The 72,089-nt window shown below is 46.9% G+C and overlaps 1 protein-coding gene across 1 annotated transcript; it reads left to right on the plus strand.

Annotated features, from left to right (window-relative positions):
- The first annotated feature begins 4,477 nt into the window (after positions 1 to 4,477).
- NDUFB8 (NADH:ubiquinone oxidoreductase subunit B8) lies at positions 4,478 to 19,307 on the plus strand. Its single transcript, XM_066600541.1, has 5 exons — positions 4,478 to 4,636; positions 8,458 to 8,584; positions 15,128 to 15,227; positions 16,516 to 16,671; positions 19,151 to 19,307. Exons 1-5 carry the CDS (start codon positions 4,525 to 4,527, stop codon positions 19,244 to 19,246), a joined length of 591 nt encoding a protein of 196 aa, XP_066456638.1. The 5' UTR covers positions 4,478 to 4,524; the 3' UTR covers positions 19,247 to 19,307.
- Positions 19,308 to 72,089: the final 52,782 nt, after the last annotated feature.

The following is a 72,089-nucleotide window of genomic DNA, read 5'->3' on the forward strand; positions in this document are numbered from 1 at the left end:
TGACGCCTCACAGTGGCCTCAGTAGCAATAGTGACGCCTCACAGTGGCCTCAGTAGCAATAGTGACCCCCACAGTGGCCTCAGTAGCAATAGTGACCCCCACAGTGGGGACTACAGTAATATTACTAATAGTGTCCCCTTTATTGGCCCCAGGATTAATAGTGACACTCACAGTAGCCCCCATGGGATCGATTTACTTACCTCCTCCTTATTGTTTTCAGAGCGCTGCTGCTCCTCTACTCAGCGCTGCTGTGAGTGGAAGTATCTGCCTCCCTCCTTCTCCTCTCAGGGGAGGAGGATACCGGGTGCTTCCGGCAGTAGCGCCAGAGTGATTACCAGCCACAGCACCCCAGCTGGTAATCACCATCATGGTGACCTCGCGTCCCAAAAGCGAGACAAAAGGTTGTCCTGCTTAGGAGCCCTGAGGACAGCAGGCCGATTAAAAGATGGAGCACAGAGTCCAATAGTCAACAATCAGTTTTTATTGGCAGCTCAGTCAGTACAAGCACTTTTATAGGACTGAGCAGCACGTTCAGTTCAACTGGACACACGGGTTTAGAGCATTGTAACTCAGTTACAAACACAATAGGATTGCTGACTTTGCTCTGTGGTTACACTGTCTTGGTTTGCTGGCTTTGGCAGAAACAAATCTCAGTCTCTAGCACAATTACAGACTTGTAATGGATAATTATTGAACTCCTCCTCCTCATACATGCACAGTCCGAGCTGTGTGCAGGCCACTCTTGTTACACACAGTCCACCTTTTGGGTTAGGGTCCCTTTACACAGGACAACTGTTAGACACTTAAGCGCCTGACAGTCATCCCAGCGATTATTGCTCCTGTCCCAACAGTGAATGGTGGTGAAACGGGTCGGAGAACTCTTCTGGCCACCGGCCTGCATTCACAGTGGACAGGCAGTCATAGATGAACTGCCTGTGTACACGGACCGATCGTCATTTGATATTTATACCTTCACATACTGAACAACAAAAGATAAGTGAACAAAATATCATTCATTGTTCATTCACTGGCAGCGGTTACACTAAAAAGATTCACACGGTCGTATTTGCGCACGCAATACGCAAAGAATATAACCCATTGTTTTCAATGGCTTATTGCACATTTTCGTATTTTATGCACGCATTTCGGTAGGAAAAAAAACATGCTTCTGCGTATTTGCACATAAAGGTAGTCATAGAAGTCAATTGGGGGGTGCAAATGCGTGCGCAATACGTAAAGAGATGCGTGAAACACTGCGTAATTCTGCTGGGAAAAGAACAACTAATTAGTTCTTTCAATCTTTGTTTGCCGCACAAATGAATCTGCCTTGTGGACGGAAAAAATACAGTTATGTACGCCGATGTGTGCACAAAAAAACCCATAATTTGTTTAATAAAAAAATGCTCTGCTCATGCACAGGCGAATACGCTTATGGTCATGTAAAGCCAGCCTAAGGGCATGTTCACATGGGGTGGATTCGACGCAAAGTTTGGGGATAGGAGGCTACAGAGATTCTCTCAAAGCTCACATGATTTGGCTGCTCCAAACCCCTCTTCGTTAGGTTCTTTTGAGGCACTAGACCCAACTACGCCAACATTGCACCGCCCACTCACGCCTACTTGTGCCGGCCTTATGGCAATTGTGCCTGCTTAGCGGTGATTGTGCCTGCTTTGCACCTTATCAGGTACTGCATTTTTGGCTCTTTTCCATTGAAAGAAGAGTGAGAGAGTATTCAAAAAGATCTAGACAAGCTTGAACAGTGGGCAGTGACTAACAGAATGGTATTTAACAAGGAAAAATGCAAAGTCCTACATCTGGGCAAGAAAAATGAAAAAAGTACGTAGAGAATGGGAGGAATTGGGCTAAGCAGCAGCACATGTGAAAAAGACTTGGGTATACTAATAAATCACAGACTGAACATGAGTCAACAGAGTAATGCAGCTGCAAAAAAGCAAACACAATTCTGGGATATATTAGGAGAAGCATAGAGTCTAGACCATGTGAGGTAATTAGGGAAGGCATAAAGGGACTTGTTATTTATAATGTATTTATTACCCCCCAGCAAGCTGGGTACTTATTTTACTGACCTCGGAAGGATGGAAGGTTGGGTCGGTATTAGTGTCTCTTGACGCCACCGGAAACTAGGGGTTTGACAGAGAGAACGCCCCTGTCACACCCCCATCTCCCGATTGGGTCAAGCCTACAAGGTCCTAGCAGCACAGTGTGCATAGTTGTTTGCCGACCGTGCTACCTTAGGGTGAAGATTACTTTTCCACTTAGGCTTACATTGTGAGCAGTGAAGAAAGTAAGGCTAAGTAGAAAAAAAAGCCTCACGGTAAGGCAGCACGGCGGGCAAAAAAGCTATGCACACGCAGCAGCATAGACTCTCACCGCTGGGTCCCCCGACACTTCAGACGGATTTGTCCCTAGCGAACCCAACGGATGAGCCCACAGTCCTGGATCGAGCCTGCCTGCTTATTCCACGCTGCCACCTGTCACACCTGATGCATTCCGGCCAGCCGCTGCATGAGCCCTCCATCCTGTGCACAAACTGCCAATTTCATCCTGCCTGGCTGCGCAGTGGATGCCGGCGCGTCTCACACTGCTCTTCCACGCTGCTCTGTCCCATTCCTGCTCTGCTGCTCCACACAGCGCCGGTCAGACAGCCCCCCCACCCCCACCCCCTTTCCTAACTTTCCTGGAATACTGTGTTCAGTTCTGAATGTTTAGCTTGCAAAAAAGAAGGTTGAGGGGAGACTTAATAGCAGTCTACAAATATCTGAAGGGCTGTCACAGTGCAGAGGGATCACTCAGCCCTATTCTCATTTGCACAAGGAAAGACTAGAAGCAATGGGATGAAACTGAAAGGGAGGAGATACAGATTAGATATTAGACAGTGAGGGTGATCAATGAGTGGAACAGGTTACCACGGGAGGTGGTGAGTTCTCCTTCAATGGAAGTATTCAAACAAAGGCTGGACAAATATCTGTCTGGGATGATTTAGTGATCCTGCACTGAGCAGGGGGTTGAACCCGATGACCCTGGACGTCCCTTCCAACTCTCTCATTCTATTATATCCTCTGTAGCTACATACCATAATTGTCTATCTCTGTGGTATTTATCTTAGTAGATCACGACATCTGTGTAATAATCAATATTCATTAAAGACATTCCCATAATAATTCTAATATCTCTAACACCTTTCTAGTATATATTTTTACTTTAGGCCCAATATCCACTGGCTAATCTGATTTGTGGCATCCGCACGGGTCAGCAGCGTGGAAAATCCGCAAGTCAAGCCGTCCATAGGGATACATGGGAGCCCGCAAATGAAATAAAGCATGCAGATTTGATTTGTGGATCTTTTGGTTCGGAAACCCAATCACAGCATGCTCCATTTCAGTGTGGTTCCCGCACAGACGGCTTCCATTGAAGTCAATGGAAGCCGCCCGATCCGCAGTCCATCTGCAATTGCATTGCAGATGGGCCATGGATTCCACGGGAAAGCAGGAGTTTAAAAAGAAATTGTACTGCGCATGTGCACCGGCCGGCACTCCCCCACACATCCGCAGTACAGAAAAAAGAAGACCTGGACAGTACGTGCGGTCACCGGCAGGGTCGGATTCCGCTGCGTGCTCCGTCATGCGGAATCCGATCCGCCCATGGACATGAGGCCTTAGGGTACTTTTACAACAGGCCAATAGTCGCCCGACTAATCACTCAAGAATCTGACTCTTCTCAGCGTCCTCTTCTAGACATGTCTATAATGAAGCATGTACACGGGACTTGGAGTCTTATTTTCCAGCATAGAGCAATAAGCAACCAAATAGTTCCATAGAAGTCAATGGGGATGCACAAATGCGTGGAACCCTGTGTAATTGCGCAGGAAAAATAACGCTTCTGGAACTCATTAGACTAGTTCGGCATTTCAACTGGTGCCTAATTTTTTGCGGCCCCAATACACCTAGAAAAATACAGTAAAACACAATGTGCGATAAAGCAAAATTCGTTCAACTAAAACGCTGCGCTCATGCGTGCGCAAACATGCCTATATCCGTGTGATGCCACCCTTGCAGCGCAGACCCCCATTCATATTCATGGGGTGCAGTATAAATTCCATATGAAATCTGCATGACTTCTGCGAGTATGGCCATATTATATGCTGCACGTCGCGACATCTTGCATTAAATTTAATACTTCTGAATGACCTGTACTACAAAGATATTTGTTTTTGCTTTGGTTTTTCATTTTATAGTCCCCCACATATGAAAATATATTTCATAAAAAAAAGAGACATTAAAGTAACTAAGAAATAATAATCTACCCGATTTATAACACAATTCTACTAGTGTACAATATGACCCTCCTGCCCCCCTCCCCCGGCCACTAGAATGATACGCGTTCTGCCATATATGTATTATGGCCGCCCGCAGCCTCCGTAGTTCGAGCTTATCAGAGAAAAATTGTCCTCTGGCGGCTTCCGTAGTTTCTGTGCTGCGCAGTGGGTCGCTACAGACTGTAAACATGGCGGCTCTCAGAGCCGGGCTCCTGGCTGTGGTGACCCGTAAGGCTGCCCTGGCGTCTGTTGCTGGACGGGGTGCCGGGCGGTTCTTGCAGTGCTGTAGTGTCCGGGCAGGTAGGTGGCCGGAGGTAGGAGACAACAGTGTCCTCTAGGAGACGCCGGCAGGGGGAGCACCGGTCACCTTCACACTGTACGTCACCACGACTGGGCTGCTGGACAGTGGCAGTGACAGAGGGGACTTGCAGTGTGTGTGTGTGTGTGTGTGTGTGTGTGTGTGTGTATATATATATATATATATATATATATATATATATATATATATATATATATATATATATATAGCGTGTGCATGTACATTATACAGGGGTGTATGCATGTTTGTGTCCGCATGATTGAAGAATTTTAGCAGCGTGCACGATGCTAGTTTTGCGCGGCGCATTTTCCTGCCGTTTCCCCATGCGCACGGGCGTGCTCATTTGCACACAGAAAAAGGAACGTAAAATACGTAATGTGCACGCAAAACTAGTGCACGCAGAGTTCATTATGCAAAATTGCTACGCTCATGCATGCAAAATCCACGTATGCCCGAGGAAACGCACTGATTGCGATGGCTAATTAGTCTGAGTTCCAGATGAGTTCTTGTTCCTGTACAATTACGCAGTGTATTGCGCATCTCCTTGCATATTGCGCACACATTTGCGCATCTCCTAGTGACTCTCACGGGGACTCTTGGTGCGCAGATCCTCTTTTTTTTTCTGTGAGCGAAGCGTGCAGGAAATCTAAGTGAGCCTACTGAAATAAGCAGTTTCTATTCCCTGTGAATTGCGTGCACAAATACGCCATGTGCCTGCGGCCGCGGGGGATGTTCGCGCCGGGCGGCACTTGCTACACAGTGTCCTCAGCAGACGCTGCACATCAGAATCTGCCCGTTTGGGGTGGATTTTGGTACAGAATTCGCCCCGTATTAGAAGATAGAATAAAATCGGGTGCGATAATGACCTGCGGCAATCTGTAAATCCGCGCCGCACGCTAATTGCTGCACAAGTTTGATGCAGATTTTTTCCGCAGCTTGTGGATGAGGCTAACCTCACACAGGGTAGCACGATATCAGGCTGTGAATCCCGCTCCCATATCGCACTCCCAACCATGTGAAACCCCCGAGGAGGCGAGGCGGCTTCATATGAGAACAGCCGCGCATCGCTTCAGGGATGAAGGGAATCCCCGGCGGGCTGTCACAGAGGATCGCAGAGTTCTTTTGCTTCCAACGGGGCGGCGCTGCTGCCGCTGACCTCCTTCACGCGGGCGGATGCATATTTGCACGGGCCTGAGCGCTGTGTGTATGCAGAATGAATGATGGTTTTTTTTGCACACATTGGCGGTACAATTGCACATGAAAACTCATAATTATGAAACCAAAGATTTTCAATGGTTTCATTCTAATTTGTGATGTTTTTACTCACGCGATGTGTGGAAAAAAATTGCGGCATATCCTATCTATTTTTGCGATATCGACCATTGTTTTCAATGGGGCTTGTGGCAGCAGCGCCGACCCTTTGAAAGCGCTGGGAAAACGTTGCGATCCTCTGCTGTGGCTATGACCGCTTTGGCAGGGGAGTTCCTTTATCCCCACGGGGATGAAGGGATTCCCTATAGTGATGCGAAGCTATTAACACATGAAACATTTCATACCCACGGTGCTGTCACATGGCAGAAAGAGCGATAACGGCCTTTGCAAGTGTGAAGAAGCCCTAAGGGTGCATTCACACGAACGTATATCGGCTCGGTTTTCACGCCGAGCCGATATACGTTGTCCTCATGTGCAGGGGGGGGGGGGGGAGGATGGAAGAGCCAGGAGCAGGAACTGAGCTCCCGCCCCCTCTCCGCCCCATTTGCAATGAGAGGAGGCAAGATGGGGGCGGGGCTAAGTGCTGTGAATTAGCCCCGCCCCCGTCCTGCCTCTCCCCATTGCAAATAGTGCAGAGAGGCGGCAGAGAGGGGGCTGGAGCTCAGTTCCTGCTCCTGGGCTCTTCCAGCCCCCCCCCCCTGCACACGAGGACGACGTAGATCGGCTCGGCGTGAAAACCGAGCCGATATACGTTCGTGTGAATGCACCCTAAGGCTGAGAAAACGCTGGAAGGTGGCGTTAGTCATGCGCCATTCACTTCTATCAGAACACAAATCTGGCATCCCATTTTCCTTTTTCCATGATGAAACAAAAAAACGTAAAGTCTGGAGAATTATGGACAAAGTCTTAGTAGATCTGGCCCGCTGTGTATGGGCAGCTTGATTGCCAAGTCTTAGCTGTTTATGTTGCTCTTTAAAAGGGTTCTCCAGGGAAGACACTATTGATAACCTATGCTCAGGATAGTTCTGAGATCCAGCACTCGGGACCCCAGACAATCGGCTGATTGTGCCCGCTGTCAGTGCCGCAATACACGAGTTGGAGTGGAAGCTGCTGCTCTGATCCTGGTGTAGTGGCCGGTGCTTGTAACTGCAAGTGCAGCTGTTGTTAAAATCAATGGGAGATGCACCTGCAGTTACAATCGTTAGCCACACAGGGGTTAGAGCAGCAGCTGCCACTCCAACCCCTGTGTATTCGGTGATGACAGCGGGCATCCAATCAGCTGATCAGATGGTGTCCCTAGTGGTAGATACAAGCTGGTCTATTCTTCGCTCCTTTAAAGCGGCTCTCCAGCCTCAGAACAACATTTAGTCTAAATGGAACACTGTAATGTTACCTTCTGCTCTGTCCTTGTGGGAGGGCTCAGCCATTTGATCTAAAATAATTATCTGGATTGCCTACTAATCAATTAACTTATAAGCATGTGTCAGACCGAGCTGCCGCAGCGAATGTTTGCTGTCTCGTACTGAAAGCGGCTAAACCAGTGCTGGATCCGGGCAGTATGTCCGCGCTTTCTGACTTTATTTCATTGACATCATCCGTGGAATTAAGGTTGGGTCTAGACTGGAGTTGCTCCCGGCAGGTCCTCCCTTTGACAAATCCTCTCTAGATGTTTCACAACTGAACTAGAATGGAATTGTTCCGGGTAGATCCCATCACCAGCAACTCCATTCTAGTCAGCTCAATCGTAAAGTGTCTAGAGCGGAGTCGCTAAAGCGAGGACCTGGTGTGAGCAACTCTATTCTAGACGCGGCCCTTGCCCAGCTGGCCTCCGCCACAGGATACACAACCTGCCAGTTTCACAGTTTGATTTCGGCCCTGTCCAAGGCACGGGGCCCGTATTGATTTGATGATTCAGAGGAAACTGAATCGTGCAGCATTGAAGTGGCGAATTAATCAACATTAATCACCCAACCCTACTTTGTGGCATTCTGCTGCAGATTTGCTAGTTACTAGCCCCCTATTTGGTCTTCCAAGACGGCTGCACTTGCTCTTTAACTACTTGATGTACTGTGTGCGTAAGTAGTATGTTAGACTAGAGCTGCATCACATCTGTTCTAATTGGCCAGCGCTGCTCATGTGAGCAGTGCCGACCAACTTGATGCAACTGGATTTCGGAGACGATGTAGCAGGGCCAGAGTGTGATCATTGGCCGCACAACGTGTTTCATGACCAAAGTTGCCATGCAGCTCTAGCCAAAAGATTTCCTCCATTTTTTAATTGAATGGGGCTTACGTGATGCAAACGGTTGGATAACTCTAGCCTAGAGCGTGGGTGTACTGGCACGCTGCCGAATGCTGTGCCCACTCTTGTTGGCATTTGTCTGCTATCTAGGAGGTGGTGACCCTTTAAAGGTGTCTTCCTGGATGTGTAATGAATGTCTGATCAGTGGTGGTCTGTCTGCTGAGACTACACCTTCACTAGAACAAGGGTTGCCAAGAATCTTATTTTCCTGGCAGACAGGTTGTCACAGAAGTAATGAATCAGAAGTGTGTACAAGGTGTTTTAAGTTCAAATGTTTTGTGTTTTTCAGCTTCTGACCTTCCAAAGGATCTTTTGCCTGGTCCGTACCCCAAGACTAAAGCAGAAAGGGCAGCTGCAGCTAAGAAATATAACATGATATTAGAGGACTATAAACCGTACCCAGATAATGGACAGGGGTGAGTAGGCTCATATACGGGTTACGTCACACCACTATATGCTCCATCTCCTAGTCTGCAGTGAGTGCAGTACTGTCCGTACACTGACCCTATACTCGAACAGTGCTGTAAGTGGTTCAGTTCACCTATCCACTCTTCTGCACGGGTAAGCAAAGTTGGATACCGTAAAAATAAAAATGTGGCACGCATCATTGGATGCTGATTTGCTGCCAAGAATTGACCATAACGTCAGTGGAGGCCCAAAATAGTTTCATACATTATATATTGTAGTTATAACCAGATAATTGCATTGAAGAACAGAGGGTCTGTGGTGCTGCTGATCAGAGGACACAGTGAAGGACGGAGCTTTTAAGAGGTGGTGTCAGCTTTCATTGGGTTATACGTTTCAGCTCTGGATGAGCGCCTCCCTAAGACATTAAAATGACAGTGCCACCCAGCCCTTGTCAAGATGATGAATTACCTGAGGAAGGATCATGATGTACTGATCCAAAATACGTAAGTCCTGTTGTACTTTGGGTGTCTAAGTTAAAGGGGTTGTCCCGCGGCAGCAAGTGGGTCTATACACTTCTGTATGGCCATAATAATGCACTTTGTAATGTACATTGTGCATTAATTATGAGCCATACAGAAGTTATAAAAAGTTTTTCACTTACCTGCTCCGTTGCTAGCGTCCTCGTTTCCATGGAGCCGTCTAATTTTCGCCGTCTAATGGCCAAATTAGACGCGCTTGCGCAGTCCGGGTCTTCTTCTCCTCTCAATGGGGCTCCGTGTAGCTCCGCCCCGTCATGTGCCGATTCCAGCCAATCAGGAGGCTGGAATCGGCAATGGACCGCACAGAAGAGCTGCGGTCCACGGAGGAAGAAGATCCCGGCGGCCATCTTCAACCGGTAAGTATAGAAGTCACCGGAGCGCGGGGATTCAGGTAAGCGCTGTGCTGTTTTTTTTTTTAAGTCCCTGCACCGGGGTTGTCTCGCGCCGAACGGGGGGGGGGGGGGGGGGGTTAAAAAAAAAAAAAACCCCGTTTCGGCGCGGGACAACCCCTTTAAATGAAAACCTTTTGATTATATTCTCCATACCCGATTGCCATGGGAAGCTCCACTTGGAGAAGTTTGTTCGCACTACTTCTACATATACTACAGGCCTGAGGATTCCACCAAGGCAGCCTCCCAGTTTTATGTAGAACAGGCTTTTTACTAGATTGTGTCTGACACAACCCGTAAGGCTAGGTTCCCACAGGACGGAAATCTCGCGGTTTCGCCACACCGAAAAACCACGGGATAAGCACTGCTTCAAAACCCGCGTCAGTTTGCCGTTGGTTTTGGAGCGGTTCAGGCGCTGGCATTTTGTTGCGGCTTTCTCTCCCCGTAGAGAGCAGAGAGGCCGCAACTGAAAAAAAAATTGATATGCTGCCCCTAATTCCCAGGATTAGGAGCCACAAGCACAGAAATTCCGTGGCAAATCCGTCCCATGTGAACCCAGCTTAAAGGTGAGCAGTCTATTATCCACACACCGTTCTGTATGTTGTTACTCCCCTACATACGAGGCACCTGTCTTTTACCAGATTTAGGGCTCCCAAACACTTGCGTTTTTTTAACGCTGCGTTATCACTGCGTTTCTTTAACGCGATTGTCAATGGGACTTTCTAATGTTAAAAACGCATCACGAGTTTGTCCTTTGCGATTTTTGTTCAATGCGTTTTTAACATTAGAAATTACCATTGACAATTGCGTTAAAAAAATACAGCGATATCGCAGCGTTAAAAAAAACACAAGTGGGTAAGCCCTTAAGAAATTTGCATGGAACACTTGTAGACTTTGGAATTGCGTAGAAAAATCTACAATGTGTGGGCCCGGCCTAAGGCCCCCTGTCCCTGTCCTTCCCATAGCAATTTGCAGCATTTTAGATAGGGCTGACCGGCGGAGATTCGGCGGCGGCTCCTACTTCCGGGTGGCGGCTCCCGCGGGGGAGCTTCGCCGCGGGATACCGCATCGCCCGTGGACAGCCAGCCTAAGATGTTCTGGCTTTAGGAAAGATAGTTGTTTAGTTTGGCAGGGTTGTTTGGATGAATGAAGTAAAGTTGAACACCCTTTATATCGGTGCTTATCTGTGATAAATTCCCATTTATCTATTGCAGTTTCTAAAATGCATTTTCTTAAAGGGGTTGTCCCGCGGCAGCAAATGGGTCTATACACTTCTGTATGGCCATATTAATGCACTTTGTAATGTACATTGTGCATTAATTATGAGCCATACAGAAGTTATCAGAAGTTATTCACTTACCTGTTCCGTTGCTGGCGTCCTCGTCTCCATGGTGCCGTCTAATTTTCAGCGTCTAATTGCCCGATTAGACGTGCTTGCGCAGTCCGGTCTTCTTTCTTCTGAATGGGGCCGCTCGTGCCGGAGAGCGGCTCCTCGTATCTCCGCCCCGTCACGTGTGCCGATTCCAGCCAATCAGGAGGCTGGAATCGGCAATGGACCGCACAGAAGACCTGCGGTCCACCGAGGGTGAAGATCCCGGCGGCCATCTTCGCAAGGTAAGTAAGAAGTCACCGGAGCGCGGGGATTCAGGTAAGCACTATCCGTTTTTTTTTTAAACCCCTGCATCGGGTTTGTCTCGCGCCGAACGGGGGGGCTATTGAAAAAAAAAAAAAAAAAAAGTTTCGGCGCGGGACAACCCCTTTAAATGATATTAAGACTCTGATGGAGAAAGCGCCTCTTCCTCCCCCCTTCTTTGTGCTATTCAGTGGAGTATGATAAAATAATGTATTGGTAACAAAGAGAACAAATGACTATTACACCCACCTGATAAGGCTGCGCTATTAATGAGCACAACAACACAGAAGCATATGAGAGCGACCAACCAAATCGCCATCAATAGACAGCAGCTATAGGCCTAGGGCAGTGATGGCGAACCTTTTAGAGACCGAGTGCCCAATTTGCAACCCAACACTGACTTATATGTTGCAAAGTGCCAATACGGCAATGTAACCGGAAGGGCGGCTTCAGAGGAGCTTGAATGGCCTGATTTAAAAAAAAAAAAAAAAAAAACGGTTCATGCGCAACTATGCTCTGTAGTGGCGAGCAGAATTGCACATTTGGCCGTCTGTTTTAACCCTTAGGGATAGTTTTTAGCGAACGTGGTTTCCCCCCTTATGCTGCTGTAATAATCACGGCCGTATAACGGGACAAAAAAAAAACACTGCAGCCAATGGATTTCAGTGGTTTTGATTTAACTAGTTCTTTACTTGCCCTTTAATACTATGGCCGAGAAAAGATTAGCCCTGCTCTGTAGTAAATAGGTTGTGCGGGGAAGATCGAGCAACACCTATTTTCCCACAGTTTTTTTTCCAACTCCTGCGCTCTGGTGCAGAGTGTGAATGACCAGCAAAGGGGAAGAAATTGCCCTCATTCAGATGCAACTGCGCCCCGTGCTGGTGAGCGTAGTTGTGCATACGGCCATCTGTTTTCACCCTAAATGGCCTACTCTGGTCTTCAGCTCAGTTGTGCAGGCAGAGATAAGGCAGGCTTAGGGCCCACACCCACTTGCGTTTTTTTAATGCTGCGATATCGCTGCGTTTTTGTAACGCGATTGTCAATGGGACTTTCTAATGTTAAAAACACATCACACTAAAATCACAAAGCACCAACTTGTGATGTGTTTTTAACATTAGAAAGTCCCATTGACAATCGCGGCGATATCGCAGCGTTAAAAAAAAAAACACAAGTGGGTGTGAGCCCTCATTGAGAGGGGTGAACTGTGCAACAAAGACAGCGATAAAATTGACAGGTCGCAGATTAAATTCCGCACCACAAGGCAGTTTCGCACATGTTTTTGGCCGGGTTATTTCCGCAGCATGTGGACGAGATTTTTAAAATCTTGTCAACTTTGCGAATACTGTAAATGTTACAGAATACCACTCCGGGTGAACCCCACCGATATGTTTACAGTTCGCTTATTAACCCCTTCCCGCTATATAACGTACATTTCGGTCATGCAGGTGCGGGGTATGTATGAAGAGAGATCGCGAGGCCACCTCTCTTCATACAGTGTGGGTGAAAGCTGTTTACTACAGCTGAATCCCACGGGCAATAGCTGCAATCAGCAGCAACTTTTAAATTCCCGCAATCGATGTTTGGGGGTCCCGTACGCCCACCTCCCGTGTGAGATGGCTTGTTAGGCTGCCTGTCAGATCACAGTATGATGTAATGCTACAGCATTACATCATACTGCAGGAGCGATCAAAGCATCGCTAGTTGTGGTCCCCCAGGGGGGGCTAAAAAAAAAGTACACATAAGATCAATAAAGTTTTATTGTAAAAAAAAAAAAAGAAAAAAAAAATCAGAAAAGTTTAAATCACTCTCCTTTTGCCATATCTATAATAAAAAAATCTAAACCATAAAACAAAAATACATATTTGGTATCGCCGAGGCCGTAAAAGTCTGATCTATCAAAGTAGCACAATATTTACCCTGCACGGTGAATGTCATCCGAAAAAAAAATAAAGAACGCCAGAAATGCACTTTTTCAGTCACCCTGTCTCAGAAAAAATGCAATAAGAAACGATCAAAAAGTCCTATGTATTCCAAAATGATACCAAAATAAACTACAGGACATATTGCAAAAAATGAGCCCTCGCACAACTATGTTGATGGAAAAATTGCAAAGTTATTGCGCACAGAAGATGGCGGCAGAAAATAATTTTAAAAAATTAGATGACTTTGAAAAAAAATAAAAGTAGTACAGAAAAAATAAACTATTAGTTTGGTATTGTAGTAATTGTACTGATCCGTAAAGTTATGTCATTTTTGTTGCAGTTTGTGCGCCGTAGAATCAAAACGCAGGGAAAGATGACGGAATGTAGTTTTTTTTTTCATTTTACTCCACTTAGAATTTTTTAAAAGTTTTTCAGCACCTTATATAGTGAGTTAAATAGTACCATTGAAAAATACAACTCGTCCCACAAAAACAAGCCCTCATACAGCGACGTTGATGGATAAATAAAGGAGTTACGATTTTTTAAAAGGGGGAGGGAAAAAACGAAAATGGGGAAAAAAAAGGGGCCGCATCATTAAGGGGTTAAATGTGACCTTTGAGACGCCTGCACACAGCTGGGTCAGATCCCGCAGCGGAATCCAACCCTGAGCCTGGCCAGTGACCTCCGCGTACCTATCTGGATTCTTCATAATCTGTACTGCGGATGTGTCACCCAGCACGCATGCGCAGTACAGATTATGCCGCGTCGACACGGGTCCTGTGGCCATTCTGCAATCATGACTGCAAAATGGGCGCAGGACAAACTGCTTTCATTGACTTCAATGGAAGCCGTCCGTGCATAGCCCTCACAGAATTACTGCATGCTGCGATTTATACTCTGCGAGCAGAAAATCACAATCAATTTCTGTTAATGGAAGTGAAACCACGTATTTCCCAGCATGCTATGGGGCGCTATTTGCTGTGGAGTCCGGAGGTGGACGCCCGCTGTGGACTCCGCAATGCAAATCTGCTGTGTGCGTTCGGCCAAAATAGAACATGCTGCGATTTTCCATCCACGAGCGAAAAGTCGCAATTGATTTCCGCTCATAGACTTGGAAAAGTGATTTTACACAGCGTGTCTGTGCAGTATTTGCTGTGGAATCCAGAGGCGGACGTCCGCTCTGGATTCCACAGTGCAAATCCGCCCGTGTTCATGTGTGCAGCGGGCAGTTGGTGAGCTGAGAAGGGTTTAGCAGTGAAACCATTGTCAGTTACTTTCTTCCACAAGCTTCTGTACATTCAGGTGTTTCTTACAGGATCTTATACTAATGATGCCGTTCTCTTTGCAGTAAGTGCTGTTATCTTACATTAACCAGGCAGCTACGTCTTGGTCTTCCTTTTAACCTCCGCCCAGGTTTTCCTTACTGCTGCACTCCAGCTCCGCTCCACCCTGCTCACAGGACAATCACACTGAGTGCAGGCTGCCGTCGGCTCCGCATATGAATTGCCCGCCTTCCTTCTGACAGGGGAGGAAGCGCTCTGATTGGGCTGCTGTGCGGAGGGGGAACGAGGAGCTGCTAGATAACAGTGTTTGCCGGCATCCCCTTCACCTCAGGCTGCTGTCAGCTCTGGATTTGAACTGCCCGCCTATACTTCTGACAGGGGAGGAAGCTCTCCTATTGAGCTGCAGTGCGGAGGAGCGGGTGATACTAGCGAACAGCACGCGTGCCGGCAGAAAGGGCTCGGCATGCCATAGGTTCGCCAACACTGGCCTAGGGCGACGGGTGCTGCCCCCCCAAAAGGATACTGATAAATGTATTGTCAAGAAAGTATATTAAAGGAATATATTTATTGAACAAAAACAAATCAAGGCTACAAGTTTCAACTCTGGAATGGAATCTTGGGGTTTTTTCGTGTGTTTCGTTCAGTAAATGTATTGTGAAGATGATCTATTATCAGTATCCTTTTGGGGGCAGCACCCGTAGGAGCTGTTTTTTACATTTTTGTTTGGACTTGATTGATATGGCTCATATTAGTCATCACTAACTTACATTATTATTTATATATAGATATGGTGATTATCCAATGCTGCCTGACAAGTCACAGGAAGAAAAAGACCCCAATTACAAGTGGGACATGCCTATCCCTCGGAGAAATTGGGGAGAGACGGTAAGTGTCTGGTTAAGGAACGAATACATAAAATTACTAGTGCAGACAACAGGATACTTTGGGGCAGAAGGAGACCTACTGAGTATCTGCGTGCACAATGGACTTCCTCCATCTCATGTAGAAGCATTAACATTAAGAATCCAATATATAAGCCACATATGTTTATAAAGTAGCAACAATTTTTGTAATGAGGGGGGTACATATTAGTTTTGTAAAGGGAAGTTTCAAACTTTTCTGCTGTAACTTTTTTTTTTTCTCCTTTTTGTGGCTGCAGTACAAAGTATTAAAGCAAATAAATAATGAGGCTTTTTAAAAGTGGGTCTGTCATTATACTCTGCGGTCCTGTGTGAGGATAGCATAGTGTGGAGACAAGTCTGCTGCACTACTAACCCAAATGGTGCAAAAGATATATTGTGACCAGTGGCTGATGACCTCTGTGTATGTTCATGTATACATAGCAGCCATCATTGGACGGTCAAAGGAGTGCTCCCCTAATTAATACAGTGGGCTGTGTTTTAAAGGAAGTCCTTCAACCTCATTTATCATATACAGACATTCATTACGTGTAATGTGCCCAAACAGATAAATGTAGCAGTATCTTATTTTATTCCGTGCATTCACAGCGACCTCCATTCCCGTGATATAACCCCAATTCCAAAAAAGTTGAGATGCTGTGTAAAATTTAAAAATGAATGCAATGATTTGGAAATTTCCTATAACCATATGTTCGCAGTAGAACATAGAAGACATATAAGAAGGGGAAAAGGCAACTTTTTTTTCTCATTTCCTTTAAAAAAACAAAAAAAACAACTCAGTCAGGTCAGGGTTAACAAAGGGCTGGAAAAGTAAGCGGTACTAATGAAAAACAGTTGGAGGTTCAATTTTTCTACTAAGTTACAGGAGGGAGAGTCTCTCAGAAGCAAAGATGGTTAGAGGTTCAGATTTCAGAGAAATGTCCCCCATGTAAAATTACGAAGACTTAGAATATCCCACCATCTACAGTAGTACATAATATCATCAGATTCAGAGAATCCAGAAAAATTTATGTGCACAAGGGTCGAGGCCATTATTTACATTTTACACAGCGTCCCAACTTTTTTGGAATTGAGGTTGTTGATGTCCCACCTTTAGGACCTGCACTTACTGCCATAATGGGGATCCACCAAACACTAGCCTCAGCCATGATTGGTCACTTTTAGTATGATGACTGATCTAATTTACTGTCAGCTTTTTCAATGTTTAATGTTGCAGTAGTTTTTTATATGCCTTATTTTTCTTTTCCTATTAGATGCACTGGGACTTTGACAAGTTCATGCGTGTCCGGGTTGATACTACCCCCACCCCTGAACCGTTTGGTAACATGTGCAGAGTTGTGGTTATATTCATGGGCATAATCTTTGGCTTGTTCTATCTCGGACAAGCTTTTCCATCATTCATGCCTGCTGTGAGTATTTTCTAACTAACATTATCTACAATCAACGGACTTTGTAGTAAATGTATATTTACAACTCCTGCAGCTGTAAAATGAAGGCCGTGTTCTTGGCGTGCTATATGGGCGTTCGATGTTGTATGAATGTTTGGCATCGCTTTGCACAGGAGAATTAGGGGATTCATTTCTTAGGTAAATATTAAATGAACCAACTACTTTGTAATGATTAACTTTCCCCGTATATCATTATATAAAAGGTCTACAAACTATATTGGTATAGGGGTTACCTGTCGGCGTAAGTCTCCATGAGCATCCGTAGAGTGCTGTATTATCCAGGGCTGTGGGCTAGCTTCATTCCTGGTGGCACTGGTACTAGGTCCCTTCTACATTGTTGGGAGAGCACCACAGTGGTTGCCTGCTGGAGAGGGCTCCCCTTTTGTAATTTTGCTCCCTTTGTGCGGCGCAGGATGAAAGGCTGAGTTTTTGGTGTTCCATTCGCTTGTGCCACAGTCGGATGGTCCGGTGGTGACTTTGCAAAACGGCAAAATGTGGTGAGTCAGTGCTTGTAGGGGGTCCCAGGATGTGCGCAGAAGTGCTGAAATGCTTCCTGGTGACATGTTTCTGGCACATGTGCACCAGAAGTCTCAGGGGCTGCAAATGGCATTAGTTTTGTTTATAAGGATGTTCGATTGAGCGGATGCTTCCGGGAACTTCGATCGGATGGTGCAGTGGTTATTGCCATCTATTAGGCTATGGAGCCCGTTTGGGGGAGTGGAAAGGAGATGTGCATTATTAGAGCCTAGGTGGTGGGGCTGTGGTTCAGCGCCCACTTAAGGGGAGGCCCAGCCAGTCCTGTGGAAGAAGAATCTCTGCTTGAGCCATACTTTTGCAGTGTAGAGTAGCGACAGCCTGCAGTGTGTTGGAACACCCTTGAACAAGCCATGGAAGAAGCTTTGGGTTCTAGGGATACTCCAAGCAAAGCAGTTGCTAAAATTAAAAATAGAGAATGTAACCTTTTGTAGGAAAAACCTCCCTCAGGCTTATCCTAAAGTTCTTTGTATCTAGATAAGTAAAGAGAAAAGAGCAAAAAACTGATAGAATGGCGTTTCGAGGCAATTATGCCTCTTCTTCAGTCTGCTGGAGACACTACATAATGTATACATCAACAAATAATGGTCCATGAAATAAAATATAATGTATAACACAAATGTAGTATGCAGAGAGATATAATAGGAAAAAAAAGGGGTGGGCAGTGAAATGCGAATGGAGATTGGTAGCCAAGGATAGATATGAACAGAAAAAGGAAAATAAAAAATGCATAAGAATGTATGAAGGAACAGTGGAGGGATGGTTGATCAATAAATACATTGTTCCTAAAACACTTATATAATCATCACAATGAGGCAGAAGTATGAACGACAAAGCTAAAAAATACCTAGGGATGTCGTAGAGTCACAAACTTGTGTAGACATTGGAAAATATGAATGAGGCTTGCAAAAAACTGGGGGGGGGGGGGGGGCGGGCGAGGAGTGGCGTAAAGTAGAAGGGGGAATAGAAATGTTGAGAGTCTGAGGTCGATATTAGAGAAGATGGTATAGGATGTGAGAGGGAGAAAGTGGGAGAGTGTGTGAGGAAGGGAGGATGAAGTAAGAGCATAGAGAGGCTGAGAGTTCTCAGGAATAGAGATGAGCGAGCACACTCGGATAAATCAGTTGCTCGAGCAAGCATCGCTCTTCTCAAGTAACTGCTTACTGGTCCGAGCAGTCTCAGGGGGGTGGCGGGGTGATTGGGGGGGTAGAGAGAGATCTCTCTCTCACTCTTCCTCCCTCCCCCGAGCCTGCTCAGACCAGTAAGCAGTTACTCGAGAAGAGCGGTGCTCGCTCGAGTATCTACTGTATCCGAGCGTGCTCGCTCATCTCTACTCAGGAGGCATAGGGACAATGTTGGGAGGGGAGGTACAAGAAAAAGCTAGAAACTAGATAAAACTACATTGAAGAGAAACCTTTAGAAAACAAAATAGAAAGTATAAAATAAGATGAGATTTCTGCTATGCAGGAAAAAAATCACTCATGTCTGTCACCCCATTCAAAAGATTTTGTGCGAGATTGGTTCAACTCGCAACACATAAATCTTTCGTGATTTTCTCGGCCGTGTGGAAGCGGCCTTACGGTATGTTCACACATAGTGGATTTTCACGTTGATCCACAGCATATTTAGCATGGTGTGGATCTGTGTCAGAATCCGTTACATGTGAAGCACCCTGTTAAGGTGTTTTCCTTCCTCCATAACCAATCAGTGTTGTATTTCGGCCTTTGTTTAAGTGCTATCAAGGCACATTTGCTGTATAGTGAAAAGAACCTGTCCGGGCCAAACTGTGGCTGCAAAAACCTGTTTTCCTTTAAAACCTGATTGAGAGCATTTTCTTGGATTTCTAAGTATGTTTTATTGTTTCAGCTTTCTTTCCTTTGACATCATTGTCTGTTTTACCTTCTAGGCTCCCAAGCAATATCCTTACAGTAAACCAGAGTTTGAATACAACGGGGATCTTAAGCCGTCTACTGCACAGAAAAACTACATATTCAAAGAGTAAAATAAATGGTTTCCTGCAGCTCATCGCTGTTCTGTATCTAATAAAGTGGCATCCTAACAAATATTTGTTTAAGCTATTTGCTTCTGTTTGTATTTTTCGGGTTGGGAGTTATAAACGGTTTCACTTTAAGGCTCTGCACTATAGATCCCCCCCCCCTCTTTCCTTCCTAACGACTAAGGCCGCCTGCACGTGAACAGGTTGGATTCCAGCTGTGGGATCCTGCAACGGAATCCAGCCCTGTGCCCGACCATTGACTCCCCTCTCCCCCCCCCGTACCTGTCAGTGCAGACGGCCTTCTGTATTGCAAATGTTCCGTCTGGTGAGCCATCGGACATGAGCAGTACATTCTCCTGTGTCGGCACTAGGCGGTGACGTGGATCCCACGACCCTTCTGCAATGCTGATTGCGGAAGGGCCATGGGACGGACGGCTTCCATTGACTTCAATGGAAGCTGTCTGTGCGTAGCCCATACTAAAATAGAACAGGCTGTGGCTCCCCCCTGCACCTGCGAGCTGAGAATCACAAGTGATTACCGCTATTCAGCATCAAAAAGCACTTTTGCATAACATGTAAATGGCAGGTATTTGCTGCAGAATCCAGCCCTGTATTCCGCAATGCAAATCCGTCCGTGTGGAGGCAGCATAACTTTGCAGTCTTATATTTTATTTCCCAGATCTCTACTTTGCCTAGAAGTAATGAAGGGCATAATGTCTGACCTCAGTGCAGTACTTGTCTCGTTCAGCCATCATCATCATCATCATCAGGCCCCACATGACATCATCCTTATTTTTAGGTTTTGCTGCAATGTCTGATCGTACAATAAAACCTGTGATATCAGAGTAAAACATTTGACATTGTATGCCTGAGCGTCCTCTGCCAAAAAAAGTATGTCACACAGTGCTGGTCATGTGTGGTGTGGAGTGTCGACCCCCATCATCTACAGTTGTGCCCAAAAGTTTTGAAACTGACAAGTTTTGGTTTTCATAAAGTTTGCTGCTTCCGTGTTTTTAGATCTTTTGGGCCCAATTCCGATGGGCGGTGTTGCCCGCAGCTATTAGGTTCTATTGCACCTAATAGCGCAATGCTCACGGTGCGGAATTCCACCGTGGAATTCTGCCCCGTGAAATCACCCATAATCACCCGCGGCATGTTCTATTTGCCGCAGGTGTACGTGCAGACTGTTTCCATTGCAGTCAATAGAAGACGTCCGTCACGCTATCTTCCGCTGTAGCACAGCTGAAGATGGCGTGAAAACGCTTCCCCGCTCACCGACACCTGAGTCACGTGACGTGGCCGGCTCGTCACGCGCTGTACTGCGCGTGCGCGCCGGCACAGGATGCTGGCCACCGGGCAGCAGATCCGGAGGAGAGTATGGGGTCTTTGGGGGGGTGCCGTGACAGACTCCACTGCGGAAGTCCGCTTGTGGAGCCTGTCACAGCCGGGGGCACTAGGCCTTAGTCAGAAGTTTCTATTGTTACTGAAGTACAATCCTAAGCATTTCATAAGTTGTTACACTGTTATTGACAAATACATAAAGTTTTAGGGGGGCTTTTGGATTCGTTTCAGCTAGGAAGGAACTGACAACAAGCGATACCACAATGATGTAGTTGTATTATACAGATATACACACATAGGTGTGTATATAAAATGTGTATATGTATAATATATAAAATTATTTTATAACTATCTAGCGGGCCGGTGGGCGCAGTATGTAGGTGGTGGGTGTTATAGGTCACACATGGCATCGCCTTATCTCCGTTACTTCCTTTCACTGTCATTCATTCTTTTATAACACCTTTTATTAGGTTTTTTAAATAGTACAAAGTACAAATTACAATAACCAAAAACCAGACATTTCACGGCATATTCCTGGTTACCCATCTAGGTCCTTATTTTTTTCCCTGTGGATGTGTGCAAAAGCGCCGATCAGCGCGCCGCTGCACATGCGCAGTGGAGTTGTTTTTTTTTTTTAAATCCTGCTTTTCCATGGAATCCACGGCCCGTCCGAAGTTAAACTGCAGACGGGCTGCGGGGTCAGATGGCTTTCATTGACTGCAATGGAAGCCGTTGTTGCAGGATCCACAGTGTAATTGGAGCATGCTGCAAATCAATCCGCATGCTTTAGTTTATTTGTGGACGCCCATGTATCACCTGAAAATCACATCCCTCCATGGACATTGGGCCTTAGATAGGTTGGCTTTTTTGGACACCGTGATGACAATTATATTTTTTTTATTGTTTTAATAATTTTGTGTGGAAAATTCAAAGGTGGGGGGGATTTTTTTTTTTTTATATAATTTTTTTTTTTTAAGCATTTTATTTCACGTTTTATTTAGTCCCTTCAGGGGACTTGAACTTCCGATTGCTGGATCACTTCTACAGTATAATGCAGGTAGCACAAGGCAGCTGTGAAGCATGCGCAGTTTCGTACACATCCTGCACCTCTGTGACATAAAGGTATGTCACAGAGTGGTAAGGGTTTAATAGTGGTGTATTCACGCTCAGGGAGAATATGGCCTTCATAGTGGAGTAGCAGATAAGTGTATTGTAATACGTCTATAATACGGATTCGCAGTACACACACGCTACAGATGACATCATTGAATGGCTGTGATTGGCGAACACAGCGCCAGCTTTGATTGGCTGACGCCGCGCTGAGTTAACCAATCAGAGCATTAGCTTGCTAGATGCGGGGTATTCAAGCCCCGCCTCTAGAAAGCTATGATCTGTGTCGACATGGAGGAGGGAGAGACAGCCTACAGCAGCGCCGCAGAACGCCGCGGGAGGTAAGTAGTGATTTTTTTTTTCTACTTGTAGTTAGTTTCCCTATTGATATGCATTAACCCCTTGAGTGGCACGCCCGGAAAATCTCCGTGGCTTGCTGCACGGACCATGCAGTTAAACCCCGGAAGGCTTCCGTGGACAGCTCCAGTGCTGAAATGTACTGAGCACTGAGATGTCCGCTGAATTTCTGGGGTTTTTACTGCATGGGGAGTAAAAGGGACTCCCTGCAGGAAGTAAATAATCCCCTCGCACAGCTGTCACAGTTGTGACATCTGTGGGATGGGACCGCATAGCACTCCTATTGATTTCAATGGAGCCGCCGCTGCCGGCAGCCCCGTTGAAGGCAATAGGAAGCTGGCTGACCCACAGTGATTTTCTGGGAAGGACTTAGAAATGATTTTATGGGAAGGGCTTATATTTTATCAAGTGTAAAGAATAAAATAAAATATATACTTACCGCTCTGTGCTGCCGGGGCTCAGGCGCGTGTCTCCGCTCAGATCCCGGTACTGTCATCATGATCTTTCAGCTGGAGAACATAATCAAACTGCCGGGAGGGGACCGCATAGCACTCCTATTGACTTCAATGCAGCCGCTCTGTGCTGCCGGGGCTCAGGCGCGTGTCTCCGCTCACGTCCCTGTACTGTCATCATGCTCCTTCTTGAATTCTATGAATAGACCGAGCGCTGCGTGTGATTGGCTGAGCGCTACGCGGTCCCATCCCGGCAGTTTGATTATGTTCTTTCAGCAGGCGGGGATTTTAAATCCCCGCCAGCTGAAAGATCATGATGACAGTACTGGGATCTGAGCGGAGACACGCGCCTGAGCCCCGGCAGCACAGAGCGGTAAGTCTGTATTTTATTTTATTTTCCAAAATTGTTATAATCTATTCTTTCTTTGCAAAAAAATATTGCAAAGCGATTGTTCTGTTCCTAAATAAATACTTACGTGAGAAAATTGCATTGTTGACTTATTTAAAAAACCTGCCCTCTGAGGCACGACATGGTAACAGTAAACCTGCCACTCAAGGGGTTAATGGAGTTTCAATGCATTTCTATGGGGAAAAGTTTGACATACAAGTTTTTTGCCTTACGAGCTGGCAACGGATTAAGCTCGTATGTCAAGACACTGCTGTATTTCCTATTGGACGAGGACTGATTTGTATTTGCCTAATAGTAAAGAATACAAATACAGAGGCAAATGCTCAAAAAAAATATCATACTGTGTTTTCGAAAAATGGACATGAAAAATTTTGCTTCGTGATTAGACATGTAGATTTATATTAGCTTTATATTATGGTCCCTTCAACACGGATGTAATTCGGAGAAAAAATACGCTCATCTGCAATGGGCCTTAAGGTGGAAGGTGCAGCATATACTGTAATATAGCAGCCTGTTCCAAGGTCTCTAGCACAGAACGCTCTGCTAATATCAGAAAAGTGTCCAGGCCCTTCTTGTACTCTTGAATCAAATTTGCCATCACCACATCCTCAGGCAGAGTGTTCCATAGTCTCGCTGAACTTAAAGTAAAGAACCCCCTTCGGTGTAGAAAGCTTCTTTCCTCTAGCCGTAGAGGGCGCCCCCTTGTTACAGACACAGTCCTGGGTATAACTAGATGATGGGAGAGAACTATGTATTGTCCCCTGATATATTTATACTTGGCTATTAAGTGAATAACCCCAATTTTGATCATCTCTCTGGGTATTGTAGTCCATCCATTCTATTTATTACTTTAGTTGCCCACCTTTGTACCTGCTCAAGATCTGATATGTCCTTCTTGAGTACCGGTGCCCAAAAGACACCTCTATGCAGTTTACCAAGTCAGCGATTGTGTTGTGGCCCATGTATTAATGACTAAATATTCTGGGAATCATCTGAAGTGAACATTAGAGGGGTAAATATAACTCCATGCGGCTCATGTACATTACTGGCCGCACCTCTACAACTTCTCACCTCCCTTTGTTTCTCCTATAAGGACACTATATATTCTGCCCAGGAAGCAGCGATGGCCAGCCTGATGGCCTCCTACGGAGAGATGGACCGCCAGCCGCAGGACGATGGACTCTATGACGTATCCACGATGATGGCTTCAGCACTGCTGGCCTGCTTTAAAGATGATGCAAGTGTCCGGTCTCTCATCTAAGAAGTGGACTGTAGACTTTTTATATGGAATTTCTTTAAAAATGTCAGAAAAAACAAGTATTTTCTTCTCGCTTGCAGCCTCCACCACTCTTCATCATGCAGCACATCCTGAGGACCGCTGAGGACAAGGTAAGTGATAGCAGATAACACACCATACACATCTGTAGAGCCAGACACGCCTATGCATAAGTTATAAATCAGTTTCTACAATGCCGGCATCAGACGAGGAGGGAATATAGTGACAGTCCTTGCGGACACTCTTCACCCGCATGTACTCCATACATAATCTGCAGACCTGCATGCACCCTGCGCACGTTGTGCAAGTTCTGAGGAAGGGGGGTCTAAAGTGAAACAGCTGCCAGCTGTTGCACCCGTCCGTCTCTGTTTGTACTAAACAATGGAATGAAAGAAACCCGCAAAATTCTAAGTACTGATGAGTGCCGCAAAATAATCCTCTGGATGTGTTGAAGATTCCGCTATGAATGGTGTTTGCTGAGCAGAAAACTGGAAAAACTCCAAAATAGTTAAGCGGTGCATATATTTAAGCGGTGCGACATTAGTTCTGTGCACTGGATAACTTGGGTTTAGCTTTCCTTTGATGGAGCTTTGTGATTCTTATGGGGTGTGCTGTAGGTTTGTTGCACCATTTTGAGGTATATTTTTCTTTTCCACCTTTGGGATGAACTGATAGAGGTGAGTATGTATTTTTATTTATTTTTTACACCAGATAGAAATGATTTTCAATCAAGGGCTTATATTTGAATCTCTTTCCTGAAAATCACTGCAGAGGTTGTCGGCATCCTATTGCTTTCAATGGGGCTGCCGTCAGCAGCCGCGGCCCCATTGAAAGCAATGCTGCACGGACCTGCATTCACGCGTGTTTGTGCACGTATGTGGGTGCGCTGCTTTTGTGCGCACCAGCACACGCTCGTCTGAATGCACCCTTATATTGAAGTTTTATGGCTTCCTAGGCGAGTGCCTACTTTTGCTTAACCTTTGGCCTGTGTGTGGTTCATGACATCTAAATGATGCATTATCCTTCCAGTTCTTCCAGAATCTGCACAAGGAAGACATCACCCTAGAGTTGGTAAGAACCGCATTACTGCACATTATAAACTATAATAGGGGCATCAGTCCTAAAGGCCCATTTACACGGAGCGATGATCGCTCAAAAATTGCTCAAATGACAAATTGAGTAACTGTTTTGAGTGATCATTTTGCATAAGCTATTAAGTAGCTACTCAGCTGCTTAATACCTTATTAGGGTGCAAATGAAGCCTTTAGCTGAATGCAGTTAAGAGCCCGAGGGCTCCTATCTGCATTCAGCTCCATTGTTCTCTAGTGGGATAAATAACTGAAACAATACTATCAACACTACCCACGGAGAACTCAGCATGCGGTCCTGATAAGACCACAAGATGATTTTTAGGCTGGCTTGAATTTAACGATCAACTGGCAGTGCATGAAAATGGCCGCGCGTTTAGACGCAACGATTATCGCTCAAACGATCGATTTAGAAGGATTTTTGAGCGATCATCGCTCCGTATAAATGGGCCTTAACTGCAGTACAGAATAGCAGTACAAGTCCCAGATCTCTGCATGAGCGATCAGCTGAGGTTATTAATAGTGAAGAGGTTTCTATTAGAGATGAGCGAACGTGTTCTTCCGAGCTTGATATTCGCGCGAATATTAGGGTGTTCGGGATGTTCGTTATTCGTAACGAACACCATGCGGTGTTCTGGTTACTTTCACTTCCTTCCCTGAGACGTTAGCGCGCTTTTCTGGCCAATTGAAAGACAGGGAAGGCATTACAACTTCCCCCTGTGACATTCAAGCCCTATACCACCCCCCTGCTGTGAGTGGCTGGGAAGATCAGGTGTCACCCAAACATAAAAGTCGGCCCCTCCCGCGGTTCGCCTCAGATGCCGTGTGAGTTAGATGAGGGACAGTGCTGTTTGTACCGGAGCTGCTGTAGGGAAAGAATTGGTAGTTAGTGTAGGCTTCAAGACCCCCCAAAGGTCCTTATTAGGGCCACTGATAGCTGTGTGTTGGCTGCTGTTAGCAGTGGCAATTTTTTTTTTTCTCAAAATCGGCTCTGCAGAGCGTTGCACCTGGCATTAGGGACAGAAGTGCTGCATAGGCAGGGAGAGTGTTAGGAGTGAGTGTAGCCTTCAAGAACCTCAACGGTCCTTTCTAGGGCCATATTTAACCGTGTGCAGTACTGTCCAGGCTGCTGTTAGCTGTGCTGCATTTTTTTTTGCTTCTCAAAATCGCCTCTGCAGACCATTGCACCCTCCATTGATACTGCAGGGAAAGAATTGTATAGGCAGGGCCACAACACAGTTATTATTTATTGAATATACGCAGTGCTGCCTTTTGGTGCAAAAAAACGGAAAATAATTCTATTTGTCCTGCCTCTGTCCGTCCTAACGCCGGTGGACACGTGTCGGCTGCGTGTGCAACCTGTAAAAATCAGACGCACCCAGCTACGTTTTACTCCTGGCTTTGCCATTTGCTTTCCTTAATTGGGAAAAAAAATACCTGCTCTGCCACAGTTAATAACTCTGCTACCCTCACGTTCTGTGACACATTAGCAGGAAAACAGCACAGTTATTAAACTTCTCATGTTCATAGAATATACGCAGTGCTGCCTTTTGGTGCAAAAAAACGGAAAATAATTCTATTTGTCCTGCCTCTGTCCGTCCTAACGCCGGTGGACACGTGTCGGCTGCGTGTGCAACCTGTAAAAATCAGACGCACCCAGCTACGTTTTACTCCTGGCTTCGCCATTTGCTTTCCTTAATTGGGAAAAAAAATACCTGCTCTGCCACAGTTAATAACTCTGCTACCCTCACGTTCTGTGACACATTAGCAGGAAAACAGCACAGTTATTAAACTTCTCATGTTCATAGAATATACGCAGTGCTGCCTTTTGGTGCAAAAAAACGGAAAATAATTCTATTTGTCCTGCCTCTGTCCGTCCTAACGCCGGTGGACACGTGTCGGCTGCGTGTGCAACCTGTAAAAATCAGACGCACCCAGCTACGTTTTACTCCTGGCTTTGCCATTTGCTTTCCTTAATTGGGAAAAAAAATACCTGCTCTGCCACAGTTAATAACTCTGCTACCCTCACGTTCTGTGACACATTAGCAGGAAAACAGCACAGTTATTAAACTTCTCATGTTCATAGAATATACGCAGTGCTGCCTTTTGGTGCAAAAAAACGGAAAATAATTCTATTTGTCCTGCCTCTGTCCGTCCTAACGCCGGTGGACACGTGTCGGCTGCGTGTGCAACCTGTAAAAATCAGACGCACCCAGCTACGTTTTACTCCTGGCTTTGCCATTTGCTTTCCTTAATTGGGAAAAAAAAAACCTGCTCTGCCACAGTTAATAACTCTGCTACCCTCACGTTCTGTGACACATTAGCAGGAAAACAGCACAGTTATTAAACTTCTCATGTTCATAGAATATACGCCGTGCTGCCTTTTGGTGCAAAAAAACGGAAAATAATTCTATTTGTCCTGCCTCTGTCCGTCCTAACGCCGGTGGACACGTGTCGGCTGCGTGTGCAACCTGTAAAAATCAGACGCACCCAGCTACGTTTTACTCCTGGCTTTGCCATTTGCTTTCCTTAATTGGGAAAAAAAAAACCTGCTCTGCCACAGTTAATAACTCTGCTATCCTCACGTTCTGTGACACATTAGCAGGAAAACAGCACAGTTATTAAACTTAGATTATTCATTCACTAGAGGCAGTGGGGCCTTTCGTTTTCAAAAAAGGGAAAAAATTATATTTGGCCTGCAGTCTTGCGCCAATTTATTAGCTGCCTGTGAAATCAAATCACTGGTAATACAGCATGCTGAGGGGTAGGGGTAGGCCTAGAGGACGTGGACGCGGCCGAGGACGCGGAGGGCCAAGTCAGGGTGTGGGCAGGCCAAGCTCCTGATCCAGGTGTGTCGCAGCCGACTGCTGCGCGATTAGGAGAGAGGCACGTTTCTGGTGTCCCCACATTCATCGCCCAATTAATGGGTCCACGCGGGAGACGGTTATTAGAAAATGAGCAGTGTGAGCAGGTCCTGTCCTGGATGGCAGAAAGTGCTTCGAGCAACCTATCGTCTACCCGCAGTTCTGCGCCGTCCACTGCTGCCATTCCGAATCCTCTGTCTGCTGCTCCTCCTTCCTCCCAGCCTCCTCACTCCACTACAATAACACCTGCTCAGGAGCGGGAACACTCCCAGGAACTGTTCTCGGGCCCCTGCTTAGATTGGGCAGCAGCGGTTCCTCTCCCACCAGAGGAGTTTATCGTCACTGATGCCCAACCATTCGAAAGTTCCCGGGGTCCGGGGGAAGAGGCTGGGGACTTCCGCCAACTGTCTCAACAGCTTTCTGTGGGTGAGGAGGACGATGACGATCAGACACAGTTGTCTTGCAGTGAGGTAGTAGTAAGGGCAGTAAGTCCGAGGGAGCAGCGCACAGAGGATTCAGAGGAAGAGCAGCAGGACGATGAGGTGACTGACCCCACCTGGTGTGCAACGCTTACTCAGGAGGACAGGTCTTCAGAGGGGGAGTCAAGGGCATCAGCAGGGCAGGTTGCAAGAGGCAGTGCGGTGGCCAGGGGTAGAGGCAGGGCCAGACCGAATAATCCACCAAGTGTTTCCCAAAGCGCCCCCTCGCGCCATGCCACCCTGCAGAGGCCGAGGTGCTCTAAGGTCTGGCAGTTTTTCACAGAGACGCCTGACGACCGACGAACAGTGGTGTGCAACCTTTGTCGCGCAAAGCTCAGCCGGGGAGCCAACACCAACAGCCTCACCACCACCACCATGCGCAGACATATGATGGCCAAGCACCCCGCAAGGTGGGACGAAGGCCGTTCAGCGCCTCCGGTTTGCACCCCTGCCTCTCCCCCTGTGCCCCAACCTGCCACTGAGATGCAACCCCCCTCTCAGGACACAGGCACTACCGTCTCCTGGCCTGCACCCACACCCTCACCTCCGCTGTCCTCGGCCCCATCCAGCAGTGTAGTTCAGCGCACCGTCCAGCCGTCGCTTGCGCAACTGTTGGAGCGCAAGCGCAAGTACGCCGCCACGCACCCGCACGCTCAAACGTTAACCGTCCGCATAGCAAAATTCATCAGCCTTGAGATGCTGCCGTATAGGGTTGTGGAAACGGAGTCCTTCAAAAGTATCATGGAGGCGGCGGCCCCGCGCTACTCAGTTCCCAGTCGCCACTACTTTTCCCGATGTGCCGTCCCAGCCCTGCACGACCACGTCTCCCGCAACATTGTACGCGCCCTCACCAACGCGGTTACTGCCACGGTCCACTTAACTACGGACACGTGGACAAGCACAGGCGGGCAGGGCCACTACATCTCCCTGACGGCACATTGGGTGAATTTAGTGGAGGCTGGGACAGAGTCAGAGCCTGGGACCGCTCATGTCCTACCCACCCCCAGAATTGCGGGCCCCAGCTCGGTGGTGGTATCTGCGGAGGTGTATGCTTCCTCCACTAAAGCACCCTCCTCCTCCTCCTCCTCCTCCTCTGTCTCGCAATCAAGATGTGTTAGCAGCAGCATGTCGCCAGCAGTCGGTGTCGCGCGGTGTGGCAGCACAGCGGTGGGCAAGCGTCAGCAGGCCGTGCTGAAACTACTCAGCTTAGGCGATAAGAGGCACACGGCCCACGAACTGCTGCAGGGTCTGACACAGCAGACCGACCGCTGGCTTGCGCCGCTGAGCCTCCAACCGGGCATGGTCGTGTGTGACAACGGCCGTAACCTGGTGGCGGCTCTGCAGCTCGGCAGCCTCACGCACGTGCCATGCCTGGCCCACGTCTTTAATTTGGTGGTTCAGCGCTTTCTGAAAAGCTACCCACGCTTGTCAGACCTGCTCGTAAAGGCGCGCCGGCTCTGCGCACATTTCCGCAAGTCCCACACGGACGCTGCCACCCTGCGCACCCTGCAACATCACTTTAAGCTGCCAGTGCACCGACTGCTGTGCGACGTGCCCACACGGTGGAACTCTACGCTCCACATGTTGGCCAGGCTCTATGAACAACGTAGAGCTATAGTCGAATACCAACTCCAACATGGGCGGCGCAGTGGGAGTCAGCCTCCTCAATTCTTTTCAGAAGAGTGGGCCTGGTTGGCAGACATCTGCCATGTCCTTGGTAATTTTGAGGAGTCTACCCAGGTGGTGAGCGGCGATGCTACAATCATTAGCGTCACCATTCCTCTGCTATGCATCTTGAGAAATTCCCTGCAAACCATAAAGGCAGCTGCTTTGCGCTCGGAAACGGGGGCGGGGGAAGACAGTATGCCGCTGTATAGTCAGGGCACCCTCCTGTCTATTTCTCAGCGCGTACAGGAGGAGGAGGAGGAGCATGAGGAGGATGAGGAGGAGGGGGAAGAGACAGCTTGGGCCGCTGCTGATGGTACACCGGCTGATTGCCTGTCATCCTTTCAGCATGTATGGCCTGAGGAGGAGGAGGAGGAGGATCCTGAAAGTGATCTTCCTAGTGAAGACAGCCATGTGTTGCGTACAGGTACCCTGGCACACATGGCTGACTTCATGTTAGGATGCCTTTCTCGTGACCCTCGCGTTGCACGCATTCTGGCCACGACGGATTACTGGGTGTACACACTGCTCGATCCACGGTATAAGGATAACCTGCCCACTCTGATTCCCGAAGAGGAAAGGGGTTCGAGAGTGTTGCTATACCACAGGACCCTTGCGGACAAGCTGATGGTAAAATTCCCAGCCGACAGCGCTAGTGGCAGAAGGCGCAGTACCGAGGGCAAGGTAGCAGGGGATGTGCGTAGATCGAGCAGCATGTACATCCCAGGCAGTGCAACAGTCTTTAAGGGCCTGGCCAGCTTTATGGCTCCCCACCAAGACTGTGTCACCGCTCCCCAGTCACGGCTGAGTCGGCGAGAACACTGTAAAAGGATGGTGAGGGAGTATGTAGCGGATCGCACGACCATCCTTGGTGACGCCTCTGCCCCCTACAACTACTGGGTGTCGAAGCTGGACACGTGGCCTGAACTAGCGCTGTATGCCCTGGAGGTGCTTGCTTGTCCTGCGGCTAGCGTCTTGTCGGAGAGGGTGTTTAGTGCGGCTGGGGGAATCATCACAGATAAGCGTAGCCGCTTGTCAACCGACAGTGCCGACAGGCTAACACTCATCAAGATGAACAAAGGCTGGATTTCGCCAGACTTCTGTTCTCCACCAGCGGACAGCAGCGATACGTAAGCAATACGTAGGCTGCACCCGCGGATGGAAGCTACGTTCTCTCTCACCATCCAAAACGGGGACATTTCTGCTTCATCAATCTGTGTCTAATATTCCTCCTCCTCCTCCTCCTGCTCCTCCTCCTGAAACCTCACGTAATCACGCTGAACGGGCAATTTTTCTTATGGCCACAAGGCTCACTCAAATAATTTTTCTGAACAATTTTTATAAGTTTCAATGCGCTTAAAAGCGTTGGAACTTTAACTTGAACCAATTTTTCGTTACACTGGGCTGCCTCCAGGCCTAGTTACCACTTAAGCCACATTAACCAAAGCGATTAATGGGTTTCACCTGCCCTCTTGGCTGGCCATGGCCAATTTTTGGGATGTACATTAGTACTGTTGATACAGCAATTTTTGTGGGCCCTCGCCTACAGTGTAATCAAATTAATTTTTAGCCCACCTGCATTACAGCTGACGTTACCTCAGCTGTGTTGGGCAATGCAATGGGATATTTTTATGTACCGCCGGTGGGTTCCAGGGAGCCACCCATGCTGTAGGTGCACACGGAGTTTTTAATACATGTGTCCACTTCTAAAGAACCCGTCTGACTGGGGCATGCAGTGTGGGCCGAAGCCCACCTGTATTACGCACGACATTACTACCTCAGCTGTGTTGGGCAATGCAATGGGATATTTTTATGTACCGCCGGTGGCTTCCTGGCACCCACCCAGGCAGTGGGTCCACAGGGAGTTTAACCTACATGTGTCCACTTCTAAAGAACCCCAGTCTGACTGGGGCATGCAGTGTGGGCCGAAGCCCACCTGCATTAAGCACGACATTACTACCTCAGCTGTGTTGGGCAATGCAATGGGATATTTCTATGTACCGCCGGTGGCTTCCTGGCACCCACCCATGCTGTAGGTGCACACGGAGTTTTTACTACATCTGTACACTTATAAAGAACCCCAGTCAGACTGGGGCATGCAGTGTGGGCCGAAGCCCACCTGCATTAAGCACGACATTACTACCTCAGCTGTGTTGGGCAATGCAATGGGATATTTTTATGTACCGCCGGTGGGTTCCAGGGAGCCACCCATGCTGTGGGTCGACAGGGACTTCACAATAGGGAGTTGTACCTGCCTGTGTCTATGAATTAAAAAGCCCGGTCTGACTGGGGCATGCAGACACCTTGACAGAATGAATAGTGTGTGGCACATAGGTTCCCCATTGCTATGCCCACGTGTGCAGCTCCTGATGGCGGTGGCACAGGATTCTATTTCTCATTGCTTCTGTACAGCATTGTGGGCTATCGCTCCGCCACTTTTAAAGAGGGTCGCTGCCTAGCCGTGCCAACCTCTGCAGTGTGTGCCTGCGGTCCCTCGTCATGGCAGACGCAATTCTAAATAGACATGAGCGTGGTGTGTGGTGCTTAGCAAAGGTATGCCATGCTAATGAGGGCTTTTCAGAAGTAAAAGTTTTTTGGAAGGGGGGGGGCACTCTTGCCGGTATTGTGGCTTAATAGTGGGACCTGTGAACTTGAGATGCAGCCCAACATGTAGCCCCTCGCCTGCCCTATCCGTTGCTGTGTCGTTCCCATCACTTTCTTGAATTGCCCAGATTTTCACACATGAAAACCTTAGCGAGCATCGGCGAAATACAAAAATGCTCTGGTCGCCCATTGACTTCAATGGGGTTCGTTGTTCGAAACGAACCCTCGAACATCGCGGGAAGTTCGTTCCGAATAACGAACACCCGAACATTTTGGTGTTCGCTCATCTCTAGTTTCTATACATAATTGTCACTTAATAGTAATGTGTAAATTATTGGACCACAATGGTCCATTCAGGTCACCTGACTCGGGGGTCCCCTTTATCCTATATTTACCATGCACAAAACATAGCTACCGGTCTATAGTGATAATCCGGAAGTGAGAGGGCAGATACATGTAAATTTATGCTACTTACATCTGCTGCACTCACTACACTACAGATAACTAGTACTGGCTCCACCGGGGGGTATGAGGAGTCTCCGACTACGCTGCACCCTACAGCTTTACAAGATCACAGCGATTACTTTGTCGGTCATTTTACCATTTAACTATTCCACCTATAATATTGTATTGTCCTTTAAGAGATGTTACCAGATAACAGAAAGCTCACAATGTTCTTTCTCTTCTTGCTATTGTTGGCGAAGATGAGAGTCTACGGATATCGCATCAATGAATATTATGTGAGTGAAATTAGCAAATCTTATTATTTCCAAGTCAGAATATGTAAAGTCATTAATTACAATGTATCAGATAAAAACCTCTATGTGACATTAGAAAAGCTGCAAATTAAAGGAATTACAGCCATTAACATACAGTCTAAATAAAGGAGATAGCTGTAGTTATTGATGCTAGATTTAGTAAAAGTTTGTAAGTCTCTTATTAGATGTGATGCCTGTTCACCTGACAGCGAGGAACATAAATGAGGGGAGATAGAGTTGTCCCAAAATTTTCTCCATCTCTTCCTATCTCACATTACAAATCCGGTGTAATTGATGTCTCCTTTGCAGACCATAGACACTTTTCTTGGCACTTTTGCTAAACTTGTGCACAACCAGAAAAGTTGTACATTTTGTAGCTAAATTGTTGCATGGCCTCACTTGTTACAGTTCTCCATCCAAAATGTGTAGAAGACTAGAAAGCAACCCAAATATTTCCTTTCACAAAGCCCAATAGTTACATTGCAGAACGTGCACTTAGAATAGAATTTTTGCCATCATCTCTAAACCCCAAGTTTCAATTAACCTTTAAAAATAACCAAATACAATAACCGCTAAACTTTACTATTGTAGTAATTAATTTCTTTTTCCTATTCTTCTATAAGGACCAACATTCAGATGATGATGATGAAGATAACAATGGGGTAAGAGCCTTTGTTGAAAATATCCCCAAACAGTATTCCTAATCATAGACGGAAGCCGCATGGGGTTTTCCAGTTAAAATACTATTGATGATCAATCCTCAGGATAGGTCATCACTAGTTGATCGGTTGGAGTCCATCACTTGGAAGCCTGGCCAATCAGATGAGTGGGTGTCCGCTGTCAGTGCCACTACATACGGAGGTTGGAACGGAAGCTGCTGCGCCAACCCCTGTGTAGTGGTTGGTACTTGTGACTGCAGGCGCAGCTGCCTTTGATTGTAATGAGAGCTGCGCCTGCAGTTACAAGTACCAGCCACTACACAGGGGTTGGCGCAGCAGCTTCTGCTCTGACCCCGTGTACTGCAGCGCTGGCAGAATGCACCTGATTAGTTGATTGATTGGGATCCCAAGCGACAGACCCCAACTGATCAACTATTGATGATTTATCCTGAGATCCTCAATACTTTGTTTCCTGGAAAACCGCTTTTCTCAGGGTAGAGACTGAGATTTATCAGAGCCCAAAGACCGGGCCGGAGGGGAGAGGGTGGTAGTTAAAAATAACATAATTGGGAAAACTATTTTAACCAGAACTGACTGACTAAAGACTGCATCTCAGTTTGAGCTTTCTTCCTGGGTAATTTCATTAGTTACCAGACAATCCCTGTATAGCGGGACTTTCTGATCGCATTTCTTCAAATACTTTCCTAAAGTTATTCTATAGTTCCAGCAAATTCACATGGCAGAAATCAGAAATCAAAATGACTGCAACAAAACTAATTCTTACCTGTTCTGTTGTAGCACATCTACATGAAATTGGATGATGGCATCAGGATCCCCGAGGATGAAGTAAGTGAGATCACCGGTGATCAGATCATCACTTCATACTGGTCTGAAATTACATGATTTACATTACAGACCCCCAGCACCATGTACCCCAGATCCCACAGCACTATGTACCCCAGATCCCACAGCACTATGTACCCCAGACCCCACAGCATTATGTACCCCAGACCTCACAAGACCCCACAGCACTATGTACCCCAGACCCCACAGTACTATATACCCCAGACCCCACAGCACTATGTACCCCAGACCTCACAAGACCCCACAGCACTATGTACCCCAGACCCCACAGTACTATATACCCCAGACCTCACAAGACCCCACAGCACTATGTACCCCAGATCCCACAAGACCCCACAGCACTATGTACCCCAGACCCCACAGTACTATATACCCCAGACCCCACAGCACTATGTACCCCAGACCTCACAAGACCCCACAGTACTATATACCCCAGACCTCACAAGACCCCACAGCACTATGTACCCCAGACCCCACAAGACCCCACAGCACTATGTACCCCAGACTCCACAGTACTATATACCCCAGACCCCACAGCACTATGTACCCCAGACCTCACAAGACCCCACAGTACTATATACCCCAGACCTCACAAGACCCCACAGCACTATGTACCCAAGACCCCACAACGCGATGTACTCCAGACTCCACAACACGATGTTCCCCAGACTCCACAACACTATGTACCCCAGACCCCCCCCCCAGCACTATGTACTTCAGACCCCACAACATTATGTACCCCAGACTCCCCAGCATTATGTACCCCAGACTCCCCAGCATTACGTACCCCAGACTCCCCAGCATTATGTACCCCAGACTCCCCAGCATTATGTACCCCAGACTCCCCAGCATTATGTACCCCAGACTCCCCAGCATTATGTACTCCAGACCCCACAGCGCTATGTACTCCAGACCCCACAGCGCTATGTACTCCAGACCCCACAGCACTATGTACCCCAGACCCCACAGCACTATGTACCCCAGACCCCCAGCACTATGTACCCCAGACTGCACAGTAGTATATACAGCACATATAACCACATGGAGCCCGTTACATGATTTATCCTCCTTAGTTATATATTGGTATAATAAATGCCCCTCTTCCCATTATTAGTCTGCTAAGCAGGATCCTCCGCAGCGCTGATGAGCTTTATACTCTCTTGTACTGCAGATCACATGGTCCTTAATTGTACTTGTGTTTCCAGGAACCAGAGATGGAGACGATTGTAGAAGATGACGTCTCTACTACCGGGGAGGAGGAGCCGGTGATGGAGGACACCGTAGAGGGAAGCAGCGCCCCTACAGAGGAGGAGGAGACGACAACATCTTGCTGCGCCTGGCCCCATATTCCAGTTAGAAGACTCCTTAGAAGAGCGAGGGCCGGGATCACCTCCTTCATAAACACCATGTTCAGATAAGTATAGATAAGGATAAGTATAGGAAGTATACTGTAGTGATATGCATAGTAAATATGTTTAAAAAAAAACAAAAAAAAAATCTAGAATATCATAGAGGTATTTATAGTAAGACAAAGTTAAAGAGATTTCCCAGGGAGAATACTATTGATGATGTATCTTAAGGATAGGTCATCAATAGTTGGTCAGCTGGGGTCTGTCACTTAGGACGTCGACCGAACAGCTGATTGCGCGCCCGCTGACAGCGTCTTAAATATACAGGAGTCGAAGCGGAAGCAGAGGCAGTCTCCGCTCCGACCTCTGTGAAATGGGCGGCACTTGTAACTGCAGGCACAGCTCACATTGATTTCAATGAGAGCTGCACTTGCAGTTACCAGTGCCAACCACTAAACAGAGGTCAGAGCAGAGACTTCTGCTGTTCTGTACCATGATAGCTGATCAGTCGGGATCCTGAGCGACGGACCCCAGCCAATCAATCGAAGACCTATCCTGAGGATACATCATTAATAGTATTCTCCCTGGAAAACCCCTTTAACTTTTTTAATTAATCTTCATTTGTCTTAATTGTAGGTAATGCAGTGTATGGCTATCATATATTAGGGCAGGATAGTCGTATTCACACCACATGACTGTCCTTCAGTATTGGCTGCTATGGACAGTAAATTAGTATTTCTGTGACTGTCCTCTACCTGATGGCACAACACCGGCCCGTCCTCCATGCATTATCTTCATACTTGGTGCACTACACCTGACCAGGTGAGATCTCTATAGGAGCAGGGCACGCTGTATTATATACATGGCATCATATCTATACCAGCCCGAATAACTGGTCCGAGGAGGACGGAGCTGCCGGATAACAGTGTTAGTGCGCAGCCATGTAATACACTGCATTACTAGGACTCCCCTTTATAGGTGTTAAGGAAATAACATATTTATAGAAGCTAAAGTAATAATAAGTATAAAATAAAGTCTAAGATATAAGACATAAAATAGGTCAGTATAGCTATAAACTAAGTATCAGGCCAGGCTCACACGGGTGAGCGTGATATGGGACCGTGAATCATGCCCCCATATGCCATCCATGTAAAACCCCATAGATGTGAGGCGTTTTCATGTGAAAACAGCCGCGCTTTACTTCGGAGATGAAGGGATCCTCCGGCATGGCTGTTGCAACTGCGGGAAAGGATCGCTGAGTTCTCCCATTGCTTTCAATGGGGCCGGTGCTACTGCCGCCACCCTATTGAAAACTATGGGGCTGCAATGTGAGATCACGCAGCCAGATAGAACATGCTGCAGTTTGATTACAGCATAGCGTTGCATCGCGGTGCCATTCGGGAAAACATTGGTTATGTGTATGACCTCATTCAAATGAATGGGGTTCATGTTTATGCGTCTCGCAGCACAGAAACCTTGCACGATTAAAGTGACTCTCCAGTGGGGGGGGGGGGGGGGGGAGGGGGGGGGCATTTTCGGTTAATGTCAGGGGCTACAGAAGTAAATTCAGCCATGACATTTAATATGCATAAAAATCATACAGCAGTTATTGTGACCGCAGGGGTTGTCATGACTTTACACCAATACTTCCACCCCTCGGTCATAGGGAAAATCTATAGTTTGCAGCACATATTATTATATTTTATTTCTACATACTGGATGATGCTTGGATTTCCAAAAACAGAAAATTTCTTATAGGAAAGACTGGAGATTCGCTTTAATATGATATAATATAGGTATAAGCTACATAAGTAGTAAATCGATGGTAACGTATGATAGATGATAGACTGGATAAATATAAGATACAGACTAATATATAAGAATTAGAAAATCTATGTAACTTACAGTAAATGTGTGATTTTTAATAGGAAGATAAGGTATATGTAGGCATAAAATAAAAAAACAAAAAACAAAACAAAGTTAGATAGAACATAGTAAGATAAGATATATGTAACATAGACATTAAATAAAATAGCTTAGACATTAGACAGATATATGAGAATTAAAAATTAAAATGCAAAAACATAATTTATATAAGAATTAGAAAATCTATGTGAGTTATGGTACATTTCCAAAGTAACATAGTAAGATGAGATGAATATATAGACATAAAACACACAAAAAAACAAGAAAAAAATGTTAGATGTAATGCAGTAAGATAGGATATTTATGACTTTATAATTTATTTATAAGATAAGACGTTAGACAGCGATAAGTGATGAATATCTGACATTCAGTATAGGCTGGCAGAGGTCAGATATAAGATAGATATCAGATAGATAGAAGTATATAATAAAGGTATTTTACCGCCTTAAACATTTCTGGCATTTCCGCTCTTCTCCATTGACTTCTAATGGAAAAAGTGTCCAGTCTGAATGGTTGAATGGGTGACGAGGTCCCAGAGGTGCCAACTGCACCCATCAGGCTGTAGGTGCGCCAGAGATGTGTAACGATGGGAATAAACATGTAAGTATAAGATAGAAGATATATTAGAGATGAAACAAAGGGGAGCCATAAGTTATATAGAAACTAGAGATAAGGGGGAGATTTATGGCAGCTCATGGGCCAAGAGTTTTATTGTATAACGCACTGTTTTTCAATCTGAACTATGTGCGGCAGATTTATGAAAGTCGTGCGCCTATTTATTTATTCTTTGTGCCTTGTCATGTCATTCTCTTTTTAGTCTAACCTTGTGGATGAGGTTTAGCTGGGGCCGAGGTTTAGACCGGATTTATAATGTGCAACTTTTTAAAAAGTTGTATAAAAAGTCACACAACTCCTCCAGTGCTAAGAGGTTGTCTTCAGCACAAACCTTCACATCACAGAGAAAGACGGTATTTGCGCCTAATTTAACAAGCTGCGTGCGACATTATGAAGAATTAGGTGCATCTTAGACATCAGCCAAAACGTCACACCAAATAATCTCTCCAAAGGCTGAGCAGATAAGAAATCTCCCCCACGAAGTATATGATAGTTATAGGACAAAAATAGGGCAAATATAAGATAAATACACAAGTAGAAGGTAAAGTTGGTCGTAGACATGTTCATTTTCTGCAAAACATACGACTCTGACTCTTTTTGAACTTATGAATTTCCTCCACCGCCAACAATCTGTCCGCCAACATCATGGGCCGCAGTTATGGCTGCTAGTTGGCTATAATCTAGAATGAATCGTATCAGGTCAGTTTGGGGCTGAGGAGACCTTATAAACCAGCACACAGGAGAGTATCCTGACATCGGATATTAGTTGTCCGTGCGGGCTCATATAGCTTTATAATGTCATCCGCCCAATACAACGAATGAGCAACTAAGTCATCCGTCAGCCAGTTGCCTCTCGTGTCTACGACCAGTTAAGGTTATATAAGATAAGAATGAAGGGGGATATAAGAAGCTATTAGGTAGATATAAGACATAAGATAATCTAAGATAAGATTATTAGTAGATATAAGTCATATAGAAGCTGGATATAGAGATGAGATATATAGGAAATATATTACATATCTGTGTGACAGCCCATCCAGTGGGAACACTGCAGTGAACCAGGGATCAGCCGATCGCCACTACTTGGGGTCAGGAAGGAACTTATTTTTCCCTCACTTGGGGGTTTTGTTTCGCCTTCCTCTGGTTCACATCCTTTATATGCAGTAAATTCTATAAATTGTCCTGGATGGTAATAATTAGTCTAAATATAATATTACGTAGGAATAAAGAGTCATTTAGTCTATTCACGGTGTCTGCGTCTTCTTTTGTGTCCTGTAGTTCATTATGAAATCGCCATCATAATAAAGCATGAAGTAACTAAATAAGGCTCTATTCACATCCACGTCACAAGCTGGGAGCCTCCGGCGCAGATCCGGTATGAGATGTGGGATGAAAAAGTCGTGCATGCAGGACTTTTTTGTCTACTAAAGATACCGGACAGATGGAGGAACTGAACGGACCTCATTATAGGCAATGCTGTCTGTTCGGCACAGTTTGGTTCCGTTATGAGATTCCGCTTTCCTGCTCCCATAACAGAATCCTTAGCGCAAATGTGAATTTAGCCATATTACCATAAATATTCATTTACTTGTCTTCCAACTACATACAGACAGACACATGTACACGGTATATCCACCAAATGTAATGAAGAAAAATGCCCCTGTGAGACTCTCAACTTTATGTCACCGGCCCATTGCACATCCTATACTTTGGACAATAACCCCAATAACTGGGAGCTGGAAGTATGGACTAACCTCATTGTGGATGTGATACTGCCAGGTTCATGTCTGCATGCTGTGCCCATTCTGGGGTGAGGGGTACATGTGCCATCTGGTCCATGGTGAGTGGCACATGAGTTGAGAACTGAAACGCATGAAGGCCATATTAGACACATATATATATGCTGTAGTAGTGCTTACACAGAAGGACCTGTAGAGGGCTGCAGACAGGACTTCTGGTGTGAGGGTTAACACGAAGGGGTGGAGCAGGAACTAGAAAAGGACCAGTTCCTGCCAGAATCAGGTTAGAGAGAGGGAGAGGACCAGTGCAGCAGAGGGAGGTGCTGCAGGCTGGTGGCCTAGCAAAGGCCAGCGTCCGACAGGGACGACAACCCTGGACTCACACCGAAGTTGAGAGAGACAGGTTCGTGGAGCTGCAAGGGCTGCTAGCCCAGGGTCTAGTGCAGACCAGGAGTTTGACAGGGAAGATAACCCTAAACTCTACACCCAGATGGGGTGCTCACATGAACTGTGTATTTCATTGTTATTTGATGTGCTGTAAAAATAAAGGCTGGCAGGAGCCAAATAAAGAAATCCACATCTCCTGAGCAGTTTCTACGTGCGGTGCGCCATTTCCATATAAGAGAGGTCAACGATCCGAGGCAAGTGTGTCCCCGTTTTCCACAATGCATACACATATACATATAAGTAAAGGGTGGCATTATTTTTCGACTTCTTAAAAGTTTAGCTCCCATCCCGTTGCAATCAACAAAACAACGATCTGTGTGAAATTTTAGCTTAATCGAACATCTGCGAGGCGACCCTCATCGACCATGAAGTTTTGTAATTTTTGTCTAGAAATTCATTTTTTCAGATAATTTTTTTTTTTAGTTATTTAAATCGATGTTAAGCTGGTGCTGGTAATGGCTAAACATGTGCCAAAAGAGTGTTTTATGCCATATGTTCAGCCAGTATATGTCCCACCTCTAAAACAACAGTTTTAAATATACTTGGATACAGCAGCAGCGAACTCTGAAACATGTATCTTTTTTTTAATTGGTGTATGAGGGCTCATTCTTTGCAGAGGGAGCTTTTATTTTTACCATTTTGAAGTGCATACATCTTTTTGATCACCTTTTCTTCAATATTTTTTGGAGTCAGCGTAACAAAAAAAAAGGAACAATTCTGTCATTCTGTACTTCTTTTACAGTGTTCACCATGCAAGATAACTGTTGCGATATTTTCATAGTCTTGAGGGTGCTTACCCACTAGTGACATATTTTCTTGCGATGTGAGAGCGAGTGTCTATCGCTCAGTGTTCTCAATGGGGCTGGCAGCAGCAGCGCCAACCCCATTGAAAACATAGGAAATACATCATGAACTTCTGCCACAGCTGTGACAGCTATGGCAGATGATTTGTTTATCTCCACAGGGATGCAGGAATCCTCTGCCACAGTTGTCACAGCTGTGGCAGGAGTCCGTGATGCTATGCCATTGCTTTCAATAGGGTCGGCACTGCTGTGGCCTCATTGAAAGCAGTGGGTTGCAGGCAACCATCGTAGCGATGATTTTTAGGGAAGGGCTTGAAATATAACCTTCATCCTGAAAATCATCCCTAGCAGTTAAAAAAAAGTAAAAAATAAATAAAAATTATACTCACCTAGAAGAGCCGTCTGGCTCTTCTGTCCCGCCCCGGCAGTCATCTTCTATCTTCTGGAAGCTGGGGATTACAAAATCACAGGCTGAATGAATGGCTGAGCGCTGCATGTCATTGGCTGAGCACTTTGACTAATCACAGACAGGGCTCAGCTGTAATTCAATGACTGAGTGCTGCTTGTGATTGGCTGAGCGCTCAGCCAATGAGACTAGCACTTTCTAGGTGCAGGGATTTTTCAATCCCAAGCTGAACAACTTTTTTAGGTGAGTATAATTTTTTTTAAACTTTTTTTTACAGCTAGGGCTGATTTTTAGGAAAGGGCTTCTATTTCAAGCCCTTCCCGTAAAATCATCGCTGCAGGGATCGCCTGCAACCCACTGCTTTCAATGGGGCCGCAGCAGTGCAGACCCCATTGAAAGCAATGGGATAGCATCACGGACTTCTGCCACAGCTGTGGGGACTGCGAGGATGAAGGAATCCTCTGCCATAGCAGTCACAGCTGTGGCAGAAGTCGGCAATATACTCCCTATGTTTTCAATGGTGGTGGCGCTGCTGCAGACGGCCCCATTGAGAACAATAAGCAATATCACAGATTTTTTTTTCTGCGCTGTGAGTAAAAATCGCAAATGAGTGAAACTATTGAAAATCATTGGTTTCATAATCATGTGTTTTCACTCGCTCTCACATCGCAGGAAAATATATCACTAGTGGGTATATAGTTGCTACTGACTATGTGTTCTTTTTCCATTGGTTAGATTTTTTTTATGGGAAACCGTTTTTTTTTCCTTTTTATTTTTTTATACTGCACAGGGGACTTGAACTTGCAATTGATGGCTTTTACTATATATTGCAATACTTCACCATTGCAATATACAGAGATTTTTAATGTTATTTATTAAGGCCTCGTTCACACGGGCGACAAAGTCGTACAATTTTGTTACGTTGCTACAATGCTACAAATCACATGTATGTGAAGCCCATGCTTTCCTATGGGTTCCTTCATGCATGCAATAACCCGACACAAAAACCTTGTGGGTCCGGCGATATGCCCACGACTCGTGAGGTTTTGTAGCCCATGTTTTCCTATGTAGCTTTACTCTCTGTTGCATCGCATTTCACGAAAATGCGATTTTCGTGTGGTGTGATGCAATTTTGACAGTAGAAAATACTACTGTCAAAGCCTAAACTAAGCCCTAGTTGCAGAAAAAGAAACCACTTACATCACCCTAGAAACGCTGTCTAATGCTGCAGCAGCTTCCTCTCGGTCCCCGGCAATATTTCTCTCCATCTCTTTTGGCCGGAGATTGAAATATCCCCACCTCCTGGAAGTGGGGACTGTGATTGGCTGAACCAATCACAGCCATTCATTGAGCGCTGGCTATGATTGGCTAAGCAACAGTCAGAAGAGATGAAGAAGAAGACTGCCAGGGACAGAGATGAAGCTGCGGTGGAACCTAGGACAGCGCTTCTAGGTGATGCATACCTTTTTTTTTTCTGCAGCTACGATATATTTTTGGGTAGGGCTTACATTTTAAACCCCCACCACCACATGCGACTTTGTAGTGCTACAAAATCGCAGTATCACCATGAGAAATCGCAGCGATAATGCATTGACCAGTGATGCGATATCGCTGCGATGCTGTGTTGCCCGTGTGGAGGAGGCCAAAGTCTTGATTAATATCCATGCATGGCAGCCCTAGAAGCCTTCACTGAGTTTCGTGCTGCCATTCTAAACCATCAAGGATGAGAGGAAGGGCACAATGGGGTGCCTCTGGTCAACTGTTTAGATGCGCAGTTGGCTTTGACAGCAGCATCTAAACAGTAGATGCCAGGGTAGGAGCAAGCTCCGATTGCAGAGATTGGTGTCTGTCAGCTGTCAAAAACAGCAGGTAGCCACAGTATGCTTTAATCCCCTACTGCCGTGGCCTGTTTTGGCCTTTCACAAGCTTTTTTCTATCTCTGGCTTTTGAGAATATGACAAGTTATATTTTTCAATGGCTTCATTTTGGGGAACAGATAACATGTTGAAAATTAATTCCTCCTGGAAGGGAATGGGAAAAAGTGCAATTTGACAACATGTATATTTATAACCAGCGCTTACTGTGGAATAAATGACATATAGACATTACTCTGCAGGCTGGTGTGATCATGGTGACACCAAGTTGTTGTTGTTCTTTTTTTTTTTTTAAATATATTTTACTACTTATGCAATAAAAACTCTTGATTGCTGAGAGTTCAGCTGTTGAGTCCCCGACTAATTGCTATTGGTCAGCAGCCAGCCCTCCATCCTCCAGCTATGGGAACGTGAAAAGAAGATACCACTCCTACCATCCATGAGCACAGAGCCCGAAAGCATGCTTTACATAGCTGTTAGCAGTGGAAATGCTGCCCTTCAGGCTACTAGAAACAGATGCCTTCCGCAAGGTGATGCTCTGTATTAACCCGCAGTACCAGATTCCTAGCTGCCATTTCTTTGCCCAAAAAGGTGCCCCTGCCCTGCACTATCAGGTGGGTGATAACATGTCCCTGGTGTCAGTGGCGTAGCAAAGTCAGGTGGTACCCGGTGCAAAAAACTTCTTGTCACCTCCCGCCCCAATTTTGAAATTATTAAAAGAAGGAAAGACAAGATACTCACTATAGATGAGCGAGCACCAAAATGCTCGGGTGCTCGTTACTCGAGACGAACTTTCCGCGATGCTCGAGGGTTCGTTTCGAGTAACGAACCCCATTGAAGTCAATGGGTGACCCGAGCATTTTTGTATATCGCCGATGCTCGCTAAGGTTTTCATTTGTGAAAATCGGGGCAATTCAAGAAAGTGATGGGAACGACACAGCAACGGATAGGGCAGGCGAGGGGCTACATGTTGGGCTGCATCTCAAGTTCCCAGGTCCCACTATTAAGCCACAATAGCAGCAAGAGTGCCCCCCCCCTCCCAACAACTTTTACTTCTGAAAAGCCCTCATTAGCAAGGCATACCTTAGCTAAGCACCACACTACCTCCAACAAAGCACAATCACTGCCTGCATGACACTCCGCTGCCACTTCTCCTGGGTTACATGCTGCCCAACCCCCCCCCCCCCCGCACGACGCAGTGTCCACAGCGCACACCAAACTGTCCCTGCCCAGCCTTCAGCTGCCCTCATGCCACGCCACCCTCATGTCTATTTATAAGTGCGTCTGCCACAGGAAAAGCAGGCACACACTGCAGAGGGTTGGCACGGCTAGGCAGCGACCCTCTTTAAAAGTGGCGGGGCGATAGCCCACAATGCTGTACAGAAGCAATGAGAAATCCAATCCTGTGCCACCTCCATCTGGAGCTGCACACGTGGGCATAGCAATGGGGAACCTATGTGCCACACACTATTCATTCTGTCAAGGTGTCTGCATGCCACAGTCAGACCGCGGTTTTTTATATATAGTCACAGGCAGGTACAACTCCGCAATGGGAATTCCGTGTGCACCCACAGCATGGGTGGCTCCCTGGAACCCACCGGCGGTACATACAAATATCCCATTGCATTGCCCATCACAGCTGAGGTAGTATTGTCATGTTTAATGCCGGTGGGCTTCGGCCCACACTGCATGCCCCAGTCAGACTGGGGTTCTTTAGAAGTGGAAACAGATGCATTTACAACCATGCTGTGGACCCACAGCATGGGTGGGTGCCAGGAAGCCACCGGCGGTACATAAAAATATCCCATTGCATTGCCCAACACAGCTGAGGTAGTAATGTCGTGCTTAATGCAGGTGGGCTTCGGCCCACACTGCATGCCCCAGTCAGACTGGGGTTCTTTAGAAGTGGAAACAGATGCATTTACAACTCCCTGTGGACCCACAGCATGGGTGGGTGCCAGGAAGCCACCGGCGGTACATAAATATATCCCATTGCATTGCCCAACACAGCTGAGGTAGTAATGTCGTGCTTAATGCAGGTGGGCTTCGGCCCACACTGCATGCCCCAGTCAGACTGGGGTTCTTTAGAAGTGGACACATGCAGTTACAACTCCGTGTGGACCGACAGCATGGGTGGCTCCCTGGAACCCACTGGCGGTACATAAATACATCCCATTGCAGTGCCCAGCACAGCTGAGGTAATGTCAGCTTTAATGCAGGTGGGCTAAAAATTAATTTGATTACACTGTAGGAGAGGGCCCACAAAAATTGCTGTATCAACAGTACTAATGTACCTCTGAAAAATTGCCCATGCCCAACCAAGAGGGCAGGTGAAACCCATTAATCGCTTTGGTTAATGTGGCTTAACTTGTAACTAGGCCTGGAGGCAGCCCAGTTAAAATAAAAATTGGTTCAGGTGAAAGTTTCAACGCTTTAATGAGCATTGAAACGTATAAAAATTGTTTAGAATAATTATATGACTGAGCCTTGTGGGCCTAAGAAAAATTGCCCGTTCGGCGTGATTATGTGAGGTTTCAGGAGGAGGAGCAGGAGGAGGAGGAGGAATATTATACACAGATAGATGAAGCGAAAAGGTCCCCGTTTTGGATGGTGATAGAGAACGATGCTTCCATCCGCGGGTGCAACCTACGTATTGTTTAGGTATCGCTGCTGTCCGCTGGTGGAGAAGAAAAGTCTTGGGGAAATCCAGGCTTTGTTCATCTTGATGAGTGTTAGCCTGTCGGCACTGTCGGTTGACAGGTGGGTACGCTTATCCGTGATGATTCCCCCAGCCACACTAAACACACTCTCTGACAAGACGCTAGCCGCAGGACAAGCAAGCACCTCCAGGGCATACAACGCGAGTTCAGGCCACGTGTCCAGCTTCAACACCCAGTAGTTGTAGGGGGCAGAGGCGTCACCGAGGATGGTGCTGCAATCGGCTACGTACTCCCTCACCATCCTTTTACAGTGCTCCCGCCAACTCAGCCTTGACTGGGGACCGGTGACACAGTCTTGCTGGGGAGCCATAAAGCTGTCAAAGGCCTTAGAGAGTGTTCCCCTGCCTGCGCTGTACATACTGCCTGATCTCTGCGCCTCCCTTGCTACCTGGGCCGTGGAAATGCGCCTTCGGCCACTAGCGCTGTCGGATGGGAAGTTTACCATCAGTTTGTCCACCAGCGTCCTGTGGTATAGCATCATTCTCGAACCCCTTTCCTCTTCGGGAATGAGAGTGCAAAGGCTCTCCTTATACCGTGGATCGAGCAGTGTGTACACCCAGTAATCCGTAGTGGCCAGAATGCGTGTAACGCGAGGGTCACGAGAAAGGCATCCTAACATGAAGTCAGCCATGTGTGCCAGGGTACCTGTACGCAACACATGGCTGTCCTCACTCGGAAGATCACTTTCAGGATCCTCCTCCTCCTCCTCCTCCTCAGGCCATACACGCTGAAAGGATGACAGGCAAGCTGCATCTGTACCCTCAGCAGTGGGCCAAGCTGTCTCTTCCCCCTCCTCCTCATGCTCCTCCCCCTCCTCCTCCTCCTCCTCTGGCCATACACGCTGAAAGGATGACAGGCAAGCAGCATCTGTCCCCTCAGCAGTGGGCCAAGCTGTCTCTTCCCCCTCCTCATGCTCCTCCCCCTCCTCCTCAACGCGCTGAGATATAGACAGGCGGGTGCTCTGACTATCCAGCGACATACTGTCTTCCCCCGCCTCCGTTTCTGATTCCAAAGCGTCTGCCTTTATGCTTTGCAGGGAACTTCTCAAGAGGCATAGCAGAGGAATGGTGACGCTAATGATTGCAGCATCCCCGCTCACCATCTGGGTAGACTCCTCAAATTTTCCAAGGACCTGGCAGATGGCTGCCAACCAGGCCCACTCTTCTGTAAATAATTGAGGAGGCTGACTCCCACTGCGCCGCGCAAGTTGGAGTTGGTATTCCACTATAGCTCTACGCTGCTCATAAAGTCTGGCCAACATGTGGAGCGTAGAGTTCCACTGTGTGGGCACGTCGCACAGCAGTCGGTGCACTGGCAGATTAAACCGATGTTGCAGGGTCCGCAGGGTGGCAGCGTGCGTGTGGGATTTGCGGAAATGTACGCAGAGCTGGCGCACCTTTCCGAGCAGGTATGACAAATGGGGGTAGCTTTTCAGAAAGCGCTGAACCACCAAATTAAAGACATGGGCCAGGCATGGCACGTGCGTGAGGCTGCCGAGCTGCAGAGCCGCCACCAGGTTACGGCCGTTGTCACACACGACCATGCCCGGTTGGAGGCTCAGCGGCGCAAGCCAGCGATCGGTCTGCTCTGTCAGACCCTGCAGCAGTTCGTGGGCCATGTGGCTCTTCTCTCCTAAGCTGAGTAGTTTCAGCACGGCCTGCTGACGCTTGCCCACCGCTGTGCTGCCACGCCGCGTGACACCAACTGCTGGCGACGTGCTGCTGACACATCTTGATTGCGAGACAGAGGTTGCGTAGGAGGAGGAGGGTTTAGTGGAGGAAGCATACACCCCCGCAGATACCACCACCGAGCTGGGGCACGCAATTCGGGGGGTGGGTAAGACGTGAGCGGTCCCAGGCTCTGACTCTGTCCCAGCCTCCACTAAATTCACCCAATGTGCCGTCAGGGAGATATAGTGGCCCTGCCCGCCTGTGCTTGTCCACGTGTCTGTTGTTAAGTGGACCTTGGCAGTAACCGCGTTGGTGAGGGCGCGTACAATGTTGCGGGAGACGTGGTCGTGCAGGGCTGGGACGGCACATCGGGAAAAGTAGTGGCGACTGGGAACCGAGTAGCGCGGGGCCCCCGCCGCCATCATGCTTTTGAAAGCCTCCGTTTCCACAAGCCTATACGGCAGCATCTCTAGGCTGATCAATTTTGCAATGTGCACGTTTAACGCTTGAGCGTGCGGGTGCGTGGCGTCGTACTTGCGCTTGCGCTCAAACTGCGGCGCTAGCGACGTCTGGACGCTACGCTGAGAGACATTGCTGGATGGGGCCGAGGACAGCGGAGGTGAGGGTGTGGGTGCAGGCCAGGAGACGGTACTGCCTGTGTCCTCAGAGGGGGGTTGGATCTCAGTGGCAGGTTGGGGCACAGGGGGAGAGGCAGTGGTGCAAATCGGAGGCGGTGAACGGGCATCGTCCCACCTTGTGGGGTGCTTGGCCATCATATGCCTGCGCATGCTCGTGGTGGTGCCTCCCCAGCTGATCTTGGCGCGACAAAGGTTGCACACCACTGTTCGTCGGTCGTCAGGCGTCTCTGTGAAAAACTGCCACACCGTAGAGCACCTTGACCTCTGCAGGGTGGCATGGCGCGAGGGGGCGCTTTGGGAACCAGTTGGTGGATTATTCGGTCTGGCCCTGCCTCTACCCCTGGCCACCGCAGTGGCTCGGCCTGTGCCCACACCCTGACTTGGGCCTCCGCGTCCTCGCCCGCGTCCACGTCCTATAGGCCTACCCCTACCCCTCAGCATGGTGTATTAGCAGTAGTGCAGAAACAGAACGCTGTAATTAAATGTGCCGCTTATTGGCCTGTGGTTGGAGGCTGACTTCGTTTACGGAACCCCAGGAAATAATTTGGCGCAAGCCTGCTGTAACACTTAGCTGGCTGCGTATTTATTTGGAGAACTACTACCCCCAGCACACACGGACCCAGAACACTGAGCACAGTGACAGGCAGGCCAAATAGATTTTTTTTTACAAGATTTTTTTCCAAAGGACCACTGCGTATTTTCAATCTATAATATATGTCTTCTGGCCCTGCCTACACACTTCTGTCCCTGGAGTATTACTGCAGGGCGCAATGCTCTGCACGGCCGATATACCAAAAAAAAAAAAATGTGCAACACTGCTAAAAGCAGCCTCCACAGTACTGCACACGGTTAGATGTGGCCCTAAGAAGGACCGTTGGGGTTCTTGAAGCCTACACTAACTCCTAACACTCTCCCTACAGCAGCTCCAGCACGATAGCACTGTCCCTCAGCTATCTCACAACGCATCTGAGGCGAGCCGCGGGAGGGGCCGATTTTTATACTCGGGTGACACCTGATCTCCCCAGCCACTCACTGCAGGGGGGTGGTATAGGGCTTGAACGTCGCAGGGGGAAGTTGTAATGCCTTCCCTGTCTTTCAATTGGCCAGAAAAGCGCGCTAACGTCTCAGAGAGGAAAGTGAAAGTAACCCGAACATCGCGTGGTACTCGTTACGAGTAATGAGCATCTCGAACACGCTAATACTCGAACGAGTATCAAGCTCGGACGAGTACGTTCGCTCATCTCTAATACTCACAGTTGCAAGTGTAATTTTCTGGTTTATTTACTTATCATTGTGGGCATAAACCTTTGTCTCTTAACTTTGTTGTCTGAAAATTTTGAAATCACATCGTCAAAATCAATTCCTTTCGTTACTTTGTTTTCAATTGACAAGATGGCTAAGCCAGAGAGCCGAGCCTGACTCATCGTGGACCTAAGAGAGCTCTTGATTAACTTTAGTTTTGAAAAACTCCTCTCACACGATGCCAACTAAACACATAACGTTAAGAAGAATCTTAAGGCTAAACGGATAGTCACAGCTCACCTCCTCCCCTTCCCTGCACAGGTCACAGTGATGCTGGAATAGTCCCCCATAGAAATTATTAGGTCAGCTTCTGTCCACTGTGTGAAAGGCCCATGAGTTCTGCAGTAAAGCATCTCTTTAAATGCTGTGAACTGCAGTACAGACAAGATGGCCGCCCCGTAGTCATGTATAGACAATAGAATAAACAGAAAATCTATAATCAGAAAATAAAAATAGAGAAAAATGGAATACGTTTCACTATCTGGTTTTCCCTAGTGAAAAAAACACAGATGATACACGTCCTTTAAGGCTTCCTTGAACCATCAATCTTTGATTGATTTTTTTCCCCTCAGCAGCGGTGGGGATTCCCTCCATTCCTGCAGTGATGTGAGGCTGTTTTCACATGGTGGAGAGCGCGATATTGGGCCGTGATTCACATATCACGCTCGCCCATGTGAAGGAGTCCTAACCTGGGTATCTCCAGAATATTATTAGATATGTACAGCTGCTGTTTATAAGTGATATACCAGCATGATCCATATCACTATATATAGGAGATATACATTCCCTGTATATAGGGAATTCCCTGTATATGCACAAAAAAATAACTAATTCTTTTTGGGTCATTTTGCCTCCCCAAGAAAACACAATAAAAGTGATAAAAAAAACACATGTAGCCCAAAGTGGTCCCATTGAAAACTGCACCTCGTCACCGAGCCCCACTGATCAAAAATAAAGTTATGGGATTTTGAATGCAGCGCTCTAAAACAAAGACCTTCCAAATATGAATCAATGTTATGGCTTTTAAAGAGCGGAGATGAAAATCTCCCCCAAAATCGTCGCATCCTTAAGCCAAAACTAGGTTGTGTCACTAAGGGGTTAATGCCTTTAACTTGATGCACAACAACACTGGCAGCCCTGGAGACGGCACATGGCAGATCACCGTAGCAACAGAATGTCCAGAGTTCTCACCCGGCGGCCATCTTGTGTCAGTTGAGCTGGACAGCTTGCAGATGACAAGTGCAGGTATGTAGCTCCTCCCTCAGCGCTGAGGCCTCGCCCACACATGGCGTAGCTACTAAAATGGGCACGGTGGGGCAGATTTACTGAAGGCCTTCAGTGTTTTGGCGTACAACAGCTGGACATGATGTTGTGCAGCATCTTGTGCGCCGTGCGGGGGACTTTTTACACTTTCTTACACCGGCCACACTACTTTTTAAGAGAGTGGGCGTGGCTTCACATGAGGGGGCGGGGCTGCTCACGGCCATCGCATTTGTTTTTACACCAGAAACTGGTGTAAATTTATCTTTGGCGCACAGACAGACAGAAAATACCCCAACTGTATTAGGAAGAGCGAGCGCTCTGTACATTTAGGACGCTTCCCGCCGGCACAATGTTTCCTTAGACCGGCGTACGACGTCGCTGAGTAAATCTGCCCCCAAAAAGCACTAAATACAGTTTGTGGTTTGTATAGAGGCGATCCCACGCCATACAATGCGTCAGACGGAGACAGCGGGAACACTGAGCGTGGCTGTTAACCCTTTAAATGCCGTTATCACTCCTGACCATGGCATTTAACCCTTTAATGACGCGCCCCCTTTTTCTTTTTCCATTTTTGTTTTTTCCTCCCCCGTTTATCATAACTCCTTTATTTATCCATCTACGTCGCTGTATGAGGGCTTGTTTTTTGTGGGACGAGTTGTATTTTTCAATGGTGCTATTTAATGTACCATATAATGTACTGAAAAACTTAAAAAAAATTCTAAGTGGAGTAAAATAAAAAAAAAAAAGACATTTCGCCATCTTTTAGTGCGTCTTGTTTCTACGACGCACAAACGGCAACAAAAGCGACATGATAACTTCATTCTATGGGTCGGTACGATTACTACGATACCAAACTTGTATAGCTTTTTTTTTTTACTATACTACTCTTTTTTTTTTCAAAGACATTTAAGTTTTTTCAATTATTTTCTGCGGTCATTTTGCGCGCGCAATAACTTTTTATTTTTCCGTCGACGTAGTTGAGCGAGGGCTAATTTTTTGCGGGATGTTCTGTAGTTTCTGATAGTACCAATTTGGAATACATACAACTTTTTGATTGCTTTTTATTGCGTTTTTTCTGGGAGACAGGGTAACTAAAAAAGTGCATTTCTGGCGTTCTTTATTTTATTTTTCGGATAACGTTCACCTTGCGGGAAAAATAATGCACTACTTTGATAGATCGGACTTTTACGGACGCGGCGATACCAAATACATATTTTTATTGTATGATTTAGATTTTTTAATAATAGATATGGCAAAAGGGGGGGGATTTAAACTTTGACAATTTTTTTTTTACAATTAAAAAAAAACTTTATTAATTTTTTTTAAAATTACTTTGAAGTCCCCCTGGGGGACTTTAACATGCGATGCTTTGATCGCTCCTGCAGTATGACGTAATGCGGGACCCTCAAACATCGTTCGGGGGATTTAAATGCTGCTGTCAGAATTGACAGCGGCAGACAGCGGCATTTAAATGGTTAATAGCCGCGATCGGCCGCACGGCTATTGCCCGCGGGTGTCAGCTGTTATAAACAGCTGACGCCCGCACTGTATGAAGAGAGGTCGCCACGCGGCTCCATGACGTAGCGGTACGTCATGGAGCGGGAAGGGGTTAAATGCCCCAATCACTATTCCGGGGTCCCAAACGCCCCTCCACTTCCCCCCTGCAATGAGATCATGAGGCGCCATCCGGTTGCATGGCTGCGAAGGCATGCCTGTAGTGTGGCTGGAAAGACTGCCTGTTAAAACATAGTATAATGCAATACTATGATATCTTATTATACTCTATGAGCGAGCTAAAGACCGCAAGTTCAAAACCCCTATGGTGACTAAAAAAATGTAAACAGGAGTTTAAAAAAGTTGTATTAATTTGCAAAACTAAAAGGTATTAAAAGTTAAAATAAAACCCTTTGCAATTTTTTTATACAATATAAAAAAAAAATTATATATATGTGTGTGTGTGTGTGTGTGTGTGTGTGAGTGTGATATGGTTGCATCCGTAAAAGTCCAATCAAAGAAATGTATTATTCATCTCACATAATGGAACGTCGTCAGAAAAAAAAATAAACATCAGAATTGCATATTTTTGGTCAAATTGTCTCCAAGAGAAAAATGAAAATAAAGTAAATCATAAAGTCATATGTGCTCCGAAATGGAGCCAATAGGAAGTACAGGACACCCCTCAAAAAGACAAACCAAATCATATAAGCCTGGTATTGTCGTCATCGTACTGACCCATAGAATAAAGTTATTTTGTTTTTGTCAAAGTGTGCATGCCGTAAAAATAAGTCCCCCCACCCCCAAAGATAGTGGAATATTTCTTTATATTTCACCCCAATTAGAAATTTTTAGTATTTACCTGTCCGTTGTCTTTGGATACGACAAATCTCAGCTTCTTCTCGTCCCGCAGGCGCAGTAGAGCTTGTCGGCTGGTTGGGTCCCCGAGAACACGCGGTCCGCTCACCCAACGGCTCCCGCTGACAGTACGGACCTGAAAATAAACAGAACAGCAGCTTCCACCTGCCGACCGTCCCCCTGCTGAAGGGTAACTTTGGAATGAGGGGCTTATGTATGTGACTGTTTATGTGCCAAGGGGGAGGGGGGGGCTATCACAGTAATTTGTCGTGGTAGAGGGTGTCACTATTACAGTGATCGCGAACCTATGGCACGCGTGTCAGCACTGACACGCGTAGCCATGTTTGTTGACACGCCGCCGCATACAGAGAAGTATGGGGCCGCATGCCGAGAACCGAAAAGAATGTTTCATCCTCAGCTCCTGCACGGCCAGGTGTCACTCACTGCTCCGCTGCCCCTTTTGTGTCCTCTGCAGAGCATAGGGGACACGGAGGAGCGCTGAACATCGCCCAACGCGGGGGCACTGTCAAGTGCTGTAGAGACGCGCCGGTGCTCACTCCCTACAACGGAGGACCGCAGTGGGACCGGAGATTGCAGCACAAGGCTGCCCCCACCACTGCTGTGTGCCCGCTGTCAGCCGCCATCCATAGAGTCCGGAGCTGTAGGGACGGGACAGACTACGAAGCTGCAGGCAATCGGAAGCTAGGGGTGTGACAGGGGCATTCCCTCCTGCTAAGTGCTGTCACACCCCTAGCTTCCGGTGTCGACAAGGTACAACAGTACCCACAGCGGCACCTTGTCACACATCTTCTGGTCCTATCCACTAATCATGCCTTATTGGCAGGAAGTATAAGCACGTATCAAAAAAGTTACACATCTAACCGTACCTGTTGTCCCAAAACTCGCTCTACTGATTATTGGTTTCAATAGAATTCACCCAGCATACAAAAAATTGATAGGCCATGTCCTATTAGGTGCCAAATTGCTTTTTTCCAAAAATTGGAAATCTGAGGCCCAACTGTTTGTCAAAGATCTAATTAGTAGAGATAAGCGAGCACGCTCGTTTAAGGCTGATGCTCGAGAGAGCATCGGTCTTTTTGAGTAACTGCTTACTTGTCCGAGCACCTTGTGGGGAAGCGGTGGGGGGAGCAGGGGGGAGAGTGAGAGAGATCTCTCTCTCTCCCCCCGGCTCCCCGTCGCCCCCCACCCCCGCATGGTGCTCAGACGAGTAAGCAGTTACTCGAAAAGACCGATGCTCTCTCGAGCATCAGCCTTAAACGAGCGTGCTGGCTCATCTCTACTATTTAGCTTGATTTCAGAACATAGTTTATACGAGAAAATACTAGCCCTTTGAAATAATGCAATTTCAAAATATCAGAAAATGTGGAACCCATGGATAGTACAATTCTCTCTTTTAAGTGTCTTCTCTCATTCTATTACTTCGTTTTTTCCCAGTTTACAAACAGATGGGAGTGATCCTTGTATTGTCCCTCAATGTATTTATACATAGTTATTTGGTCGCCTCTTAACCGTCTTTTTTCCAGGGTGAATAATCCTAATTTTGATAGCCTCACTGAGTATTCCGGTCCTCTCAGTCCATTTATTGATTTAGTTGCCCTGCTTTGGACCCCTTCAAGCACTGCAACAGCTTTCCTGAGCACCACTGTCCAGAACTGTAGACGGTATTCCATATGAGGCCTGACAAGTGCCTTATATATCAGAAGATATATCATGTGGCTTGGGATGTCACAAAAATGGGTGTCTTTAAAAAGAAAGCTTGCCAAAGCTCTGAGGGTTGCCTTGTGGATGAACCTCCTCAAAAAGTGTAAAAAAGAAGGATGAAACGAGCAAAAAATTACAAAAAATGGAGTAAACATAAAAATAGAACCAAGCAGGATCCCGTTGAAGGGCCTCCTCACAATCAAAGCATGAAGGCTTGCTGGAGCCCTGAGGTTCGGCCTGTAGATGGGTCTGCTCAAAAAGTGCAAAAAAAAGAAAGTACAAAAAAATGGTGCTGAAAAAGCATGCAAAAAAAGCGCAATAGAGAAAAGCGCAAATAAAGCTAAGAAAGCAAACCAAAAGGAAAAAGAACAAATTAAAAAAAACAAAACAATCAGAAACCCTGAGGGTCGATTCCGTTGAAGGGCCACCTCAAAATCAAAGCCTGAAAGCTTGCCGGACTCGGCTGTCAAGTGGCATGGGTTGTCACGTGGCTCAGGATGTCATTGGCTCGGTTATCATGTGGCTCAGTATGTCACTTGGCTTGGCTGAGTGCTGGGTGAGTGAGTGCTGCCTCTGATTGGTCCCTGCTCTGAGCCAATCAGAGGCAGCACTCACTCACCCATTCATGAATTCATGAATGGGTGTGAGTGAGAGCTTGCTCTGATTGGTGAGGCTATGACCAATCAGAGGCAGCTCATTCAGCAGGCGGGGATTTTAAATCCCCGGCTGCTGAATACTACTCAGAGCAGTTCAGGAGAACTGCCGGACGGCCGCGCTGAACTCCGTCTGCCGGGACCAGGTGAGTATATATATTGTTTTTGTTTTTACACATTTCTGGATGAATTTCTGGCAAGGGCTTATATTTTTAAGCCCTTCCCGAAAATTCATTGTGAGATCACCCGCAGCCCATTGCTTTCAATGGAGCCGGCTGTATTGCCGGCTCCATTGAATTCAATGCGCTGGACAGCTCCGGCCCGTTTCTATTGAAAGGCGGCTAGGAGCAGATTTTTCGGGCGATTTTTCAGCCCTGGTCACGCGATTTGCGGATGCGCATCCGTCATGCGATCCGCAAATCGCGGCAAAAAACGCCCGTGTGACTGAAGCCTGAGGGTTGATTCCGTTGAAGGGCCTCCTCAAAAACAAAGCCTAAAAGCTTGATGGAGCCCTGAGGGTCGGCCTCTAGACGGGTCTACTCAAAAAGCACAAAAAGTGCAAGAAAACGTGCCTGAAAGCACAGAAAGAAAAAGCAAGCAAAAAAAAAAAACAACGGGTGTCACTTGGCTCGGCTGTCATGTGGCTCGGGTTGTCACTTGGCTCCGTTATGTCACGTGGCTCGGGATGTCACTTGGCTCGGCTGTCATGTGGCTCGGGTTGTCACTTGGCTCGTCTGTCATGTGGCTCAGGATGTCACAAAATTTAGTTTCCTTAAAAAGAAAGCTTGCTGAAGCTCTGAGGGTCAGCCTATGGATGGGTCCCTCAAAAAGGACAGAAAAAAACACAAAAAGAGCAAAAATGTAAAAAATGTGCTAAAAAAATAAGCAAAACAAAAGCAGAAAAAGTAAACAAAAAAACAAAAAAACAAGCAGAAACCCTGAGGGTCGATTCCGTTGAAGGGCCTCCTCAAAATCAAAGCCTGAAAGCTTGATGGAGCCCTGAGGGTTGGCCTCTAGACGGGTCTTCTCAAAAAGCGCAAAAAGTGCAAGAAAATGTGCCTGAAAGCACAGAAAGAAAAAGCAAGCACAAAAGACCAACGGGTGTCACTTGACTCGGCTGTCATGTGGCTCGGGATGTCACTTGGCTCGGCTGTCATGTGGCTCGGATTGTCACTTGGCTCGGCTGTCATGTGGCTCGGGTTGTCACTTGGCTCCGTTATGTCACGTGGCTCGGGATGTCACTTGGCTCGGCTGTCATGTGGCTTGGGTTGTTACTTGGCTCGTCTGTCATGTGGCTCAGGATGTCACAAAATTTAGTTTCCTTAAAAAGAAAGCTTGCTAAAGCTCCGTGGGGCAGCCTATGGATGGGCCCCTCAAAAAAGGACAGAAAAAAACACAAAGAGAGCAAAAATGTAAAAAATGTGCTAAAGAAAAACATAAAGCAAAAAAAGGAAACAAAAAAAAAAACAAGCAGAAACCCTGAGGGTCGATTCCGTTGAAGGGCCTCCCCAAAAACAAAGCCTGAAAGCTTGATGGAGCCCTGAGGGTCGGCCTCTAGACGGGTCTACTCAAAAAGCACAAAAAGTGCAAAAAAACGTGCCTGAAAGCACAGAAAGAAAAAGCAAGCAAAAAAAAAACAACGGGTGTCACTTGGCTCGGCTGTCATGTGGCTCGGGATGTCACTTGGCTCGGCTGTCATGTGGCTCGGGTTGTCACTTGGCTCCGTTATGTCACGTGGCTCGGGATGTCACTTGGCTCGGCTGTCATGTGGCTCGGGTTGTCACTTGGCTCGTCTGTCATGTGGCTCAGGATGTCACAAAATTTATTTTCTTTAAAAAGAAAGCTTGCTGAAGCTCTGAGGGTCAGCCTATGGATGGGCCCCTCAAAAAGGACATAAAAAAACACAAAGAGAGCAAAAATGTAAAAAATGTGCTAAAAAAAATAAGCAAAACAAAAGCAAAAAAAGTAAACAAAAAAGAAAAAACAAGCAGAAACCCTGAGGGTCGATTCCGTTGAAGGGCCTCCTCAAAATCAAAGCCTGAAAGCTTGATGGAGCCCTGAGGGTCGGCCTCTAGACGGGTCTTCTCAAAAAGCGCAAAAAGTGCAAGAAAATGTGCCTGAAAGCACAGAAAGAAAAAGCAAGTAAAAAAAACCAACGGGTGTCACTTGACTCGGCTGTCATGTGGCTCGGGATGTCACTTGGCTCGGCTGTCATGTGGCTCGGGTTGTCACTTGGCTCCGTTATGTCACGTGGCTCGGGATGTCACTTTGCTCGGCTGTCATGTGGCTCGGGTTGTTACTTGGCTCGTCTGTCATGTGGCTCAGGATGTCACAAAATTTAGTTTCCTTAAAAAGAAAGCTTGCTAAAGCTCCGTGGGGCAGCCTATGGATGGGCCCCTCAAAAAGGACAGAAAAAAACACAAAGAGAGCAAAAATGTAAAAAATGTGCTAAAGAAAAACATAAAGCAAAAAAAGGAAACAAAAAAAAAAAGCAAGCAGAAACCCTGAGGGTCGATTCCGTTGAAGGGCCTCCCCAAAAACAAAGCCTGAAAGATTGATGGAGCCCTGAGGGTCGGCCTCTAGACGGGTCTACTCAAAAAGCACAAAAAGTGCAAAAAAACGTGCCTGAAAGCACAGAAAGAAAAAGCAAGCAAAAAAAAAACAACGGGTGTCACTTGGCTCGGCTGTCATGTGGCTCGGGATGTCACTTGGGTCGGCTGTCATGTGGCTCGGGTTGTCACTTGGCTCCATTATGTCACGTGGCTCGGGATGTCACTTGGCTCGGCTGTCATGTGGCTCGGGTTGTCTCTTGACTCGTCTGTCATGTGGCTCAGGATGTCACAAAATTTTGTTTCCTTAAAAAGAAAGCTTGCTGAAGCTCTGAGGGTCAGCCTATGGATGGGCCCCTCAAACAGGACAGAAAAAAACACAAAAAGAGCAAAAATGTAAAAAATGTGCTAAGAAAAATAAGCAAAACAAAAGCAAAAAAAGTAAACCAAAAAAAAACAAAACAAGGAGAATCCCTGAGGGCTGATCCCGTTGAAGGGCCTCCTCAAAATCAAAGCCTGAAAGCTTGATGGAGCCCTGAGGGTCAGTCTCCAGACGGGTCTTCTCAAAAAGCGCAAAAAGTGCAAAAAAAAAAATGCCTGAAAGCTCAAAAAAGAAAAGCAAGCAAAAAAACCAGCGGGTGTCACTTGACTCGGCTGTCATGTGGCTCGGGTTGTCACTTGGCTCGTCTGTCATGTGGCTCAGGATGTCACAAAATTTACTTTCCTTAAAAAGAAAGCTTGCTGAAGCTCTGACGGTCAGCCTATGCATGGGCCCCTATAAAAGGACAGAAAAAAACACAAAAAGAGCAAAAATTTTAAAAATGTGCTAAAAAAAACATTAAGCAAAAAAAGGAAACCAACAAAAAAAAAAAAAACAAGCAGAAACCCTGAGGGTCGATTCCGTTGAAGAGCCTTCTCAAAAACAAACTGCATCCAGACTGACAGAGCTCAGAACAGACAGACAGAGTAGGAAGCAGACAGACTGAGCTTTGCAAAGCTGCACACCACAGCAGACATAGGCAAAATGACCAGCGCCAAGACAGGGTACAGCTATCTAACGGTGCCCATATACCTAAGTAGCAGGATATCAGTTATTCTAATAGATTGGAAGCTCCTAGGAGCAGGTTGTATTTATCTCTTTCTTTACAGCATCAGCTCTCCTGAGCCTGGAATTACATACAAATATATATACAGCAATATGCAGCAGGACCGATTCCATCCAGGGTGATAGCCGATCGCCACATCTGGGGTCAGGAAGGAATTTTTTGCCCCCCTGAGGTAGAACTCTTCAGGGGTTTTTTCGCCTTCCTCTGGATCTTTGGATCCGGCGGCTCTCATCTTAGGACATTGGTGGACTGGTCAGAAGGACCGCAGCAAGTTCTGTGGTCTCCAGCGGTCCTAACCTGAGAGTCACTGTGATCATTGTGTCATTTATTAAAGGGCAGGTAATATTTAACTACAATGTTGCTTATTGCTATTCTAATAAAGCCGAATTCTATCATCTACATTGTGGTGTTTGTCTTTTGTCTGATTTCTCCTTACACAGCGACCATGATGGGATGCCGCCCAATAATCCAGTAGATGTATCCTGCACATAATAAAGTGTTTCTTCTCCTAACCACACGGTGACAGCTGTTGCCGGACAGGAAATATAGTGTGGTCATTATAGGACAAATCACGCCATAACCTGATGGGACTGAAAACTGACATTTCTATAGAAATTCTAGTAATGAACAAATGTGCATATTTTCCTAAACATGGTAGATGGTCGGGTGTTACCCCTTGGGTGATTTGTCTTGGAATGACCCTTCAAACAGTCGTTCACGATCATTTGCACGTGTAAAAGGTGGTTTTCCCAAGAAAGACATTTATCCCCTATCTACAGGATAGGGGATAAATGTTTGATTTACTGGGGGCCCCAGCATTCGGACCCTCAGTGATACCGAAACAAGTGCTCCCAGATGCCCCATGTGAATGGAGCGGTAGTGCGCAGGCTTGACCGCTGCTCAGTTCAGTTCTATTGGCAGGTGGAGATTGATGTGCTCAGTAATCTCCCTCAATCCCATAAAAAAGTGAATGGAGCGGTCACTGACAATCCATTAATATGGTACATTTGGGTGTGCTGGTCTTGGGAATGCTGGTGGTCTCAGCATTTGGCACCCCAGCGATCAGACATTTATGACCCTTACCTGCAAATAGGATATAAATGTCTTTAATAGGAAAACCCTGTGAAAGTACCAAAATCCAGTATTACCTAGGTGATAGGTGATAAAAGTCAGATTAGTGGGGGTGTAAACGCTAAGACCCCCAGTAATCCCAAGAACGGGGTTCCCATGTCCCCTCTCCTTTTCCCTGTGGGTTTATTGCATCTTCCACAGTGAGGAGTTTGGTTTCCCAAAGTGTGCTCCGCGGAGCCCATGGAGCTCCACGATTGATTATCAGGGCTTGGACGGAGTATCTAGGTCCCCGCTCACCTCACCTAATATGCAGTCCTGCAGTCAGCATAGCAATGCAGATCACATCACCTGACTCCGATCACATGATCCTCGCTGCTATGCCAACCGCAGGGCCTGTGTATTAGGTGTCCTAGACATTCATTTCCCCTGTATAGGCTGTCGGGACACCGCTACAGGGGTGAGTAAAGCGGGGACCAATGGCAGATCATTACTGGGGCTGCAATAGGGGTCACTATTACTACTGGGGCCACAATAGGAGTCACTATTACTACTGGGGCTGCAACAGGGGGAGCCTATTACCACTTGGGCCACAATAGGGGTCACTATTACCACTCGGGCTGTAATAGGTTAAGCCTATTACTACTGGGATCATGATATGGGTCATAATTACTACTAGGGCCGCAATAGGAGTCACTATTGCTACTGAGGCTGACATAGGGGGAGCCTGTTACTACTAGGGCCACAATAGGGGACACTATTACTACTGGGGCCAATATCGGGGTCACTATTACTTTGGGACCACTGTGAGGGTCACTATTACTACTGAGGCCAATGTAGGGAAAAGTATTACTGCTGAGGCCAATATAGGGGTCACTATTACTACCTGGGCCATAATAGGGGACACTTACTACTGGGGCTTCAATGGGGGAACCTATTACAACTTGGGCTACAATAGTGGTCACTATTACAATTGGGGCAAATATAGAGGTTACTATTACTACTGAAGCCACCAATATAGGGGGTCACTATTACTACTGGAGCCAATATAAGGGTCACTATTTCTACTGGGCCACCAATTTAGAAGACACTGTTACTACTGGGGCAACCAATACAGGGGACACTTTTACTGCTGCGGCCACTTTGGGGGACACTTATTACTGAGGCCATTGTGGGGGACACTTACTACTGGGGCCAATATAAGCGACGCTATTACTACTGGGGCCACCAATCTAGGGGGTCACTATTACTACATGGGGTGGATTTGCTGTGGAGTTTACAGAAGCTGTAGCAGCAAAGTGGATGAGATTTTTAAAATCTCATCCACACGCTGTTGAAAAAATCTGCTCAAAATCCATGCGGATTTTGACATGTGGTGCGGGATTTAATTCCACAGCATGTTAATTTTAAATAAATTGTATATCAAAAGCGCATCCAGTGCTCCAGCGTTCCGAACTGTGCTTTTTTAAATGGCTCTATCCTTTTTATAACGATGGAGGTAAAAATCATACGTCATGATAAGGGTGGCTTCACACGAGCATGTTTTTGTGCGTACATAAGTGTGCACCCATGTACGTGCAAAAACACACGTGAATGCAGGTCCGTGCATTACCTTCAATAGAGCCGTGACTGCTGCCGGCGGCTCCATTCTGCCAGCACCCCGTAATTGTTTTTCAGGGAAGGGCTTTAAATATAATCCCTTCCCTGAAAAACAACAATTTTAGTGTAAAACAAACAAACAAACAAAAAAACTTACCTGTCCGCCCACTCTATGATCCTAACACATGAGTAGCTAAAGTCTCTCTCCTGTCCTGATCGTTTGTTACATTGTATCAGTGCAGATAAAATGTATCAGTTTGGAGCTTAAGCTTTCTATCTGAAGCCGTAGTCACACAGTTATTATTCTCGTACTTTGTGAGACACACAAAACTCACTCGGAAATAAAACCCATTATTTACATGAGAGATTTTTCTCTTGCAGCGATGATGTGAGATGGTAAAGACTGCGGTATGTCCTATTTTTTGGCGATCTCGCTCATTACTTTCTATGGGACTACAAAAAAGCGTATCACGCTCTCCTGGAAGATTGCATATTTACCAGCGTGATATTGGTCCGAGTTTCACAGACTGATATTGCTCTTGTCCGCATGACTACAGCCTCACAGAGGATTGTCTAGACTGGATGCAGACCCTCAGCTGTGAGAAGTACGAGGTCTTCACAGATTTTTCAGCCTCTGGATTTAAATAAAAAAATATCTTGTCTTTAACTGACAGCAAGCAGAGATCCTGAACTGGTCAGGAATTCCAAAACACTGACTTTAATGGATGGCAACCCTTTAGAGCTCTGTCTATAGGGGAGATTCTGATAATGCTCTGAAATACCCTCATTGGGCACTCACTACAGTACGGTACGGTGCCCATAGACATTTTCAGCCTGCTCGTGTCTGTAGTTGGGGTACATTTTGCCCTCTGATAGTCCTGAGGGGTGTTAGGAAAAGTTTACAGAAGTCCTGTACTATAGTGCTGCCCTATTAACAGGCGAGGATGTGACTCGGGATGTAATCATTAATACCTACAGGAGGGAGTGGAAATACCCATCTATGCCCAAATGAAAGGTACATTAGCCACAGAAGGAATAGGATGATGGCCGCATAGTCACACTGTGTTCTTCCTTCATGATCAGGCATAGACATACAATCACAAAGATAGGTATGGCTACATGGTAACTGTGGCTACTATTGCTATATGGTCACTGTAGTTGGTATTACTACTATTTGGTTATTATGGCTGGCACGCAGTGCGGTCCTGATGGTTGGAATGACTAAGGTTCAATGTGGTTGGTATTACTATGTGGCCCCGTTGGTTGCTATTGCTACATGGCCTTTGTGACTAGCACTGATATATTGTCACTGTAGTTGGTATTACTGTATGGGCATTGTTGATTGACAATGCTATTAGGGCACTGTAGTTAGTACTGCTGGCTAGCACTGCTATATGGGCAATGTGTTTGGTACCACTAAATGGTCACGATGGTTGATCTTACTAGATGCTCGCATTGGATAGTGTTAGTAAAGGGCCACTCCAGTGAAAACACATTTCCCATCCCTGCCCCATCACCTGATTGCCTGTGACACTCTGGAGGACTCTTCTATGTATTGCAGCCACTTCTATGCAGTGCATCCCCCTGTCCGATGCTCATCAGGCACCATCTGGAGGCTGAGGTTTTTTGCTTCCACATCTATCCCATGATGCATTAGCCTAGGCCAGTGATAGTGAACCTTTTATAGACCGAGTGCCCAAACTGCAACTCAAAACCCACTTATTTATTGTAAAGTGCCAACACATCAGGGGGCGGCGCTTATCACGACATATGATTTTTACCTCCGTTGTTCTTAAAAGGACAAGGCTGTTTCAAAATAGACTGGGTGCAGATTTTGACTTCTTTTGAAATTTCCGCTGAGGACATTCTGCAGCATTTCCACCTCATGTAAACATATCCCAGCAGTGATATTGACCCCCCCCCCCCAGAGTGGCCCCAGCAGTAAGAGTGACCCTGACCAGAGCAGCCCCAGCACTAATAGTAACCCCCAGCGCGGCTTTAGTGGTTATAGTGACCCCGCACAGCGGCCTCAGCGGTAATAGTGACACCGCGCCGTGGCCCCAATCGTAATAGTTACATCCCACAGTGGCCCCCCAGTAGTAATAGTGACACCACACAGTGGTCTCAGTGGTAATAATGACATCCCACAGTGGCCCCAGTAGTAATAGTGACATGCCACATCAGCCCAGTAGTAATAGTGACATCCCACAGGGGCCCCAGCGGTAATAGTGACACCCCACAGTGGTCCCCAGTAGTAATAGTGACACTTCACAGCGTCCCCAGTAGTAATAGTGACATCCCACAGTAGCCAGTAGTAATAGTGACATCCCACAGTGGCCCCTGTAGTAATAGCCCCCCCACCCCCCTCTGAGACCCAAATACCTTCCCCCTCCCACCTCATCTGCTTGGCGCTGTTGCTGCCACTAATCCCAGGAGCACACTGTGACGTGCTTCCAAACACCTTCTCCCCTCCCCTGCTCTCGCGGAACCAAGTAGGAGACCTCAGAGGGGGGGGAGGAGGATCCCGGCTGCACACTAACATCACAGTGTGCGCCGCGATCAGTGCTGCTGAGTGAATACCAGCAGGGGAGCTGCGGCACCCCTACTGGTATTTACTAATGTGGTGAGCGACCGACGGCGGTGAGTGCCAGCTGGGAAGTCTCTGAGTGCCGGTTGTGGCACGCGTGCCATAGGTTCGCCACCACTGGCCTAGGCTATAGCATTTCTGCCTGCTAAGGAGAAAGTTTAATTATAATTACCTTCTATAATCCCCCTAAATAAGCTACAGAAAACAAGTATATGGTCAGGAGGATGAGACGTGATCTCCTCAGTCACTTTTCACTCTGCTTCACCTACACTTTATTAAACTTTAATTGTCCCTTCAGCTAGAGCACATGTGTCAAACACAAGGCCCGCGGGCTGAATCCAGACGGCTGCCTTGTGTTATGTGGCCCGCGGCGTGCCGACGCCGCTCACCACTGCAGCAATTACCAGCTGGGGTGCCGCAGCTCCCCGCTGGTAATCACGTCAGCAGCGCTGATCCCTGTGCACACTGACATCAGTGTGCAGCCAGGATCCTCCTCCCCGAGTCACCTGCTCTTCAGTTCCGCAGGAGAAGACTCAGGGAGGAAGCGTTCCGGGCTACACACTGACGTCAGTGTACATCCGGGAATTAGCGTGAGAAGAGGAGCAGTGGCGCTGACAGCAGGGAGAAGGTAAGTAGATGGATTGGGGGGGGGGGGGGGGGGCGTTTATTATTATCAATGAAAGGGCTTATTACTGGGGGGGGAGGTCATTACTGGGGGTGGGGGTAATATTGTTACTGAGGGGGCTTATTACTGGAGGAGTCATTACTGGGGGGGCTTATTATTGTTACTGAGGGGGCTTATTACTGGGGGGTCATTACTGGGGGGGGCTTATTATAGTTACTGAGGGGGCTTATTACTGGGGGGGGGCTTATTATTGTTACTGAGGGGGCTTATTACTGGGGGTGTCATTACCGGGGGGGGGGGGCTTATTCTTACTGAGGGGGCTTATTACTGGGGGGGCTTATTATTGCTACTGAGGGGGCTTATTACTGGGGGGGGGCATTACTGAGGGGGGGCTTAATATTGTTACTGGGGGGGCTAATTATTGTTGCTGAGGGGGGCTTCTTATTGTTGCTGAGCGGGGCTTCTTGTTGCTGAGGGCGGCTTCTTATTGCTGAGGGTGGGGCTTATTTCTATTACTGAGGGGAGCTTATTATTACTGAGGGGGGGTTATTACTGGACGGGGTTTATTACTGAGGGAGGCTTATTATTACTGAGGGGGTATTACTACTGAGGGGGTTAATATTACTAATTGGGCCACTGTGGGTGTCATTATTTTTACTGGGGCCACTATCAGGGTCACTATTAGGACTCATTCACACGGGTGTAATTGTATTTCGGTTGCGCAAATCGAAAATCGCTTAGGCCTGTTTATTTGCATTTGCAAAAATGAACGCACGTGGGCCCATTGAAATGGTGCGCAAATATGCAGTGAATACATAGGTTGCTGCGCATTCACCACATATTTGCGCGGCCCATGCACACGGGTGGAAATTCCGCGGCGGGATTTCCCGTAGAATTTCCTCCTGTGGAATCTGCCATAGGATTGCGTTAAAAAACGCAATCCTATGCAGACGGCTGCCATTTGTCCACACGAAATCTCGCGCAGAAAACAAATCGCGCCATGCACTATATGTCATTCCCCGGCCGCTGGCTCCGCTCTGCGCATCGTCAGCTGCCCAGCAGCCAGCACATCACAGGGCTGGAGCCGCGGGAGCAGGTAAGTACCGCGCTGGTTCCTGCAGGGGAGCGGGTCGGGTCCCACTGCGAGAATTCTCGCAGCGGGATCCGACCCGGCCGTCTGCAGGCGACCTTACAATCGGCCCTTTGAAGGTCACCATAAGCCTGATGCGACCCTTGCTGAAAATGAGTTTGACACCCCTGGGCTAGAGGAACTAGTGGGGGAAATTGTTTTTCAAATCAGTTCAGAGAAAGGAAAGGAGAGAGCGTTTAAAGGGGTTGTCCCACGCCGAAACGGGTTTTTTTTTTTTCAACCCCCCCCCCGTTCGGCGCGAGACAACCCCGATGCAGGGACGTAAAGAAAGCTTACCGGAGCGCTTACCTTAATTCCCGCGCTCCGGTGACTTCTATACTTACCGGTGAAGATGGCCGCCGAGATCCTCTTCCTCCGTGGACCGCAGCTCTTCTGTGCGGTCCATTGCCGATTCCAGCCTCCTGATTGGCTGGAATCGGCACGTGACGGGGCGGAGCTACACGGAGCCGGCATCCTGCACCAGAGGCTCCATAGAAGAAAGCAGAAGACCCGGACTGCGCAAGCGCGGCTAATTTGGCCATCAGAGGCCGAAAATTAGTCAGCACCATGGAGACGAGGACGCCAGCAACGGAGCAGGTAAGTATAAAACTTTTTATAACTTCTGTATGGCTCATAATTAATGCACAATGTACATTACAAAGTGCATTAATATGGCCATACAGAAGTGTATAGACCCACTTGCTGCCGCGGGACAACCCCTTTAAGTCAGTTGTTAATCAAGTAAATATTGCTGTATTCTTCACCCTGTTCAATTCACCGCATACTGCTGGATCTTCTTGTGCCATTTCCAAGTACCGTTGTGGAGAATGTATATTACAAAATATCAGTTTAGTAAATCTGCGTACTCCCAGATTACTACCACAAGCTACTGTACTCATCTCAGTTATTTCATCAGCATTCCATCCCGAGAGTCCGGTTGGAGTACTGACGTCACGCGTGACAAAACAGGCCTTCCTGTTAAGCATACCGCGGTACGTTCTCTGGGTCGCTGCACAACCCCCGAGCAGAGCACTTTTGGCGCCACTGTCGAGAGGGATCACAGAGCCACCTGTGACAACACTTCTGCAAACCTCATGGTCTCCCTCACTTTGGCACGCCAGGGTCGGTCGTTGCACAATCGTAATGCACTCGCAGTGAACATCGCAATTTAACAAGCATGATATCGGTGTGAGTTCCTCACAGCATTATCACGCTCACCCATATGAATGCACCCTAAGAAGGAGGTATAAAAAAAGAGAAAAAACGTACTATGCTCAGGAAAGATGTTACGGTATTGGAGGGGGTTCACAGAACAGCGACTAAGCTAGTACATGGAATGATGGGACTAGAATACCCAGAGAGGCTATCCAAATTGGGACTATTTACTCTAGAAAAAAGAAGGTTAAGGGGCGACCAAATAACCATGTATAAATACATGAGGGGACAATACAAGGATCTCTCCCATGATCTGTTTATACCCAGGACTGCGACCATAACAAGAGGGCATCCGCTACACTTAGAAGAATGCAGGTTTCATCACCAAGATAGAAAAGGTTTCTTTACTGTTAGAGCAGTTAGACTGTGGAACTCTCTGCCTGAGGACGTAGTGATGGCAAAATCCGTAGAGGAGTTTAAAAGGGGACTTGATGTCTTTCTGGAGAGGAAGGATATTATAGGTTATAAATCTTAGGTTAATTGTTAATCAGGGTATACAGGCAGGTAGGAACTATTAGGGGTTGATCCAGGGAACAGTCTGATTGCCAGTAGGGAGTCGGGAAGGAATTTTTTCCCCAAAAGGGCTAAGTGGCTTCTGCTCTGGGGGTTTTTTGCCTTCCTCTGCATCAACAAAACAGGAGGCTAACAGGCTGGACTAGATGGACATTGTCTTTATTCAGCCTTACAAACTATGTTACTATGTTACTATGTAAAGTAGGCATCCCTGAAAGAAACCACTATATTTTCTCCTACTGCTCCTTCACATTTTTGCTGCTGATTTTGCCCCAAATCCTCATGAAATTCACGCCATTTCAGCATTCTATGAAATACTATGTAAGTCTGTGCTGCAGTTCATACGGGGCAGATTTTTCCGTGTGTGAGTTCTGAGATACACATTGCTGGGAAAAACACCTGTGTCAGTCGGCCGCACACACGCTGTCCCCATTGACTGGAGCCAAATCTCCATGTGGGTCTGCATGACCATCTGTGGCAGAACGCTGTGGCTCAGCCTTGTATTTCTCCAACACGGACGTGACGCTTTCAGTATTGTGTGAATAAGGTTTAACGCAGTTTTCATGGTCACAAGACCACATAATGGTTGAGTATCAGCTAAAATGAAAATCTTAACCCTTTCATGCTCCACGGCATACAGTTACGTCCTGAGCGTGCAGACTTTGTACGGAACAGGATTAGAAGTCGATCTTGCTTCATACTCGCCGGCAGTCCTTCACAGCTGATACCTACCTTCAACAGCCATAAGTATACATTTATAAAGTCATACATTATATGAAAGAGGCGCGCAGGCTGCACACAACTCCCATTACTTGGAAGTGATTCATATGGAAATCATTGCCTCGGTTTTTGTCGGTTTCAGATTTCCCCGATTTTATTTTGGACAGTTTATTCGCTACTAATTTTTAGAAAAAATGTAATTACTATACAAAAATGAATCAACTAAACAAACAGAGAAGGTCCCCCTACCACCCCTTTTATGTTCCAACGCCCCCCAGTTGTGCCTTTTCGTTCCACAGCCCCCCTTGAGAAGTAAAATCGTCCCCGAGGGGGCAATAACGCCCACGTTGAGAACCACTACTCTAGACGTAGAGAGCGCCCCTTTGTGACAGTCCTGGGCATAAATGCATGATGGTAAAAATCTCTGTATTGTAGTCCACCCATTCCATTTATTACTTTAGTTGCCCGCCCTTGTACCCGCTCCAGCTTTGATGTCCTTCTTGAGTACCGATGCCCAAAACTGTACATTCCATGTGTGCTCTGACCAGTGACTTGTAAAGAGGAAGAACAATGTTCTCGTCATGTGCCCCTAGACCTCTCTATGATCCTATTTGCCTTGGCAGCAGCTGCCTGACACTGGTTGCTTCATTTTAGCTTAGAGATCACTAAAATCCACAAGTCCTTTTCCACATCAGTGTTATCCAGTGGTTTCCCATGTAGTGTGTAATTGTGACATGTATTTCCCCGTCCATGTGCAAAACCTTACATTTATCAATGTTAAACCTCATTTCCCCCTTTTCTGCCCCCAACTTATCCAGATCCTCTTGTCACCACATTCTGTCTTCTCTTGTGTTCATTTCTTTACATAGTTTTGTCATCTGCAAATATTGGTATTTTATTGCACAATCCTTCTACCAGGTCATTAATAAATATACTAAAAAGAAGAGGGCCCAATACTGCCCTTTGTGGTACCCCACTAGTAACTGTGACCCCTCTAATTCTGCCCCCTGTGGTACCTCACTAGTAACCCCTCCAATACTCCTATGAGGTGACAGGACACAGCAGGAGAGATCGTGAAGTGATGGGACACAGGAGGAGGGACAGTGAGGTGACAGGGTACAGCAGGAGGGACAGTGAGGTGGCAGGACACAGCAGGAGGGACTGTGAAGTGATAAGACACAGCAGGAGGGACAGTGAGGTGACAGGGTACAGCAAGAGGGACAGTGAGGTGGCAGGACACAGCAGGAGGGACTGTGAAGTGATAGGACACAGCAGGAGGAACAGTGAGGTGGTAGGGCACATTAGCAGGAGGGATAGTGCAGTGACAAGAAACAGCAGGAGGGACAGTGAGGTGATAGGACACAGCAGGAGGGACAGAGAGTTGACAGGAAACATTAGCAGGAGGGACAGTGAGGTAACAGGACATAGCAGGAAGGACAGTGAGGTGACAGGACACAGCAGGAGGGACAGTAAGGTGACAGGACAGATTAGCAGGGGTGACAATGAGGTGACAGGACACAGCAGGAGAGACACAGAACATTGATGGGGGACACTGAAGTGACAGGAAACACTACCAGGAGGGACAGTGAGGTGACAGGACACAGCAGGGGGTGGGGGGCAGTGAGGTTACAGGACACAGCAGGAGAGATAGTAAGGTGACAGGACACAACAAAAGGGACAGTGAGGGGCAGGACATAGCACAAGGGACAGTAAGGTGACAGAACAGAGCAGGAAGGACAGTGAGGTGACAGGACACAGCAGGAGGAACAGTAAGGTAGCAGGACACAGCAGGGGGGACAGTGAGGTGACAAGACACAGCAGGAGGGAGAGTGAGGTGGCAGGACACAGCAGGAGGGACAGTGAAGTGATAGGACATGGCAGGAGAGACAGTGAAGTGGCAGGACACAGCAGGAGGGACAGTGAAGTGATAGGACACAGCAGGAGGGACAGTGAGGTGGTAGGACACATTTGTAGGAGGGATAGTGAAGTGACAAGACACAGCAGGAGGGATAGTGAGGTGACAGGACACAGCAGGAGGGACAGAGAGTTGACAGGAAACATTAGCAGGACGGACAGTGAGGTAACAGGACATAGTAAGGAGAATGTGAGGTGACAGGGACACAGCAGGAAGGACAGTGAGGTGACAGGACACAGCAGGAGGAACAGTGAGGTCACAGGACAGCAGAAGAGACAGTGAGGTCACAGGACACAGCACGAGGGACAGAAAGGTTACAGGGCACAGAACTAGAGACAGTGAGGGGCAGGACATAGCAGGAAGGACAGTGATTTGACAGGACACAGCAGGAAGGACAGTGAGGTAACAGGACACAGCA

Source organism: Eleutherodactylus coqui, chromosome 4, assembly GCF_035609145.1.
Source record: "Eleutherodactylus coqui strain aEleCoq1 chromosome 4, aEleCoq1.hap1, whole genome shotgun sequence".
Lineage (NCBI taxonomy): Eukaryota > Metazoa > Chordata > Amphibia > Anura > Eleutherodactylidae > Eleutherodactylus > Eleutherodactylus coqui.

Coding starts and splice junctions, on each gene's coding strand:
- NDUFB8 (XM_066600541.1), top strand. CDS start 4,525: ATGGCGGCTCTCAGAGCCGGGCTCCTGGCTGTGGTGACCCGTAAGGCT. Junction 4,637..8,457: donor GTGCTGTAGTGTCCGGGCAG/GTAGGTGGCCGG, acceptor TGTGTTTTTCAG/CTTCTGACCTTCCAAAGGAT. Junction 16,672..19,150: donor TTCCATCATTCATGCCTGCT/GTGAGTATTTTC, acceptor TTTACCTTCTAG/GCTCCCAAGCAATATCCTTA.